The 72089-nt window shown below is 37.7% G+C and overlaps 1 protein-coding gene and 2 long non-coding RNA genes across 3 annotated transcripts; 1 reads left to right on the top strand and 2 right to left on the bottom strand.

The window, feature by feature from the left end:
• Nucleotides 1603-5624, bottom strand: LOC110263719. Its single transcript, XM_021105481.1, has 4 exons — nt 5414-5624; nt 5226-5366; nt 4987-5113; nt 1603-1790 (listed from the first exon to the last, which is right to left on the bottom strand). The coding sequence occupies exons 1-4, from the start codon at nt 5622-5624 to the stop codon at nt 1658-1660; spliced, it is 612 nt and encodes a 203-aa protein (XP_020961140.1). The 3' UTR covers nt 1603-1657.
• On the top strand, nt 37054-39160 carry LOC110263932. The gene is made up of 3 exons (XR_002349661.1): nt 37054-37109; nt 37198-37326; nt 39112-39160. It is a non-coding gene; the product is annotated as an uncharacterized LOC110263932 (long non-coding RNA).
• On the bottom strand, nt 49896-50453 carry LOC110263931. Its single transcript, XR_002349660.1, has 2 exons — nt 50165-50453; nt 49896-49974 (listed from the first exon to the last, which is right to left on the bottom strand). It is a non-coding gene; the product is annotated as an uncharacterized LOC110263931 (long non-coding RNA).

Raw genomic sequence — 72089 nt, 5'->3', positions numbered from 1 at the left:
TAAGATGTACTAAAAAGGAGTCAAGCCTTGCAAGAAAGGATCTTGAACCAAAATAGTTCAAACAAGATCCACTAGGCATGAGACATCAAATAAGCTTTCAATTGATCCAAAAGAATACAAAAGTTATAGAAAAAGACAACTCAATTATTAGTAATCTCTCAAGGATAAGTCTTTGACTAAAAACTCTGGTAGAGACAATGAGAGGATAAATGATGCACTAGTTTGAAACGAATCAAACTTACTCATATAAGAATGAGATTCACAAAAAGGAAAAACTAAGATCAATGGCAATATTCACAAGATGTAAAAGATCAGTTAAAAACAAGGTCAAGCATGACATTCATGGAGATGGAAGGCTTAAGGAAGACTTTAGTCCGTTCGTAAGAAGAAAGCCATGAGTCCAACATTTTCAAAAGAACAACAATGGAATAAACCATATAGCATGCTAAATCAAACTCAATCCAAAATAAGTTAAGTAAAGCTTATCAAACGAAACTCAACCGAGACAAAAGTGATAAATCCTTTCTTTTCAAAATTTTGAAAAATATTCCAAATACATAATCAATTGAAGATGTGCATTGGAACTATAATAAAATTACTAGAAAGTCAATTTACTTTTAAAGTAAGTGCAATTCCGTAAACCAGTAAAAGTACAGGTGAGGTATTAGAAATAAATAGTTGTTAAACTGTATAAGAAATCTTCAAAGTTTCACATATAGATAAGTGTATATCTAGTCAAAAGTAATTTTTTATAAAAATCTCAAAATTAGCTGTAATCACTGTCAAATAAAAGGAAAACTGAATCAACAAGTTCTCTAAGAATGAACTCGGAACCCGGAGTTAAAAGTCACAGCACATTAAGACAAGTTCAAGGCTATATCAAAGAATACTTGAATCAAGAAGAACTCAAACAGAGGAAGATAGACGCAACAAGGATTCCAAACAAGCATATGCAATTAAGATCAAACAAGAATGCATATGAATGGAGGAATAGATTTGAAAAATCAAACTACTTTTCAAAAGTATTAGCAAACAAGAACTTCAAATTAGGACATGAAAGAACAGGTCGACTCGAACAGAATTCAAGACACACAACTGAATAGCCTCGAGAAATAGTTTCTAACGTTCCCAAAACCCGCGATTCACTTTTCTCAAAACTCGTATATCATCTATGATAACCCATTAGTACTCTTATATACATAATTCACTAGTATTAAGCCGGCCAAACTTAATATCAGGAATCATGCAACTCGAGACTAACGGCGTTAATCAATAGACCGTCATGTGCATAAAGCTCTAATTCTCGTCATTTGACAAGACCTAATACATGACAAACACTCAGAGTATGCAATTGAAGTATAGTCGGTCCATTCCTCAGGCTCTACAGGAAGGACTGCTCTGATACCATAATGTAACACCCTAACTACCAAAGCTTACGCTTCCGGCTGCGCGACTCTGATAGCTCGGACATTACGACGACTTTTATATTATTTAATAGTAAAATATGAGCCTGTTTAAAGCTTTAAACCGCAATACCGCTCCCAAAAATACTTTCGTTCGATAACATACATCCATAGATACCATACAACTTACAAAAACTCATAAAGGATACATCCATATATATATATATATATATATATATATCATATTACAAGCATTAACCAATACAATCCCTAACCCTCTTATAGAATATGTCAAGATACAGGCGAGGGTACAATAAATAATCTATAGCAATACAGAGCATCTCAACAACAACTAAATAAACTCTTCGTGACTTCTGCACCCATATCCTGAAAGGGGAAAAATGTAGAGGAGGGGGTGAGAACATCATCCTCGAAAGGGTTCTCAGTAGAGGGTTTTTTGGGAATTACTGTAATAGGATACGTGAAGATAAACCATACGAGTGATTAATAACCGTCTTATGCTGGTGCGGATAACCCACTAACTTACCGGCAAGTGCACCGGGTCGTACCAAGTAATACCTTACGTGAGTAAGGGTCGATCCCACGAGGATTGATGGACTAAGCAACAATAGTGTTTGATAGGCTTAGTTAGACAAACAAAAATTGGTGTTGAGATGCAATATAAAAGACATTAAACAATATCAAAAATATTGAAGAAAGGCAAGTAAATACTTTGGAAAAAAATATGGAGAAGATAGTTAAGGTTTCAGAGTTATCTATTTTTCCGGATTAACTTTTCTTACTAACTAATTTAATTATGCAGAATTTAATTTATGGCAAACTGTATGTGACTAGACCCTAATTCCTTAGACCTTCATAGTCTCCTCTAAAATTCATTAACTGCCAATTCCTTGGTCAATTAATTCCAATTAGAGGGTGATAATCAATTTCTAGTTTATATGCCACAAAAACTCTAATTATTCAAGAGGTAAAAGGATTATATGTCACGTATCCTATTAAATTCAGATAATTAAAATTTAGGAGAAATAGTTTTCAAGCTGTTGTTCAGGTAAAGAGCTTTTCCAAGTTTTACAAGAACTCAAATAGAAAGAGGGTCATACTTCCGTTCCACCCAAATTCATAAAATAAAGAGCGAAAACAATTCTTAAATTATAAATCCATACATAAATTAAAATAGTAAAAGCAATAAAATTAATCCATAGAAATAGACAGAGCTCCTAACCTTAACAGTGGAGGTTTAGTTGCTCATGGAAAAGAAAAAATAAGGATTCAGGTAAAAATGTACAGAGTTTCAATCTGATGGCATCAGATCCCTTTTTATAACTAATCCTAATAAATTTAAAATTTAATATTTAAAATTAAACTTAAAATAATATCTTTTCCTAATTTAAGATTTGAATTTAAATTTGAATTAATTAACAAGTCTTCAACTGATGGGTGGGGACCACTTGATTTGTCCATTCTGCAGCTTCTAATCTGTGTTTTCTGGGCTGAAAACTGAGTTAAAACAGCCCAAAAATTGCCCCCAGCATTTTCTGTCAATTCTGCAGATCGCTCATGTGACGCGTCCGCGTCGTCCTTGCATTCGCGTCATTTGTGTAGATTCTAGTCCACGCGATCGCGTCAGGCACGCGATCGCATCATTGCGATTTCCTCCATTCCGCGCGGTCGCGTGAGCCATGCGTCCGCGTCGGTATTCGCTGGTCATCTCCTTGGTTTCTTCTCTTTCTCTGCAGAACTTCATCAAATCCATCCGAATGCTACCTAAAATAAATAAAATTGCACAAAACTCAAAATAGCATCCATAGTGGCTAAAATATAATTAATTCTTAATTAAACTCAACAAATTAGATGCAAATTCACTAGGAAAAGATAGACAAGATGCTCACGCATCATATGCCCCGTTTCCAAAAACAAAGGTTTACAATAAAAGAAAAATCTGAAATCCTTTTCTGAAAGCGGAAACTGTTCATTTAAAACAATATTCAAAAGCCTTTCAAAAGATTTATCTATGCTGAACCAAAATAGCCTTTCATATTTTTCCAAACCAACAACACAAAACCGAAACCAACCATCAGTCCATCTCAATTCAACCACGGCCTTAGGCCCAAACAATGCAATCCAACAACCAATCACCACAATCCAACAGAGTCCCAGTTGCAAACACAGATAGGAAGTTCAAGCACAAACAAACAGTTACAGCAAGTAGAACAAGTAGCAGTTAATCTCAAATAGTCACAAAGGCAAACCAAGTACAATATGCACATGCAACCAATGTCACATAGATGCATATGATGCATGCCTGTCCCTAGTGGCTGATGATATCATCTGTCGGTTATAGAGCCAACCCGATAAGTCCTGGTAGCTAACCATTGGACTGTCCCTCTGTCGCACATCCCCAACTCGAGTTATACTCATCATAAACTTGATCATAATCATGATCCATATCCATCACATTCACTGGTGAATATTTACGGGGGCGAGCTCATCCGGGACTTTCACAGTGCCTGGCTACACTTACGACATAGGGTCAAAAGAGCTTCGAGTCTCAACCTGGAGCACGTGGTGGCTAGCCACTGCTTTCTCCCAGGAAAACTCTTATCTCCGATAGTGGAAGTGTAAATCACAATTATCAATAATTCAGCATATACATGCATTCATTCTCATCCATGGATCAATATCCATCTCAGCCATCCGGCTCACAGTTCAGTCCAGAACCAGCCAATATTCATAATCATACACAGCCATTCCAGCTCACGGTTCAATCCAGAACTAGCCAATATTCATAATCATACACAGCCATTCCGGCTCACAACAAAACAACACTTCCATATTCAGCATCATCAATTCGTAAAATCGGCATTTAAGCCATAAATCACTTTTTCTCAAATTGTTTCACTTTGAAATCAAGTTTCAACTATTTTCAGCCTTGGCTTTTAGAAATCTCGTTTCTCAAATCATCTCAGGCTCATAAGCCAAATTTACTCAAAGTGAGTTCCCTATTTTATAGAAATTTTGGCAGCACCTCCCCTAAAACTTGGACTTTGCCACCCGGTTTGGGTCCCAACTAAACCGTTCCACAATCCTTTTCAACAGCCCAAAATCCAAAATCAGTTCAAGGAAAGCCAAATCCAACAATCATCTCAATTCCATATTCCAAGAAAACCGTTTCAGAAATCGAATCATTATCAGCCGAATAAACTCAGTTTTAAAGTTTCAAATAAACGGTTCAGTAACAATCATTCATCAAAAACCAGATCATTTAAAGCAAGCCAGGCTGAATTCAATAGTGTATTTTATTTTTCACATTCTAAAGAAAATCCATTCAACTCAAATCAATTTCCAAAGGATTAAACTCGATATCAAAGCTTTAAAAGAATCAACTTCAAAAGCATTTCGTTTCACAAAACCACACAACAATCCAGCCAAACAACATTCATAATCATTAGAGACAATCAAACAATACATAAGACTGATACAATCACCAAATGCATTGTCTCACATCAGTATCCATATGTAATAATTCCAACATATAAAATATAGTTTTCGAAAAGCGCCCTACCTCAAAATGCAAATCCATAACCCAAACGTCTCACAGAGTCCTTTCCGCCTCGACCCGAAATCAACAATCAAAATCCCGACAACCAAAACCTCGGTTCCAAGCCATTTTCGTAACAGTCTCAACAACTCTAATCGCAACATACAACAACCAAAATTCAACCGTATAGCAATTAACGCCACAAAGCTCAGCGTATGATAACAGAACAGTAACTAAAGGGCTTTCAAATTGAAAATGCTTACCGAACTGAAGGAGGAACGGCTGAATCGACAAAGCGGCGGTCTTCGAACTGGCTCGGCGGCAACCCGGCAGCCACCTCAAGCGATAGCGGCGACAAATTCCAATCACGACGACTGAAACCAACAGGAAGTGACCATAGTAACCTCAAAATTCAAAAAGGACATATACCTCAATTAAAACCCTTACCGGCAAACTTTTCCGGCGACGGTAGAAGTAACCAAAAACTCCGGCAGTGGTCCTGGTGTCCTCAGAACTCCGGTGACAGCGGCGACTGGATGCAGCTCCTCCAGCCCGCGTCTTCCTCTCTCCCAGCGGTGCTCAGTCTTAGCCTTCCTCTCCGACGCGATGCCGCGGCGACCAGCGCAGCTCGTGGTTCCACGGCGACTCCCTCTCTCTCCCATCGTGTCGTTTCTCTCTACTCGGGTTCTTCGACAGCAGCAGCACGAACATCGGTAACCACCGTGGCTGGGAGCAGCTCCTTCAACGGCGAGGAAGAAGGACCCAACGGCGACTGCAATCAGCGGCTCTTCCCCCCTCCGCGGCCCTCTTCTCCATCGGTCTCTCTCTTTGTTTCGTGCGATGTTGGCAGAAGCTCGACGGGACCACGGCGGCACGAGATTGGCGGCGGCGATGTGTGGCGAAGCTCGACGGGACCGCGGCGGCGCGAGATTGGCGGCGGCGATGCGTGGCAGGTTCGGCGGCTTGGTGGGGACACGCGGCTGGCGGCAGTGAGGATGAGCGGCGGTGACCAGCTGAGCGGCGGCTTCCTTACTCTCCTCTGCGGTGACTCAGCCTCTCTCTCTCTCTTTCTGCTTTCGTTCTTTTCTTTCATGGAAAGGGAAAAAGGAAAATCATGTGCTGCTACTGCTAGGTTGAGTGAGAAGGGAACCGGGTCATGGGTTAGGGTTTTTGAGAAAATTAGGGCTAGGGGAATTTTAGTAATTTCTGATAAAATTGTGGACAACATAGTAATTGAAACCCAAATTAAATCCAACACTAATTATATATAGAAAATACTATTTGCTCATTAATTTCACAAATTATTTTCTGTAAAATGCCCAAATAAAAATAATTAGAGATAATATAATTAAACTCTTTATTTTTCAAAGTAGCAGTATTAATATTTAAAATATTAATTATTTAATCCAAATCACATAAAAATCCTTATTATTTCACAACTACCGATTTTATAATTCAATTATGGAAAATAATCCAATAATTGTAAAATTGGATAATTATCATAACTTATCTCAAATTAAATAAATCAAAACTTGCCTTAATTATCTTTAATAAAATAATTTCTGAAATTAAGTCAATAAATAACTATATGATTTGAGACTTGATCATAATAAGACTTTTCAAAAGTTCTGGGTCTTACATGTTTTAGACAAAAATTACAATTTAGATTATGATGCTAATGTAAAATATGAATAAAGGATTCTTTTCTGACTTAATTTTCATAGCTATGTTTTACCGAAATATGTGTTATCTTAATTCTGTAATGATAACTATAAGAAAAGTAGTGGTAGTTTGTAAAGAAGAACTCACCGAGAGTTAAACAGCTAAATATCTTTTCAAGCGCTAAAGTTAGGTCCTTATAGGAAGCATAATTGTTGAGATCCATATTGCAATCCAGTCATGCCATGCTTAATTGCCATGTCAGAAAGAACTCTATAGAAGTGACCTTCAAAAACACCAAATTCACCGTGCATTGCTAACATTTCTAATGCTAATCATGGACTAACATTTCAAGATCACTCCCACTATAGGCCTTTCCTTTCAAATCTAGCCACAAAATAAAGAATTTTCATAGTACCTATGTTGTTCCATCCAATAGTGGAACATCATATATAAGCAGAACATGAATGCATAAACATTTCAATTTCAGATGTGTACTCAAGAAAGAGAAGATTTTGATAAAACCTCATCAAAGCATTAATACTGTGGAAGAATGAGTCCATGCATATTAATGCATCAACCTTCCAATGTACTGCAAACATGTATACTCGTCATCGAGAGTATAGACTTTTAAATCAGGTTGTTCAGTAATTATCTATCCAAAGAAAATAATTCAAACTAAAATACACAAAGTTATAACATAAAGTTTCTTAAAACAATGAAACTGTTATATACCTTAGACATTAGTGGCTCATAAGTTGTTTCAAGTAAATAAGCCAAGGTTGTGCCACTGTCAATTATTATCCTTTATCTCTCCCCTTGTTGAGATGCATTTGTTGATAGACTAAAAAAACTATGGCCAACTTGAGCTTCCGTCATATTGACACTGTAATGAGGCCTAATCTTTTTTCCCCATGTCAGATATGTCAAAGTATGAATTTTTGAAAAGGAAATATCATAAACAGAAGAATAAAGACTTAGTATCCAAGCATGCAAAACCTTTCATATGGTTAAAAAACAAAATTATCCCGAATGAGCAATTTATAACAACGAAGAAAGTATATTTGAGAAGTGACATACTGGTCTAGTAATAATCAAGTCACATTCACTTTAGGCTGCACAACATGTCCAATAGCAAAAAAACAATCTCCAATTACTCCATTTAAACAATGAGCAAACATCTTTTTCACTTTGCCAGAAGAAGCAAGTCGTGAAATGAATAAAGAATTAGCTTTTTCAAATCCAGGTATTTCATCAAGTGCTTCTTCATTTGATGACTTTAGATCTCCAGACTGGCTAGCACCACATGTAAACGCTGATTAATTAGAAGATAATTAGTCAATAAATTAGTTTTTAATAAGGAGGAATAGAAATATGAAATTATATCAAATTAGGATAGAGCTCATTGAAACGAACATTTTGACACTAATTTCGAAGAAAACGGTCCAAGATTGGACCGAATGGGCTGAACCGATTGAACCGGGCCCAACCGGGCCATCGGACCAACTGGACCAACCTATTAAGTGAACCCAAGCTTTGTCTTCTCCCCATTTCAACAACAATGAAGCTTTTAGCTTCCAGGGAGAGGAGAAAATGAGAAAAGCTCCCGAAACCCTTACGGTGGTTTCCGATCCCCGTAACTTCTCTGTCTGAGCTCCGATCGCCGCATCGTTTGCAGCCACAGGTTCATCGCATCGAGCTTTACGTTTCTACCGGAACAACTTCATAGGTAACTTGTTATTTCACCTCAATCTCTTCTTTCCCCCAATTTTCGAAATTTGAGAAGGAATGCTGAATTTCTTTGATTTCTGATGTTTTAGGATCCAATTAGCTTTAGGGAAACGTTCACTCTTGCTTATTTAAAGCTTAGGTAAGGTGAAGATACGATAATTCTATTTTATTTTCATTGAATTTGAGCTTTGAGTATTAAATTGGATATATATGTGTTATGAATATGTATTAGGTTGTGAATAAATAATTGGAGCTTGAAATTGTGGATATTGAAACTTGGAGGAAGCTGATTAGTTGAATTTTGAGGGGCTGCCTTGATTTTGAATAAATAGCTTTGGTCGTTACGTGGAAATCGGCCAAGGTATGGTTTAGGTTTCTTACATTTAATATATAATGTTCAGTGAAAACTTAGGCTAGATGACCACAGGATAAGTTGGAATGCAGGTGTATATTTAATGCTTAGTAATTGGTTGATGAATAAGCTTGGTTTGGTTTGGTGATTTGTTTGTAAGATGATATTGGTTGCTAGATGGATATTTGAAAGGATATGTGATTGAATTGTTGATTATATGGCAATATTTTAATTTGGTTGAAAGGTGATTGATGAAAAAATATGGAGCTTGTTGAGGATTATTATTGGCAATTTGAGTTGATGGTAATATGTTTGAAAATGATTGGAATGGAAATTTTGAGTGAAAAATGAGGTTTTGAAGAATTTACAAAAGTTGGTTTTTGGCCGAACTTCGACGAGGTATAACTTGGCCTTCGGACCTTCAATTTGTTTCTAACTTGTTTTAAAATGAAAATTGGGTTCATGATGTTTATGCCACTTGAAGAACGGTTGAAAAATGTTGCAAATCGAATAAGTTATGTTGGTTGGAAGATTAAGTTTATAAACTGTCCCTTAACAGGATTTTGCAGCTTTGTTTCCTCTACTCTGCTACTGCATCTGCTTCTGGTTTTTTTTCAAAGAACGTACACCCACGCGTACGCGTGGCTCACGCGTACGCGTGGCTCACGCGTATGCGTGGAGTGGATTTTTAGCAATGCATAAGCGACGAGTCCATGCGTGCCTGTAAGGGGTCAAAAATCATGTCCACGCGTACGCATGACGAGGGATGCGCGCGCAAGCTGTGTTTTTACAATTCCACGCGTACGCGTGGCACCTTTTCCAGCAAACATGATTTTAAGGTTTTTAAAACCTATTTCAAATTACAAAACCTCTATTTTCATTCCATTGGTCATCAATAATAGTGTTAAACTTGATAATCAAATGAAGCTAGGAAATGGGGATAACTTGAAGGTAAAGTAAAGTTGAAAATAGATGAATTGATTATGAGATATTATGGATAAGTCATATATGATACTTGACTGGATGTTCTGATGAAATATTATGTATGAAATTTGGCTTGAATGATTTAATGATCTGAGATACAAGATTCCCTGGATAAAGTGTCGTGACTTGCCATCACATGTACCAGGTTGAAAACTCGATACTCTGTTGACCCTACGACGTTAGTGTGACCAGGCACTATATAAATTCCCAGGAATGTTACCCCCATTGAGCAATATCGATTATTTGAGAAAAAGCTATGCATAGACTCTTGGGGATGCACGTCGAGGGACAGTCTAAGTTTAATTCAGACTTGTCGGGTTGGCTGGATAACTGACAGATGAGCCTCATCAGCCATAGGACAGGCATGCATCATATGCATATTACTTGAATTACTTGCTTGTGTTTTAATTGGGTGTGCCTATATGTACTTGCCATGTTAAATGTGTATTTGTTACCTGCAGTATTTGTAACCTTCTTGTGCTTGCCTTTGTCTGTGAAAATGCATGATGGAGTTGGAGGTATAGAGGAATGGCAGTATGGGACTTAGATTTAAGGTTAAGTTAAGTTAGGTTTAAATATTCTTAGAAAATCACCTTTTATGGCTCCTGTTTAATACTTTAAGCTCTATAATCTGAGTGTCGGCGTTCTAGGATTGCCTCTGACATTCCCAGGACCTTATATATTATGTGTGTGGCACCTTTACCATACTGAGAACCTCCGATTCTCATTCCATACTATGTTGTTATTTTTCAGATGCAAGTCGAAAGGCATCTCGTTAGGCATCTGGACTCTTAAAGCGGAGTGGTTACTGGGTAGTTTTGCTGTACAGTGAGGTATATATATGTACTTAGTTTTCTCTCTGCATAACTTGTTCCTTTTGGATCCTCTTAGAGGATTATGGAGTGGCAGGACTGTGTATATGAACTTTTGGGTTTTGGATATGTATGTATATATGTGTAAATATTCTCCGGCCAGTCTTGACTTCCGGGCTGAGTTAGGAGCTTGTTATTTTGTATCTCTGGCACTCTATTCCTACTTCTGTTATCTTATGTTTAATAATTATGATTTTCTTAGCACGTAAGTTAACTCATACCTTGAGCGTTGCGCTTTTATTTCGCGATTTTTATTTCCTCTATTCTTCAAGGCTCCTAGCATATTATAATTCTTCTGCTATTATATATATACTCATTTTATTTTAGAGGTCGTAATACCACACCACCTCTGTTTTACGATTTAAGCGTAAAGCTTAATGTGGTAGGGTGTTACATTATGGTATCAGAGCAGTTCGTTCCTATAGAGCCTGAAAGACGGACTAATTTGCATTCTGATGCAGCATCAGAATGTTGTAGCATACGCCTCACGGTAGTTAAGGCCGCATGAGATGAACTACCCGACACATGATTTTGAACTTGCTGCAGTTGTATTTGCTTTAAAGATCTAGAGGCACTACCTCTATGGCGTTAAGTTTCATGTTTTCTCAGACCATAAGAGTTTGAGGTATCTTTTTTAGAAGAAAGAGTTGAATATGCGTCAGAGGAGGTGGATGGAGCTTCTAAAAGATTATGATTTTGAATTGAATTATCATCCAGGTAAAGCGAACGTTGTGGCGGACGCCTTGAATCGGAAATTTTTATATGCAGCTTGGATGATGCTACGGGAAGAAGAATTACTAAGGGCATTTCAAGGTTTGAATTTGGAAATTAGAGAAGAATTTGGAATTTTGTGTTTGAGTTAGTTGCAGATTTCAAGTGAATTTAAATCAGAACTTCTGAAGGCTCATCGAGACAGTGAAGCGTTACATAAGGTATTACCAGCAGTTGAACAACAAAAATAGTGGAGAGTGTCAGAAGGACAGGATTGTTTGTGGAGGTTCAAGAACCGGATTGTTGTGCCAGATATTGGAGACCTGCGACAGAGAATCTTGAAGGAAGCTCATAAGAGCGGGTTTTCAATCCATCCAGGGAGCACTAAAATGTATCAAGATCTGAAAGCGATGTTCTGGTGGCCAGGTATGAAGAATGATGTGGTATTGCATGTATCTAAATGTTTAACGTGTCAGAAAGTTAAGATTGAGCATCAGAGACCATCAGGGACCCTTCAGCCTTTGGAGATTCCACAATGGAAATGGGAGAGTATCACGATGGATTTTGTGACTGGTTTGTGATGAGTCCATATTTTACGATATATTTTGGTTTGATTTGAGTGGATTTCATCACATAAACCCACATTTATTCATCTAAATAGCATGCTTTTGAGATTTCTCCCTAAATTGTGCTTGAAAGTGAAGACATGCTCTTTTGTGCTTGATTTGGTCAATTTTAATTCACTTAATCCCATTTGGTGCCTTGATGTATTTGTTAAGTGATTTCAGGTTTTCAAGGTAAGTTTGGGTTGAAGAAATGAAGAAAGAGCATCAAAAAGGAGAGAAATCATGAAGAAAGTGAGATTTGGAAGCTGCTGCAAAGATGCGTACGCACCAAAGGTCGTGTGTACGCACGCATGCATGCACGTGAGGTCATTAATGCAAATCGCTGGGGACAATTTTTGGGCCTCCAAAACCCAGTCCAACTCATTTTCTAAAGCTATTTGAGGCCAAAGTGAAGAGGAATGAGGGGGGCAATTAGGTTTAGCTTTTACATGCTTTTCTCTTAGTTTCTAGAGAGAGAAGCTCCCCCCTCTCTCTCGAATTAGGTTAGGTTTAGTTAATTTCTCTTTAATTTCAGTCTTTAATTATTGTTTTAATGTAGTTTCATTTATGTTTCTTTACTTTATTGTCTTACTTCTCTTAGTTCTTCTTCTTAATTTCTCTTTTATGTCACTTTTCATGTTATGAATACTCTTTGTCAATTCTAATTTCATTTAATACAATTTATGTTTTATGTTCATTTAATGCTTTCTTTAGTTGTTGTTATGATTTTCTTGCTTTTAGTAGCTAGACTTTATTTTTTTATGCATTTTAATATTAGTTTATTTTTATGCACACCAAGTGTTTGATAAAATGCTTGGCTTAGTTTTTATTCACTCTTGGCTTGAATTTGATGACTTTGGTGATACTTGAGTCATTGATGTCCATTCTTGTTTGATATATTAGAGTAGTTAGTTGATTTGGTCTCCCTTGACTCTATGTGACCCTTTAGTGTTGACATAGGACTTAGGGATTGGAATTGACTATGCCTATTTGACTTATCTTCGATGTAAGGTTGACTAAGTAGGATTAACTCTTCATAATCATCATGTGTTTGTGGTCAATGGCTAGGATAGGTAACCTTAGCTCTCAATTGCTTGCCAAGAGGTTTTCTTGCACTTTAAGTTTCCTTTCCTTGCATTTAATTGCTTTGACTTTTATTGCTTTGATGTTTAAATTCTTGCATGTTTAGTTTTCACACTCTTGGTTGAGAAATTGGGTGTTTGGGTATAATTGAGTTGTGGATGTCCATTCCGCATTGTGTGAGAATAGTTGATTGGTTTGGTTTCCATTGATGCTAGTCTTTCACTAAGTAATTAGTGAGTTGACTGGGACTTATGGATTGAGATCAATTACACTTTTTGACTAATTCTCAAGGAGGATTGACTAGTTTGAATTGATTCCACACAATTGCCATGTTTGTGGTCCATAACTAGGATAGGAATCCTAAATTCCCCAATTCTTGCCAAGAGTTGCCATTTACATTCCTTGCATGCTCATTTACTTTCTTGCTATTTACATATCTTGCTCTCTTGCTTTTCCAATTTCCCATGCTCTTTCATAGCCAATAATTGTACATTTTATTGCAACTCCTAGGGAAGACGACCCGAGGTTTAATTACTCTCGGTTTATATTTTGTTTTGAATTTAATATTTGATAGTGAGAATTCATTGTTGGTTTGGACTATACATTGATTCTTGTTTTGATCGATTCTAAACCGGCAATAATTCTCTTCGTCAAATTTGGCACAATTGCCGGGGTGTTGCAATGGTATAAAGTTATTGGTTATTGTAAATATGTTAATATGTGAATAACTTGCTTTTTGGTTATTTTTGTCAATGGTTAGGATTGGGATCTCGGAGGACATTGAACATTCTAGCATTGGTGGGAAAGTCAAGCACAAGCCACCATAGCAAGGGCTCTCCCAATTGTCTAACTTAAAGACATTAAATAAAAGTGCTTGGTAACATTATTCTAACTCTTCTCTTTTTGTATATATTTTGACTTATTTGCTTTTTTGTTATGCTGGATTAGCTTAGGATTAGTTTAATTTTGAGTTTTGTTAGGTTAATTTTGGTTTGGATAATGAATTTATGGGTTATTGCATGTTTTGGTGTTGAGTTTTGATTGAACTAAGGCTTAGTACCTTAGAATTTTGAAGAAAACTTTTTGCAAAACAGGGTATCTGTGCGTACGCACGTACTTGTGCGTGCGCACAAAAAAGCTACTTTCTGCTTCCTGTGCGTGCGCACCGACCTGTGCGCATGCACACGCATGCTTTTGCCCTCTGTTCGCAGCGCCATAACGCTTTGTGCGCGCGTGTTCTCCTGCTTTCTGCAACCTGTGCATGTGCACCCACTCGTGCGTACGCACACATACCCTTTTTCACACTCTTTGTGTGGACGCACAGACGTGCGCGTCCGCACACCAACTTGCAACCACTCTGGTGGGAGCGTTGGCACAGCCTGTGTGTATGAACCCCTGCCCTTACGCTTTTGTGCGCACGCACGGACCTGTGTGTGCGCATGCATATGATCCTTTAAAAAAAACCACCTATGCGTGCGTATAGCAGTGTGCGCACTGATAAACCCCCTTTTTAGGGTTTATCATGTATAGATTTTAAGGGTTTTATCGATGATCTTCCACACTTATTCATATAAAATTGCATGATTTTGTGTTCCTTTCCCCATTTTGCTTCATAGATGAAAACATGCTTCTTTTGTATCAAAATTGATATATTGTAATCCTCCTCTATTACCATTCGATGCCGTGATCCGTTTGTTAAGTGGTTTCAGAATTTATAGGGCAAAAATGGCTAAGAGGAGTGAAGGAAGCATGCATGAATGGAAGGAGCATGGAAAAATTAAAGTTTGGAATTCGGGCATGGGCGCGCACGCGCACCGTACGCGTACGCACGGATGTGCACCCCCAGAGCTGGCGCAGTGGAGCTGAACGAGAAGCCGTCGCGCTTATATGGCTGGGCCATAATTCCTTGGACGCGCGCGTGCACTGTACGCCTGCGCGTAGGTCACGAAAAACCCCATGGACGTGTACGCGTACTGTGCACGTACGCACCGATGGGCGCACGTGATTTTTTAAGGAGAAAACGTGACCAGCATTTTCAGGCAGTTGCAGGCCTTGTTTTGGGGCAGACTTTTGGAGGGAAAGGCTTAAGAAGACCAAGTATTAGGAGGGTTGGAGACAATTAGACATAATTCTAGATATTTTGGGTAGTTAGTTACATTTTTCTTTTAGAGAGAGAAACTCCAACTTCTCTCTAGGATTTTACTCTCTCCATTGCAATTCTCCTTTGATTTCTTGGTGAGATCCATTGCTAATTCACTTTTACTTTGATACAAGTTGTAGATCTACTCTTCTTCTACTCTTAATTAGTGTTCTTTTGATTTATGCATTTGGATCTAGATTTGTGACTTTGTTACTTTGGATTTTGGTTAATGAATTGAGGAATTTCATTCAATTGCTTTATTGTTGAAGATTGCTTGGATTAGATAGCTTTAATTCAATTCTTTTCTCTCAATTACATCATGTCTTCTATGATTGCCTACCAATTATTTGTGATAATGACAACCCTAGTTATGGAGTAGATTTCTCTTACTTGGCTTAGGGGTTGAGTTATTGGAGACTCTTGAGTAGTGGATATCAATTGTTGATTAGGAATTGAGAATTACTAATTGACTTGGAGTGCACTAAAGCTAGACTTTCCTAGGGTGAGACTAGGACTTGTGACTCAAGTTAGTTACTCTCACTTGACTTTCCTCCATTATTAGGGGGTTAACTAAGTGAAGCAATAATTAATTCTTATCATAATTGAATGAAACTACAATGAGGGAACTTCCAATGCTCACCCTTGGCCAAGGCTTTTATCTCAATTAATTGTTGTCTACTTTTGTTAGTTTAAATTCTTGCACCAACTCTCAAAACCACAAAAGACTTCCTAATCAATGATGTGCATTCTAAGGCAAGTCCTAAGGAGAACGACCTGGGATCAATACTCTCGATCATAGATTTTAGAATTGTTTGATGCGATATTTGCGTGTCGGTTAGACTATACTCATGATTGGATTCATTGCTAAATTCTAATCCGGCATAAGAATATTCTCGTTCATCAAAATGGCGCCGTTGCTGGGGACTTGCTTATGTGTGCCATTCTATTGGTTATTATAAATATGTTAATATATGGATACTTGCATTTCTCTCTTGATTGTTTGTTTGTTTGATTGCTAGTTAGGATTAATCTTTGCTTAAATATCACTTGATGTCATGAGCTTCTTATCTCCTTCATTGTATGACACGCTCACTACCGAATCCGAGCTTAGCCCTATTTGATTCGGAAATTGAAAGGACTTTGCTTCATATTAGGTAAGCTCGGAGGCGGTTAACCTTTGAGGAAGGTGAAAATATTTTTACTAATTCACCAACCATATCACCGTCATCCAACGAAGGCACTAATTACTCTTCCGTTGATACTACTAATAGTTCTTCTTTTGATCTAGGTGTTGACAATATGGCCGCTCCAAGGAGAGTTACTCTCAAGGAAGCGGGTGCATCGAACTTTGTTCTCCAACCTCTTCATGTGCTTCACCCCAACTTGAATGCAAACTTTGAACTCAAGACCGCCCTCATCAACCTTCTACCAAAGTTCCATGGACTTCCCACACAAGATCCAATTAGACACCTCAAGGACTTTCATGGTGTATGCTCGGCCACTAGGCGGGAAGGATTCGATGAAGTGGCTATATGGTTGTTTGCCTTCCCTTTCTCCCTTGAGGGAAGAGCCAAGGAGTGGTTCTATACCTTACATAATGATGTTGTCTCTGATTGGGACTTGCTTAGAAGAGAATTCCTTGATAAATTCATGCCCGTAGAAATGATGGACAAGCTAAGGAAGGAAATCTCATGTATTGTACGAGGGGAGATGGAAACTCTATATAAGTATTGGGAGCGGTTTCGCAAACTTCTTGACTCATGTCCAAATCACATGATTGACACTCAAGTATTGCTTAGCTATGTGTGCCAAGGCATGAGAGAGCAAGACAAGAATCTATTGGATGCCTCAAGCAATGGTTCTTTGTCAAAGTATAGGACAGCGGAGGAGGCATGGCAATTCATTACCGACTTGTCCGAGTCCACTCAACATGCTAGACGGAGAGTCAACCGCCCAAAAACCGTAAATAAAGTCTCTTCTAGTAGTGAGACCGCCACCCTTACCAAGACCTTGTGTGAGATGACAAGTCTTCTAAAGCAACTCCAAGTGAATCAACCACAACCTCCACCATCTCCTCAACACCAACAATGCCAACAATTGGTCCCCCAAAAAATATGCGGTATTTGTTCATGCTACTCCCACTACACGGATGAATGTCCAAGTCTCCAAGAGGATAACACTCTAGCGGCCACCCACAACTTTTATGATCGCTCTTACTATGAACACCTTAATCAAGGATACCATTCACAAAGGAGCAATTACAACCAAGGGTACCCCCAACAAAGAGGCAATTATAACCAAGGGAGTAACAACTCTAATCAAGGTTGGAGGGATAGCTCCAACCAAGGTTGGCGGGACAATTATCAACAATGAGGTAAGGACAATGGAGGCAACCAAAGATGGAACACCAACAATCCACAAAATCGATACTCACAAAACCCTCCAAATTAACAACCAAACCAAGGAAGGAACTACCAAACCTACATACCACCTCATAGACAACCACTTCTACTCAACCAATCACAAGCACCACAAATCACCTACCCTTCCACTTCTTCAAATCAAGATGAGACACTCCGGACCATATTCCAAGGGCAAAAAGAACTCCAAAATACACTCAACTCAAGTCTTAATGGCCTCACTTCCACCCTCCAAGCTCTCATTACTCGCATGGAGCCACCTTCTACCTCCAATCCTCAAGCTCCAAACTCTAGTGCCATACCTTCTCAACCTCTACCCAACTCCAAAGGTGGCATCAATGCCGTAACCTTGAGGTCTGGAACTCAATTGAAAGAGAGGGACTCAAAGGCACCTAGCCCAATGATAGTTGCTCAAGAGGAGGATAGAGTGGAGATAGAAGAAATAGAAGAGGAGGAGGAAGCACATGAGATAGTTGAAGATGAAGACCCTCAACCAAGGAGTGAAGTCCCTAGAAAGGAGCAAGTCTTAGAGGAAGTGGCTCAACCAATTCCATTTCCCACATTGGCAAGGAAGACTAAGAAGCGTGTAGAACTTGACCCCAAAAATGGTAGAAATGTTCAAGAAAGTGGAGGTAACTATCCCTCTCTTTGATGCTATACATCAAGTGCCTAAATATGCGAAGTTTCTTAAGGACTTGTGTATGAACAAAGATAGAATCCATGAGTTAGAAACCATTCCATTGGGGAGTTCTATTTCGGCTTTGATGGGAGCCATTCTGGAAAAGTGTGTTAATCCGAGCCCTTGTTTAGTCTCTTGTATCATTGATGGAGTCCAATTCATTGATTATATGTGTGACCTTGGTGCATGCGTTAGCATTATGCCTCTTTCCGTTTATCATATATTGAAGCTCCCACTGTTGAAGCGGTCGGCGGCTAGGTTTGTCTTGGCGGACAAGAGCATAATAACCGTGACGGGTATTGCGGAAGATGTGTTGATCAACATAAAGGATTTGGTATTTCCAATTGATTTTCATATCCTTAAGATGCCACCAAGTGAATCCGAAAGGACATCATCTATCCTAATCGGGAGGCCATTTTTGAGGACCTCTAGATTCAAGTTAGATGCCCATTTGGGAACCTATTCATTTGAGATAGATGGGAGAGTCGTAAGTTTTAGCTTAGAAGAAGCAATGAGGCACCCACCGGAGAACCACTCCATATTCCGGTGTGACTTAATTGACAACATTGTGGCCGAAGTGCATTATGCAAAGCTAGATGAGAAACATATGATTGAAGAAAATAGTAAAGACCCAAGTGAGGAAGTTCAAGTGTCGAGTCAAGAGCAAAAGCTAGAATTGAAGCCACTACCGCCCCACTTAAAGTACTCATACCTTGATGAAGCCCACAAGTTTCTGGTGATTATAGCAAGGGAACTAAATCCTCAACAAAAAGAGAAATTGCTATGTGTTTTGAGGAGGAACAAAAGGGCAATAGGGTGGAGCTTGGCGGATCTAGTGGGGATAAGTCCCCAAGTATGTGAGCACCGGATCTTCTTAGAAGAAGAAGCTAGACCCGTTAGACAACCTCAAAGACGATTGAATCCTACCATTTTAGAGGTTGTCAAGAAGGAGGTAACCCGGTTACTCGAGGCGGACATCATCTACCCCATTTCGGATAGTGAATGGGTGAGTCCTTGATGTCAGGATTTTTGCCAGTAAAGAATGTCATAAAAACAGTCGCGTTGTAGATATAGTCTCTAAACCGACAAAAATCCCTTTGTACAAATGTTTTGGTTGTCACAAGTAACAAACCCCTTTGAAATTGATAACCGAGTATTTAGACCTCAGGTCGTCTTCTCAAGGAATTGCAGGGAGGTATGTTCTTATTATTGGTTATGAGTTGTAAATTGGGGTTTATTAGGAGGTAAGGCGGGAATATATTGAATGACAAGTAAAATAAAATAATAACAATAAAATCTCTTGGCAAGGTATGGAGAACTGGAATTCCTATCCTAGTTATCCTTATCAGGTGTGAAGAGAATTGGGTTTTAATCCCACTTGGTCGTCCTTTATTAAACAAAGGAAGGTTAAGTGGACTGATCAGCTTAATTCTCAAGTCCTAGTCAACTCCTGTGGAGAGACTAGTGTTAGAGCAATCCTAGCTCAAGCAAAATCTGCCAATTTCAATCACTTGCTGAGTTTGATAACTCAAGTATTACCAATCACTTGACCAAAGCCAAAAGGGAGAAAAATATCTAAATTAAATTGAAAGCAATCTTAAACAGAGCATCAATATAAATAAAGTAAAGCAATCTTAAATCCGAAAATACCTCAAATAAAATACATTCAAAGTAGTAAAATCTAACAGGGAAAAGTTCATAAGCCAATTGGAAAAATAAATAAAAATAAAGAACCTGGGATTGAGAGTCACTCCTAAAACTAAGAGAAATCCTAAATCCTAATCCTAAGAGAGAGGAGAGAACCTCTCTCTCTAAAAAACTATATTTACTCCTAAAATTGTGAATATGAGAGCCTCCCTATGAATGGATGCATTCCTCCACTTTATAGCCTCTAATCTGTGTTTTCTGGGCCGCAAACTGGGTCAGAAACAGCCCAGAATTCGCTGGTTGCGAATTCAGATTTGCTGATTTTCGTCACTTGCGACGCGGCCGCATGGATGTCAAAGAAACTATAGCATATTATATATCAAATCGAAGCCCCGGACGTTAGCTTTCCAATGCAACTGGAACCGTATCGTTTGGATCTCTGTAGCTCAAGTTATAGCCATTTGAGTGCAGAGAGGTCAGGATGGATAGCTTAGCAACTTCTTCAACTTCTTGTATTCCTTCCACTTTTGCATGCTTTCTTCCCATCCTCCAAGTCATTCCTGCCTTATAATATCTGAAAACACTTAACACACATATCAAGGCATCTAATGGTAATAAGAGAGGATTAATAATAAGCAAATATAAGATCAAAGAAGCATGTTTTCAATCAAAGCACATAATTAGGAAGGCAAATGTAAAACCATGCAAATAGTATGAATAAGTGGGTAAGGAGTAGATAGAAACCACTCAATTGAGCACAAGATAAACCATAAAATAGTGGTTTATCAGTCCCGTTCAAGTTGTGCCGAAGAAATCCGGTGGTAACCACAATCAAGAATGAAAGTGGGGAGCTCATAGCAACACGGGTGCAAAACTCTTGGCGAGTATGCATAGACTACCAAAGGTTGAACTCGGCCACTAGAAAAGATCATTTTCCACTTCCGTTTATCGATCAAATGCTCGATCGATTATCCGGTAAACCTTATTATTTCTTTCTAGATGGATATTCGGGGTACTTCCAAATACACATTGCTCTAGAGGACCAAGAAAAAACAACATTTACTTGCCCTTTTAGAACTTATGCCTACAAGCATATGCCATTCGGCTTATGCAATGCACCGGTAACTTTCCAAAGGTGCATGATGAGCATATTTGCGGATTTTTTAGAGCAATGCATGGAGGTATTCATGGATGACTTCACGGTATATGGTGATTCTTTTGATCATTGATTGGATAACCTTGAAAAGGTTTTGGAAAGATGTACTAAAGCCAACCTTGTCTTGAATTTTGAGAAGTGCCATTTCATGGCTAGGCAACGCATTGTTTTAGGACATATTGTTTCCAAAGATGGTATTTTTGTAGATCTAGCAAAGATCAATGTTATATCTAGCTTGCCTTACCCCTCTTCCGAGAGGAAAGTCCGTTCTTTCCTTGGACATGCAAGATTTTATCAAAGATTCATAAAGGACTTTAGTAAGGTAGCATTGCCTCTATCAAGATTGTTACAAAAGGACATTGAGTTTGATCTAAGCAAGGAGTGCATGGAGGCTTTTGACAAGCTCAAGGTAGCATTGACCCAAGCTCCCATCGTGCGAGGGCCAGATTGGAGTCGGCCATTCGAAATAATGTGTGATGCTTCAAATTTTTCCGTGGGAGCCGCGTTAGCACAACGTGAGGGCAAGAATCCATATGTCATAGCCTATGCATCAAAAACACTAGATGGAGCCCAATCCAACTACACCACCACCGAAAAAGAACTATTGGCTATAGTTTTCGCCTTGGACAAGTTCCGAGCATATCTACTTGGTTCAAAGGTGGTAGTGTACTCGGATCATGCGGCGCTAAAGTATTTGTTGGCTAAGAAGGAATCCAAACCGAGATTGATTAGATGGGTTTTATTGTTGCAAGAATTTGACTTGGAAATTAAGGATAGGAGTGGTATGCAAACCTAGTGACGGATCACTTAAGTCGCCTTGAACACACCAAAGGTGATACCACTCCTATTAATGATTCTTTTCCCTTTGAGGGCTTGCATGCAATCTCGGAAACCATTCTTTGGTATGCATCAATTGCCAATTACTTGGTGTCTCGCTCCTTCCCTCCTAATCTCTCCAAACATCAAAGGGATAAGCTAAAAAGCGAATCCAAATACTATGTGTGGGATGACCCATACCTTTGGAGTTGTGGGGCGGATCAAGTAATTCGGAGGTGCATTCCAAAATCGAATTCCACTCAATCTTGGAAGCTTGCCACTCCTCCGATGGAGGAGGCCATTTTGGACCCCAAATAATGGCAAGGAAAATCCTAGATTGTGGATTTTGGTGGCCAACTCTTTTCAATGACTCTTCTCATTTTTGTAAATCTTGTTCTCAATGTATTAGATTTGGTAATATCTCCAAGAAGGACGAAATCCCCCAACAAACCATGCTATTTTGTGAGATTTTTTATGTATGGGGTATCGACTTCATGGGCCCATTCCCAAATTTTACTGGTTTCCTCTACATTCTACTTGCCGTTGATTATGTGTCCAAATAGGTGGAAGCGATACCCACCCGGACGGATGATGCTAATGTGGTCCTTTTCTTTGTGAGAAATAACATCATTTGTAGATATGGGTCGCCACGAGCAATCGTGAGCTACCAAGGCTCACATTTTTGCAATAAGAGAATGGAAGGGCTAATGAAGAAATATAGCATCATGCATAAAGTAGCTACGGCCTACCACCCACAGACAAATGGCCAAGCCGAGGTTTCCAATCGGGAGATCAAACATATCTTGGAAAGAATTGTGAAGTCCAATAGAAAAGATTGGAGTGCGAAGCTCACCGATGCATTATGGGCCTACCTAACGGCATACAAAATGCCAATTGGCATGAGCCCCTTTCGGTTGGTCTATGGCAAAGCTTGCCACTTACTGGTGGAGATAGAGCACAAAACATATTGGGCCGTCAAGGAGTGCAATCCAAGTTTGGGTGGAGCTGGAGTTGAGAGGAAGCTACAACTCGCGGAGTTGGAATGTTTGAGGCTTGAAGCTTATGAGAACTCTAGACTTTACAAGGAGAAAATGAAAGCCGTGCATGATAAGAACATAAGAGGTAAAGAATTTAGAGCCGGTGATCTAGTCCTCCTTTACAATTCAAGATTGAGATTGTTGCTCAGAAAACTAAGGTCAAAGTGGGAAGGCCCATATCAAGTAGAGAAAGCGGAACCCTATGGGGTTTACCATTTGCGTCATCCCTCAAGTCCGGATATCTTCAAGGTCAATGGGCACCGTCTCAAAGTGTATTATGGTGAGCAAATGAAAAGCAACAAGGAGATTGAGGTATTCCTTTTGGAAGATGCACCTCTTGGCAAAGAGCAATGAGCTAGTGAAAGTCCAACTTAAGGACACTAAACAAAAGTGCTAGGTGGGAGACACCCCACCATGGTGAGATCTATCCTTTTTACCCTTTTATATATAGTTCTTGATTTCTTCATTGTTTTGTGATTGCTTAGCTATAGTATTGTCTCATTAGATTTGATTGTGACTGCCTTAGATAACTTGTTCATGAAGATTTGCATTGATTTTTCAATAGGAGGATTAATTGTGTGGTAGAAAAATACCCCATCTTTAGGTATTGCATTGAGTTTTGGGTGTTTTTGACCCCTTTGGCTTGCTTGGCCACTAAATTCATGATAATTAGGCATTCTTCATGTCTCTGAAAAAAAAGTGGGGTGGCACGTGCGCGCACTATGCGCGTACGTGCCCATGAGCCTTCGCAGCTCCTAGGCGCGTGCGCGCACTATGCGCGTATGCGCCCATAGGCCATTTGTAGCTCCTGGGTCATTTTCCAGAGAGTTGTGTCAATTTTGGGCCAACACTGAGCCCCAGGCACAACGCTACTCACGCGTGTGCGCACCTGGCGCGTACGCGTCCATGGCCCCATTCGCGCAAAGCGCGCGTACGTGCACTAGCCGCGTACGCGTCGATGGTGCTATCTGCAATCCTGAGCCATTTTTCCGAGAGTTGTACCAATACTGTGCCAATATTATGCCTCTCGCCTGCCTCAACTCACGCGTACGCGCACCTGGCACACGCGTACCTCGGACAAAACGCTCATCGACGCGCAAGCGCACCATGCGCGTCCATGTCGATCGTGCAAATTCAACTTCTAGTACTTTTTCCCGAGAGTTGAGCCCAAGTTGTGCCCAGGTTATGCTGGGGGCACAACCCAGATGCACGCACAAGCGCACCTGGCGCGCGCGCGCCCACCTGCCTATCACCCACGTCACGCGTACGCGCACTAGACGAGTCCGTGCCCCTTCTGTATTCTGCCCATGCACGCGCACACGTGCATGGCACGCGTGATAAACCCCTATTTTATGATTCATCTTGTGCTCAATTAAGTGTTTTTATCAATTCTTCACCCACTTATTCATATGAATTGCATGGTTTTATAATTCCTTCATTATTTTATGATATATGTGAAAACATGTTTTCTATGCTTTAAAAATATTAAATTTAATTATCCTTTATTACCATTCGATGCCGTGATCTGTGTGTTAAGTAATTTCAGGCTTTATAGGATAGGAATGGCTTAGAGGACAGAAAGGAAACATACAAAAATGGAAGGAAAGCACAAAAATGGAGTTTTGAAGAAAAGGCAGCGACGCGCACGCGTGGACGACGCGAACGCGTGCTTGGCGCAGAAAACAAATGACGCGGACACGTGACTGATGCGGACGCGTGACAAGGAAAAACTCCAAATGACGCGTACGCGTGACCCACGCGTACGCGTGACAGACGCCACGTGTAGTAAAATGCAGAAGTCACCTCCAGTGATTTCTGGACCCTTTTTTGGCCCAAATCCAAGCCCAGAAATACAGAATATAAGCCAGAGAATGGGAGAATCAACAAGGTCGATTGATACATCATTCATAATACACAATTTTAGGTTTTAGATTTAGTTTTAAAGAGAGAGATGTTCTCTTCTCTCTCTTAGGTTTTAGAATTAGGATTTATTTTATTCTATGGTTATTACTCCATTCCAAGTTCAATGTTCCCAACTTTAATTTTATGTTCTCTTCTACCTTTAATTATTCTAATGCTTTTACTTGTTAATTACTTATGTTGCCAAATTGGCTTATGAACTTCTTCATGTTGGATTTGAATATTCTATTTAATATAATTTGATGTATTTCAGATTTAAGATTGTTTTATTCTATTTATGACGCTTTCAATTTAATTTAGATTTTTCCTCTTTTGGTTTTGGTTAAGTAATTGGTAACACTTGAGTTATCAGACTCAGCAGTAGATTGAGATTTGGGAATTGCTGATTGATTTGGATCGCTCTAAAGCTAGTCTTTCCACAGGAGTTGATTAGGACTTGAGGATCAAATTGATTGGTCTACTTGACTTTCCTTTATTTAGTAAGGGTTAACTAAGTGGGAGTAATAAAAAATTCTCATCACACCTGATAAGGATAACTAGGATAGGATTTTCAGTTCTCATACCTTGCCGAGAGTTTTCTTAATTATTAATTTATTTTTCTTGCCATTTAATTTACTTGTTCTTTAATTCAAAAACCCCCCAAAAATACACTTTTTCCATAACCAATAATAAATCACACCTCCCTGCAATTCCTTGAGAGACGACTCGAGGTTTAAATACTTCGGTTATCAATTTTATTAGGGGTTTGTTACTTGTGACAACCAAATTTTTGTACGAAAAGATTCTCTGTTGGTTTAGAAACTATACTTACAATGAGCTTTTAATTGCAAATTTCTAGACCACACAAAAGTCTGCTCGTCAAAATGGCGCCGTTGCCGGGGAAAATGGCCAGTCTCGTGACTCAAGTACATTGTAGCGCACCTCTTTTTCAATTTTTATACCCTCTTCTTACCTTCACCCTTCTTCTTCACTTCTACCCGCTCCTACCACTTTTACCACCTCTCCTCTGACCACCACCGGCGGCGACCACCACCTCCGGCGGTCCCACACCTCTCTTTATCCTCTCCTCTCATACCCCCATTACCTTCTCTCTCACTTACATACCCATTTCTCTTCTTCTTCTCAAGGTATTTCTCATTTTTCTTTCTTTTCTTGTTTAGCTCTCTCTTTCCTTTCTTCCTTGCATTAGTCGCATTCCCTTACTCTTCCTCTTAGTTAGTTTTCATTTATGTTTTGTTTGTTTGTTGGATTTTCTTTCTTTTTCATTTTCTTATGGGTGTTAAAAGTGGGGATTACTCTTGCATTGATGAGTTGGATTATCTTAATTGCTTCTCCTTGCAATGTGTGGTATGCTATGATGATTGATGATGCTTTGTGGGATGCTACATTGTCACCCTTCTCTAATTTTTATCACAAAAAAGGGATGCACACCAAGTGTTTGATGAAAGGCATACATGACTTTTTGAGTTAAAATTGACTTAGTGTCCCCCCATTTAGTGCTCTTTCTCATTCACTTGCTTGTTCATATGTGCATTGAGCTTATTACTTTTCTTGCTTCATCTCTACATGCTCATTCCTTAACTCTTACCTCTTGTAAGTGATGTTGAGAGTGTATGCTTCTCATGCTTTTTGTTTGCATGCCTATACCAATCATACATCCCATGCTAGTGATTGGCCATAATTTTCATTGTTGCCTTAGTTACATGTTGCAGCTGTCATGTGCCTAGGACACTTATTCTCTTATGCTTTATCACTTGCATGACTATCATTTCTTGGTGCTTCTTTAAGTTTAATTTTGCCACCTTTCCCTTCTTCCTAGGATGGTTATCAAGAAAGATAAGGGAAAGGCGTCCAAAAAGGCACCCCCACGGTCCACTAGCAAAGCACATCAAGCGCCTAGAGCCAAGCCCCTCCTCAATAAGACAAGAAGCCTTGCTAACATTGATGTTTTGGAAAAGGACAACCCGGCAAGAGACCCGAACAAGTTCCCCAACCGCTATTGCAAACTTGTCTACCCCTTGATCAAAGAAAGGAACTATCATGCGGAGCCTCTTCTAGCCCCTCCGGGTAATGTCATTCCGCTTGTCGTGCCCCGTATTAAGCGGCGGAAATGGGAGTTCCTATTGAGGAAGCCACGTGAAGCAAACTTGTCCTGGGTGGTAGAATTTTATACCAATTACCACTCATCATCCCTTGCATTGGTATTTGTGCGCCGAAGACAAGTTCTCGTCACAGAGGAGGCCATTCAAAGTGTGCTTAAGACCGGACCGCTAGAATAAGGAGTTGATGCATATCAAGAGATTTTGTCGGCATGATGCAAATATGAGTTTGATTGGGATGCCGTCCTCAGGGTCATTGCCATACCCGAATCATTCTGGATTCGAGGAAGGATGAGTCCCCGGCCCAAGGGCATCACCGCACGTTTTCTCACCAGGGAGGCTCAGGCACGGGCTCAAATTCTAGCCCATTATGTGATTTCAAGCACCCATGGCTCATCTATTACTGCCGAGTTAGCCTTGTTGGTTTGCTGTGTCCTCACAGAGAGACTGGTGCATATTCCCCGCCTCATTCTCCAAGCAATGGGCCGCATCCACTCTAAGGGGAACCTACCCTTCCCCGCTTTAGTGACTGACTTAATTGCCGCAGCCGGTGTTCCTCGAGAGACCAAGGATCGGAGGGCCATGATCCTGATAGACAGCAATGTTGTTCCAAATAGGAGATATCTCTACCCTCCGGCGGACACCGAGGAGCCTAACTTAGTCCTCCCCAAGAGTATTCCCACCACCTCAACCGCACCGCCAAAATCATCCATGCAACGCATAGAGGACCTCCACAAGAAGCTCGATCTTTATGAACAGTGCAACCAACACCGATACACTTTTGTCAAGAAACTTCTAAGTTGCCTAGCACCACCTATGGAAGAACCGGATATTTCCACATCCACTGGCACCGACAACGAAGATAGCGATAATGAAGAGGATGATGGACACTCGGAAACCGATCAACCACTGCATCTCACTCAAGGCACGGAGGACCGTGCCAACTTCTAAGTGTGGGGAGGTCGGTCGGCCGACCGGTCTCTATAGGTAACACCCGAATAAATTTTGAATCTCTTTTGTTAACTAGGATAGATTGCATGATTAGGTGTTTCACTTTTTGACATCCTTTGCATGATAGTTATATCTTAATAAGTCCACTTGGTTAGAGTAATGACTTCTTTCCTAGGAAGCTAGAATTTTAGGGCAACCCTACCAATTTTGAAAATCTTGAAAATTTTTTATGCTAAGCTTGTTTGAAGAATGTAATTTGGAACATGGATTTTGGGCCAAGAACACAAGCAAGTAAGTTTTGAGCCTAATAGCGTGGCTACATCTTCTAGTAACTTACTTTTCTTCTTGTGTGCATTGTTCTCTCTCTATGATTATGATCCTTAATTTGTTTGACTCTATATGTCCATTGTTATATGTAGGAATGCATGTACATGATTGAGGCCATCAATTCACTTAGCTACTTACCCAAATGACCTTACCTTGTAACAACCTTTGCAACCAATTTTGAGCATACGCTTAACCCACTTATTCTTAATTTTAGCACATCACAAGCCAAAAGCGGAAAACCAGGAATGTCCCTATTTGAATCCTTGAATAGCTCTGGCTAGAGAGTGTGTGCCATTCAAGTGTGGGAAAACGGGGGGGGGGGGGGGGACATCGGTTGAGGTAAGAGCATGTTGTTGTTTTTGTTAAAAATATTGGGAAGTGAATACATACTCATGTGTTGATCAAATGTATAGACCTTATGCATTGATATTCTTGTATATAGTTTGAAAAAAAAAATTTAAGAAAAACAAAAGAAGAAAATAAAAGCGAAAAAAAAAAGAAAAGGAAAGAAAAGAAAAAAAAGAAAAAATATATAGAAAAAGAAAGAAAAAAAGAGAAGCAATAAAAGGGGACAAAATGCCTCAAAGTAAGACCTAAAGACAAATCAATGCATATGTATAATAATCAAAAGTAAATGCATGAGTATGTGAAAGAGTGAGGAATGGGTAGTTAGGTTAGTACATAATTGTATAGGATGTTATATAGGTTAGGAGGGGAGCTTAAGTTAATCAAAGGATTCAATTCTTAGCCCACTTAGCCAAATATATAAGCCTACCTTAACCTTAACCCCGTTACAACCTAAGGAAAGACCTCATGATATATGTATGCATGCATAGAACAATTGTTGATTGTTAGAGGAAGAACAAATTTTGGAAGAGCATGAAGTAGGGGAGAATTGAGTGATCAACCCTATACACCGAGCGAATAGAGTGCAAATACTTCCGGTGAGGGGTTTGAAGCTCAATTCCTTGTTCCCGGCTCTTGTGAGCATTCTTCATGAAAGCTATGCATACTTCACTTTGATGACTAGAATTGGTAGAGTTCATACATTACCCATCATCTTGCCCTATGTGCATATATACATGTGTTCTAGGAAGATTGAATTGCTCTTGACCAAGTAGATAGTAGCATACACCCTAGTTGCATTCATGTAGGTAGATTGCATCCCATGAGTCTCATTCCCTTGTGATCCTTTGATCTTTTGCTTTCCTTTAGCATGAGGACATACTATACTTTAAGTGTGGGGAGGTTGATAAACCCCATTTTTAGGGTTTATCATGTAAGATTTTAAGGGTTTTATCAATGATCTTCCACACTTAATCATATAAAACTGCATGATTTTGTGTTCCTTTCCCTATTTTTCTTCATAGATGAAAACATGCTTCTTTTGCATCAAAATTGATATATTGTAATCCTCCTCTATTACCATTCAATGCCGTGATCCATTTGTTAAGTGGTTTCAGAAGTTATAGGGCAAAAATGGCTAAGAGGAGTGAAGGAAGCATGCATGAATAAAAGGAGCATGGAAAAATTGAAGTTTGGAATTTGGGCATGGGCACACACGTGCACCGTACGTGTACGCGCGGATGTGCACCCCCAGAGCCGGCGCAGTGGAGCCGAACGAGAAGCCGGCGTGCTTATATGGCTGGGCCATAATTCCTTGGACGCGCGCGCGCACTGTACGCCTGCGCGTAGGTTGCGAAAAACCCCATGGACGCGTACGCGTACTATGCGCGTATGCGCTGATGGGCGCACGTGATTTTTTAAGGAGAAAACGTGACCAGCGATTTCAGGCTGTTGCAGGCCCTGTTTTGGGGCAGAATTCTGGAGGGAAAAGCTTAAGAAGACCAAGGATTAGGAGGGTTGGAGACAATTAGACATAATTCTAGATATTTTAGGTAGTTAGTTAAATTTTGCTTTTAGAGAGAGAAACTCCAACTTCTCTCTAGGATTTTACTCTCTCCATTGCAATTCTCCTTTGATTTCTTGGTGAGATTCATTGCTAATTCACTTTTACTTTGATACAAGTTGTAGATCTACTCTTCTTCTATTCTTAATTAGTGTTCTTTTGATTTATGCATTTGGATCTAGATTTGTGACTTTGTTACTTTGGATTTTGGTTAATGAATTGAGGAATTTCATTCAATTGCTTGATTTTTGAAGATTGCTTGGATTAGATAGCTTTAATTCAATTCTTTTCTCTCAATTACATCATGTCTTCTATGATTGCCTACCAATTGTTTGTGATAATGACAACCCTAGTTATGGAGTAGATTTCTCTTACTTGGCTTAGGGGTTGAGTTATTGGAGACACTTGAGTAGTGGATATCAATTGTTGATTAGGAATTGAGAATTGCTAATTGACTTGGAGTGCACTAAAGCTAGACTTCCCTAGGGTGAGACTAGGACTTGTGACTCAAGTTAGTTACTCTCACTTGAATTTCCTCCATTATTAGGGGTTAACTAAGTGAAGCAATAATTAATTCTTATCACAATTGAATGAAACTACAATGAGGGAACTTCCAATGCTCACCCTTGGCCAAGGCTTTTATCTCAATTAATTGTTGTCTACTTTTGTTAGTTTAAATTCTTGCACCAACTCTCAAAACCACAAAAGACTTCCTAATCAATGATGTGCATTCTAAGGCAAGTCTTAGGGAGAACGACCCGAGATCAATACTCTCAGTCATAGATTTTAGAATTGTTTGATGCGATATTTGTGTGTCGGTTAGACTATACTCACGATTGGATTCATTGCTAAATTCTAATCCGGCATAAGAATATTCTCGTTCATCACGCATGCACAACCTTGGGAACCCCCCTCTGCTCGTAGCACACGCACCTCTTGTGCGTGGGAACACCCCACCTTTTCCCCTTCTGTGCGCGCGCACAGGCCCTTACGTTCGTTCTGTCTGCAGCGCCCGCACCCTTCTGTGCGCGCGCATAACCCCCTTTTCCACCTCGTGTGCGTACGCACGCCCCTGTTTTCTCACCATTACATTCTTCTTCTTCTTCTCTTCTCTCCACTTCTTCTCTTCTTTTCTCTTCCCCCTTCTTTTATCTCTTGCTTTTGCCTTCTTCTCTACTTGCTCTACTTTGCTTTGTTCGCATTTCATTTCTATTTTGGTAATTATACTAGTTTTTTATTAGTTATTTGTTAATTGAATAAGTCGCAAGTGTTTGCTTGATGTTGATTGGGTTGCTTCTTGCTTGAATTTGGTTTCAAGTTTGATGAACATGTGCACTGAGTATTAAGTCATTGTTTGATTGCCTACTTGAATTTTGAGTTTGATGCATATGTTGTCGCGACCATATGTGTTAGGCTATATCCTTGTTTGGCATCTTGAATTGTGCACTTTTGAATTAAGTGATTTGAGTTGAAATTACTTGTTCATCATGATTTTCATATCAAATTCATCACATGTCCGGTACTTGTTCCTTGTTAATGCTTTGCATTTCTTTGAGTGACTTAACTTGATTTTTATCAAGTTTATCACTTTTTGTAACAAATACCTTTCCATGTGACTTTTTCATTATGTTTCATGATGAATAAGGAGTTTCCGTTCATTATTGGATTGGTTATTGTTAATTGTGCTATTTTCTATTAATTTTGTGCTTTCACTTGCACAATTTCAATATCCAATATCAAATACTCAATTGACTTTTATGTTACCTAGGGTTGCTTGTGCCTTAAGTTTTGCTTATGCTTCACTTGCAACCTAGGGTACTAAATTGAGGAATGCATGCTATTTCTTTTGAATAGGTGGTTGTTGTTTTTACCCCGCCAATGTTTGTGTTCTAAATTGTGCGCGCATTTAGCACACACACATTGTGTTCTATCATACCACACAACTTACTTTTCCTCAATTGTTATTTAATTGTTTACATAGCAACCGGAACCCCCCGGAGCCCACCAGCTGAAGGTGGAGCCTTACGTCTCTTCATCCCCCAAATCGTGTGCATGCACGAAGGACCGTGCATTAATTAAGTATGGGGGAGGATCGCTAACTTCGAGGGGGATAAAATTTCTTTTCTTAGACACTTTGCAATACTCTGTTTGTTCTTTTCCCTTAATTTTCGCAAATTTTTGTTTTTGTTTGCATTTTTGTTTGGTTTGTTTGTATATATCTCTTTAATGCTTATAGTATATGGTAGTAAATATTGGCATTTGCATGTTAGATTAAATAAGTTTGGTAAAACAATAAAAAATTTTCAAGAAATCTCTTTTTGGGCATTCCATTGATTAGATTTGAAAACTTGTTTTTGAACTTGCTTGAAGTATCTTTTTATGGAACATAGAAAAGAGCTTGAACAAATACCAAGTGAGATTTGAGCTTTGATTGTGTGGTTGCATATTTTCAATCACAATTTTTATTCTTGTGTGTATACTCCTTTTATGATTGTAATCTTTGATTTGCTTTAGTCTTTATGTCCTATATTTGTTGTTTTGAATGCATATAGTATGATTGAGCCCATTTTTTATTAAACTCACTAACTCATATGGCCAACCCTCACATCTACCATTGTAAACCACTTTTTGAGCCTTTTAATTCCCCTTTGTTCTAATTTTAAGCACATTATTTGCCCTAAGCAAAAAACCATTATGTCCATATATTGTATCTTTGTTTAGCTTGGGTTTGAGTGTGTGTGTTAATTAAGTGTGGGGAAAATTTGTGGGAAACATTGGTAGAAAGTTAGTTTGGGTGTTCATTAAGAATATTTGAGAAAATGGGTAAACACTCATGCATCTATTAAGTAAGACATATGCATCCCTTTTTGTCATATTTAAAAAAAAAGAGAGAGAAAAAAAGAAAAAAAAAGAAATGATAATAAGAATGTTAAATAAGAGATGCATATGTGGTTGAATTGGAAAAAAAGATGCATGAGTGAATGTGAAAAAGGGAAATGAATGGGAAGTTAGGTTTTTCTCTTTAGTGTACATAGGTTGATATAGGATTAGGTGGGATACTTGAGCTAATCAAAGACACAATCTATTAGCCCACTTAACCATATTAATCCTACCCTTACCTAAGCCCATTATAACCCTCAAAAGACCTCATGATATTTGCATTCATTCATCAAATATTAGTTGATTGTTAGACGACTTGCAAATCTTTGAGAAACATGATTAAAGGAGGATTGAGTGATTAAACCCTACACACTGAGCGATTAGAGTGTAAACACATCCTGTAAGGGGCTCAATCGCTCAATTCTATGTTTCCATTGCTTATCTTGTATCTTCTTGCAAGTTGTTGAACTTAATTTTGGAAATTTCAAATCAAATCTTTTGGACATTGATCATATTGCTATATTTGCTTTGTCTTGGCCCTAAGTTTCTACTTTGGATTTATTGAGATTCTTTTGTTTGTTTTTTTGCCAAACTCAATAGGAATCATAGTATAGATATAGATAGATAGCATTTAGTGTAGTTGCATGCATATAAGTAGCTGCATTGAATAAATCATTCACCCCTTCATTCATCTCCTTTGGTTGTGTTTAGCATGAAGACATGCTATTGTTTAAGTGTGGGGGAATTGATGAGTCCATATTTTATGATATATTTTGGTTTGATTTGAGTGGATTTCATCACATAAACCCACATTTATTCATCTAAATAGCATGCTTTTGAGATTTCTCCCTAAATTGTGCTTTAAAGTGAAGACATGCTCTTTTGTGCTTGATTTGGTCAATTTTAATTCAATTTAATCCCATTTGGTGCCTTGATGTATTTGTTAAGTGATTTCAGGTTTTCAAGGTAAGTTTGGGTTGAAGAAATGAAGAAAGAGCATCAAAAAGGGGAGAAATCATGAAGAAAATGAGATTTGGAAGCTGCTGCAAAGATGCGTACGCACAGAGATGCGTATGTATGCACAACGGTGACTTCGTGCAAGGATGCGTACGCACCAAATGTCGTACGTACGCACGATGGGAATTCTGCGTAACCGTGTGCGTACGCACGCATGCATGCACGTGAGATCATTAATGCAAATCGCTGGGGGCGATTTTTGGGCCTCCAAAACCCAGTCCAACTCATTTTTTGAAGCTATTTGAGGCCAAAGTGAGGAGGAATGAAGGGGGGCAATTAGGTTTAGCTTTTACATGCTTTTCTCTTAGTTTCTAGAGAGAGAAGCTCCCCCCTCTCTCTAGAATTAGGTTAGGTTTAGTTAATTTCTCTTTAATTTCAGTCTTAATTATTGTTTTAATGTAGTTTCATTTATGTTTCTTTCCTTTATTGTCTTACTTCTCTTAGTTCTTCTTCTTAATTTCTCTTTTATGTCACTTTTCATGTTATGAATACTCTTTGTCAATTCTAATTTCATTTAATGCAATTTATGTTTTATGTTCATTTAATGCTTTCTTTAGTTGTTGTTATGATTTTCTTGCTTTTGGTAGCAAGACTTTATTTTTTTATGCATTTTAATATTATTTTATTTTCATGCACACTAAGTGTTTGATAAAATGATTGGCTTAGTTTTTATTCACTCTTGGCTTGAATTTGATGACTTTGGTGATCCTTGAGTCATTGATGTCCATTCTTGTTTGATATATTAGAGTAGTTAGTTGATTTGGTCTCCCTTGACTCTATGTGACCCCTTAGTGTTGACATAGGACTTAGGGATTGGAATTTACTATGCCTATTTGACTTATCTTCGATGTAAGATTGACTAAGTAGGATTAACTCTTCATAGTCATCATGTGTTTGTGGTCAATGGCTAGAATAGGTAACCTTATCTCTCAATTGCTTGCCAAGAGGTTTTCTTGCACTTTAAGTTTCCTTTCCTTGCATTTAATTGCTTTGACTTTTATTGCTTTGATGTTTAAATTCTTGCATGTTTAGTTTTCACACTCTTGTTTGAGAAATTGGGTGTTTAGGTAGAATTGAGTTGTGGATGTCCATTCTGCATTGTGTGAAAATAGTTGATTAGTTTGGTTTCCATTGACGCTAGTCTTTCACTAAGTAATTAGTGAGTTGACTGGGACTTATGGATTGAGATTAATTACACTTTTTGACTAATTCTCAAGGAGGATTGACTAGTTTGAATTGATTCCATACAATTACCATGTTTGTGGTCCATAACTAGGATAGGAATCCTAAATTCCCCAATTCTTGCCAAGAGTTGCCATTTACATTCCTTGCATGCTCATTTACTTTCATGTTATTTACATCTCTTGCTCTCTTGCTTTCCCAATTTCCCATGCTCTCTCATAGCCAATAATTGTACATTTCATTGCAACTCCTAGGGAAGACAACCCGATGTTTAATTACTCTCAGTTTATATTTTGTTTTGAATTTAATATTTGATAGTGAGAATTCATTGTTGGTTTGGACTATGCTACCAACGAATTGATTCTTGTTTTGATCGATTCTAAACCGGCAATAATTCTCTTCATCAGTTTGCCTAGAACCCGGTCTGGTTGTGACGCTATTTGGGTGGTTGTGGATCGACTGACAAAATCAGCTCATTTTCTTCCTATCCGAATAAGTTGCACAATGGAGGAGCTTTACATCAAGGTTCTGGGGAGCTTTTCAGCGTGTATTTGGGACTCATTTAAGCTTGAATACTGGGTATCACCCTCAGACAGATGGTCAATCAGAGAGAACTATTCAGACCTTAGAGGATATGCTAAGGGCTTGTGTATTGGACCAGTCGACGAGCTGGAATCGGTATATGCCATTAATAGAGTTTGCTTATAATAATAGCTATCATGCGAGTATCGGAATGGCTCTATATGAGGCTCTGTATGGCATGAAATGTCAGTCTACACTATGTTGGCATGAAACTGGAGAAAGAAGTTTGTTAGGGCCTGAGATGATAGCTGAAACCACTGAACAGATAAAGAAGATTCGTAATCAAATGTTTATAGCCCAAAGCCGCCAAAAGAGCTATGCTGATCAGAGGCGAAAGCCTTTGGAGTTCGAAGAAGGAGAACATGTCTTTCTGAAAGTTGCACCAACCATTGGAGTGGGAAGAGCTATTAAGACTAAGAAACTGAATCCCCGTTATATTGGACCGTTTGAGATCCTGAAGAGAATTGGGCCAGTGGCTTATAGAATTGCCTTACTGCGGTATCTTTCGAACTTGCATGATGTGTTTCGTGTGTCACAGCTTCAGAAGTATACTCCTGATGCAAGTTATGTTCTAGAACCAGAACCAATCCAAGAAAGAGAAGATCTAACACTTCTAGTAATTTCGATGAGAATTGATGATACTAGTATTAAACGATTACGCGAAAAGGAAGTATCATTGGTAAAAGTAGCTTGGAGTCGAGCTGGTATCGAGGAGCATACCTGGGAGCTCGAATCAGATATGCGAAAGGACTATCCACATCTCTTTTCAGGTAACTAGATTTGAATTTTGAGGGCAAAATTCTTTGTTAGGTGGGTAGAATGTAAACCCCGATTAATTAGTAGATAATTAGTCAGTAAATTAGTTTTTAATAAGGAGGATTAGAAATATGAAAATTATATCAAATTAGGATAGATCTCATCGAAACGAGAATTTTGACACTAATTTCGAAGAAAACGGTCCAAGATTGGATCGAATGGGCCGAACCGGATGAACCGGGCCCAATCGGGCCATCGGTCCAACCGGACCAACCTATTAAGTGAACCCAAGCTTTGTCTTCTCCCCATTTCAACAACAACGAAGCTTTCAGCTTCTAGGGAGAGGAGAAACGAGAAAAGCTCCCGAAACCCTTACGGTGGTTTCCGATTCCCGTAACTTCTCTGTTCGAGCTCCGATCGCCGCACCGTTTGTGGCCACGGGTTCATCACGTCAAGCTCTATGTTTCTACTGGAACAACTTCATAGGTAACTTGTTATTTTACCTCAGTCTCTTCTTTCCCCCAATTTTCAAAATTTGAGAAGGAATGTTGAATTTCTTTTATTTCTGATGTTTTAGGATCCAATTAGCTTGAGGGAAACGTTTACTCTTGCTTATGTGAAGCTTGGGTAAGGTGAAGATACGATAATTCTATTTTATTTTTATTGAATTTTAGCCTTGAGTATTAAATTGGATATATATGTGTTATGAATGTGTATTAGGTTGTGAATAAATAATTGGAGCTTGAAATTGTGAATACTGGAACTTGGAGGAATCTGATTAGTTGAATTTTGAGGGGCTGCCTTGATTTTGAATAAATAGCTTTGGTCATTACGTGGAAATCAGCCAAGGTATGGTTTAGGTTTCTTGCATTTAATATATAATGTTCTGTGAAAACTTAGGCTAGATGACCACAGGATAAGTTGGAATGCAGGTGTATATTTAATGCTTAGTAATTGGTTGATGAATAAGCTTGGTTTGGTTTGGTGATTTGTTTGTAAAATGATATTGGTTGCTAAATGGATCTTTGAAAGGATATGTGATTGAATTGTTGATTATATGGCTATATTTTGATTTGGTTGAAAGGTGATTGATGAAAAAATATGGAGCTTGTTGAGGATTATTATTGGCAATTTAAGTTGGTGGTAATAGGTTTGAAAATGATTGGAATGGAAATTTTGAGTGAAAAATGAGGTTTTGAAGAATTTACAAAAGTTGGTTTTTGGCCGAACTTCGACGAGGTATAACTTGGCCTTCGGACCTTCAATTTGTTTCTAACTTGTTTTAAAATGAAAATTGGGTTCATGATGTTTATGCCACTCGAAGAACGGTTGAAAATGTTGCAAATCGAATAAGTTATGTTGGTTGGAAGATTAAGTTTATAAACTGTCCCTTAATAGGATTTTGCAGCTTTGTTTCCTCAACTCTGCTACTGCATTTGCTTCTGGTTTTTTTCAAAGAACGTACGCCCATGCGTACGCATGGCTCACGCGTATGCGTCGAGTGGATTTTTAGCAATGCGTAAGTGACGAGTCCATGCGTGTGCGTAAGGGGTAAACAAGCATGTCCATGCGTACACGTGACCCACGCGTACGCGTGACATGAAGATTTCACCTACGCGTACGCATGACGAGGGACGTGCACGCGAGCTGCATTTTTACAATTCCACGCGTACACGTGAGCCACACGTACGCGTGGCACCTTTTCCAGCAAACATGATTTTAAGGTTTTTAAAACCTATTTCAAATTACAAAACCTCTATTTTCATTCCATTGGTCATAAATAATAGTGTTAAACTTGATAATCAAATGAAGCTAGGAAATGGGGATAACTTGAAGGTGAAGTAAAGTTGAAAAGAGATGAATTGATTATGAGATATTATGGATAAGTCATATATGATACTTGACTGGATGTTCTGATGAAAGATTATGTATGAAATTTGGCTTGAATGATTTAATGATTTGAGATACGAGATTCCCTGGATAAAGTACCGTGACTTGCCATCACGTGTACCAGGTTGAAAACTCGATACTCTATTGACCCTACGACGTAAGTGTGACCAGGCACCATATAAATTCCCGAGAATGTTACCCCCATTGAGCAATATCGGTTATTTGAGAAAAAGCTATGCATAGACTCTTGGGGATGCACGTTTAGGGACAGTCTAAGTTCAATTCAGACTTGTCGGGTTGGCTGGATAACCAATAGATGAGCCACATCAGCCATAGAACAGGCATGCATCATATGCATATTACTTGAATTACTTGCTTGTGCTTTAATTGGGTGTGCCTATATGTACTTGCCATATTAAATGTGTATTTGTTACTTGCAGTATTTGTAACCTTCTTGTGCTTACCTTTGTCTGTCTATTTGTCTGTGAAAATGCATGATGGAGTTGGAGGTATGGAGGAATGGCAGTATGGGACTTAGATTTAAGGTTAAGTTAAGTTAGGTTTAAATATTCTTAGAAAACCACCTTTTATGGCTCCTGTTTAATACTTTAAGCTCTATAATCTGAGTGTCAGCGTTCTAGGATTGCCTCTGGCATTCCCAGGACCTTATATATTATGTGTGTGGCACATTTACCATACTAAGAACCTCCAGTTCTCATTCCATACTATGTTGTTATTTTTCAGATGCAGGTCGAGAGGCATCTCGTTAGGCGTCTAGACTCTTGAAGCGGAGTGGTTACTGGGTAGTTTTGCTATACAGTGATGTATATATGTACTTAGTTTTCTCTCCGCATAACTTGTTCTTTTTGGATCCTCTTAGAGGTTTATGGAGAGGCAGGACTGTGTATATGAACTTTTGGGTTTTGGATATGTATGTATATATGTGTAAATATTCTCCGGCCAGTCTTTACTTCGCGGGCTAAGTTAGGAGCTTGTTATTTTGTATCTTTGGCACTCTATTCCTACTTCTGTTATCTTATGTTTAATAATTATGGTTTTCTTAGCACGTAAGTTAACTCGTACCTTGAGCATTGCTCTTTTATTTCGCGATTTTTATTTCCTTTATTCTTCAAGGCTCCTAGCATATTATAATTCTTCTGTTATTATATATATACTTGTTTTATTTTAGAGGTCGTAATACCACACCACCTCTGTTTTATGACTTAAGCGTAAAGCTTAGTGTGGTAGGGTGTTACACCACAACTGAAAAAACCAAACTCTCATGTTAAATTGGAAGGAAGGAAAAATAAAAAACAGAAGACATATTTAAGCATATCAAGTTAATTTATCATACACAAAAAATAATTAGCAAAGCATCATAACACAATTGCCTCTAAAAAATCATAAACTTATTCAATACCAACGAAAGGTTTATCTTGGAGTTTGACCTAAGTCTCGAAAGTCCAAACAAATAAACCAAAAAGCCACTATCTTTGGTAAAACTGATAAATTTCACTGATGGAAGAGTTTAAATTTAAGCAATGAAATGGTATTAATGGAAACTGTTAACACTTAATATACCAAATAATGATAAAAAAAAAAGAAGATAAATAATTATCATCTGATGATTTGAATAAGACAAAGCGACTGTTTATAAATTTAAAATCAACCATATGACCTCCACACATGCATAATAACATACATTACTTCCATGAGAAAACTCACCCAAATATAATACTTCCATATATAAAAAACCATCCACATTCTTTGTTACTAACATAATTGACAATTTTCTCATATATAACTATTTGTTCTTCATTCAACTTCAATAAATTTGAATCATGCTCCTGGATTAATAAAGCAATATCATATTGCATTTCTCGTAACAACATAGAGTTGCTGAATTGAGAAACCAATTGCATATCTGTATATGGCATACCGGCATAATTTCTTAACGACTTTCCATTATTTTGGAGCAACTTCTCAATCTCAATCAGACAGAAAGTCTGTAATTCACTATCATTCATTTGTAACCCTACAATTACAAGTCGCTTAGAAACCCAAAATAAAGATTTAGCATCTAAATTTAAAACAAAATGTGTGTCTATATACACATGTGTGCACGCACGGACACGCATGCATATGAATCTATACACACACATGAACAATTTCTATTAGACAAGTTTCACAATTTAATAAAAAAAATCATACCTAGAAATCCAAGTTCTCATCGTCTATAATAAAGGATACCATCAGATAACAACGTGCAAGTTTCCTTCCAAACAAACAATGGCCGCATAATAGAACCAGACAACAACAATGTCACAAAAAAATTCCTTAACTGCTCTCCCGATGACAACTCAGCAACTTCTTTAATAGTATAAACAAATTCATTATCATCAACCAAAAAACCCATAGCTGAACATGCATCTTGAAATGTATCATGTACAATTGAATTAACTATTCTTATACTTTGGAAACTGGTGCAACCTCTTTGAACATTCAACAATAATCGCATGTAAAATAATTCACTTGTAGATGGATGAGCAAAACTTAATCTACCAATTGAAAACCCCTTTCGTCTTGGCATCCATTCCCTAGATTCTGGATCATAAACAAATTTACTTGGGTACTCAACATATGTCAAACATTGCCCTTAAGCATATCGCCTATTAGCTGACATCCAAGCAGTAAACATCGTCATCAAATCTCTATTCCGAACAAATACTGAACTAACAATGTCATTATCATCAAACACAACATACTGTTGATTTGGCAAATGAAAAGTCAACTGCTACACAGCAGGCCATCTATGATGTATATCATATGCAAATATTCTCCACATGGACTCTGAAGGAGAAAGATAACGATAATCATAATACTGTTTAATCTCATCCACAACCTACGAGTTTTGACAACCACTCGTTGATTGATCCATTGTAGCAGTCAAACGATCAGGGCCCTTGTTGACATACTTAAAAAGATATTTGATAACATTTGACTTGTTACAAAACTCTAAGTTTATGTGAGCCTGATATTTCATTAACAATAACGGATTATAAGGCACAACAAATATGTTATGAATATTTGTACCGCTCAAGTTGACAGTAATACTCATGTCACGACATTTATATACTGGATAACCATCATCATTAAATGTAGTCTCATTCACAAACTGCTTAGGGTAAAACTTTGAACATTTACCATCTTTCGTACAGGGAGAAGTCGGCTGTATTCTACCACATGGACCATGAATCATATATTTTGTGACCATCCTATACAAATTAGGAAATTTTGCAGGATTAGGTAATTCTGCACAAATTAATTCATCAACAAGTTTAACATTCTGCAACGTGTTTCTTCAATGAAGCCAAAGCAAAAAATGTACATGGGGTAAATCTCTTTTTTGAAACTCAATTGTATACATAACTACATAAAATAACAATTAATAAATAAATAGAAGAGTTGGAATTCCAATAGGAAACAAATGGAGGAAAAAAAAGAAAAGCAAAACAGCAATCTTTGAACATTTACCATCTTTCATACAGGGAGAAGTTGGCCGTATTCTACTACACAGACCATGAATCATATATTTTGTGAGCATCCTATACAAATTAGGAAATTTTGCAGGATTAGGTAATTCTGCACAAATTAATTCATCAACAAGTTCAACATTCTGCAACGTGTTTCTTCTATCAAGCCAAAGCAAAAAATATGCATGGGGTAAACCTCTTTTTTGAAACTCTATTATATACATACCTACATAAAATAATAATTAATAAATCATTAAATATAAAAATAAACTATATAATAAAAACAAGTTATTATAAGTTAGTCCTGAAAAAAATATAAAATCAAAGAAATACGAAAAATATACCAGCATTGAGAGGACCAAAAAAAGTGCCATCTTTAAGATCAGTAAGAAAACACTTCAGCTTAGCATGAAAAATTCGACAAGAAATATCGGTCCATCAGCAATTGGAATCCCTTCACGACGGGTATATTTTTGAAATTCAGGCCAATTTGGATTACACGTAATAGTGAGGAACAAATTAGGATAACCATAATGCTTGCAAATTGCCATAGCATCCTGGCAATTATTAAACATATAACGTTTACCACCTGTAAAAGAAGATGGTATTATAACCCTTGTCCCAATTGAGGATGCTTCAACATCACCACGTTGCATAGCTTCTTCTATACCATGCAAAACTCCACTCTAATTTTACTTTGTTTCTTCCTAATTTCAAAGAGTCTCTGTGAATGATGCTTCCATCATCTTCTCTCATTTGTAATAAAAAACTCACAAACTCACGCAAAGACATCCTCGTCCTTCTTCCACGTACGTAAGTATTTTGAACCCCTCGATACGGGATGTTTAATTGATACCCATCCTCACCATAAGAAAAAAGTAAAGGATACTGTAATGGCAAGTATAAAGCATGAGTTTCATAAATCCGTTGTAATTTACCACTGGTGGACTGAACAATAACATCACGACCACGATCGGATGATTCGAAATCTCCAACTATCAAAGCAACAATCTCATCACACGAAGGATAATTGTAAATTCTTGGATCATGTACTCACTGAGAAAACTATCTCAAACAAAATTCTTGTGAAGGATGATACTCATAAAATTGTCGAGCTCTCCGAAACAATTGGGCTATAATATTGTGTTCATCAATCATTCGCATTAGACCAACTATCAATTCGTTATCTATTTCAATTGTTTGCCTACAGAAAGACATAATACGACAATTCATTTAAAATCTCTCTAGTCCATAGTATAAAACAAAAAACTAAAAATCATAGACATATAATGGAAAATAATCATAATAATAATCAACCATAGAAATTGAAAAGAACATACCCAAAAATCCCCTGGCGATTGACTACTTCATGTTGTGTCATAAATATATAACTGTGCAAATTTTGGATTTTCACCAATAGTTGGTAGCAAACTCCCAATTCTATGATAAACTTGCCCATTTATGATAAATTGAGGTGGTTCACTACCATCGTTAATTGAGTCATGCACTTTACATCCAAAAGAAGTGAATGCACACATACTATTGTACAATCTGATATTTTTTTGAAAATGCAAACACTTATTATCACGACCATCTATAAGGTTACATAATAATTCTAGAGGCCTTTGAAAATATGGCAATTGAACTTTTCCTTTCGAGCAACAAAGTGTAAATACTGGTTGATTTACTGTTGAATATTTTTCAACACGCTCTAACAACCAAAAGTTTGCCCCACAAAATGAACAAGTGTAATCAGCATCGCCAATATCAAGACACCATGTATAGATTTCAAACAGAAAGAAAAATCACTGCAATCACCTTACATCACAAACACGTTGAAAAGGGATGACAAGTATCTATCAATATTTTGCTTACAGAAACGCAATGAACCAAAAATGATGTAAAAAATTCATTCATAGAGCATCATATTTAAAACCAAAATTTTTATTCTCTATTATCATTTGTATTGGAATTTCCTTTGCATTTATAAATTTACATTTATATATAGATAAATACATTTACTATGTATCACATCTCCATATTTGTAATCGAAAAAATCAAACAGATAATAATAAATATGCGAGGAAAATTAGTGTGAATAAATTAAATAAATCAATACATACAAATTAAATCAAACGATAAAAAGAAATATTATCATATAATGAAACAAACAGTTAAAAATAACAAATACCTTGGAGCTCACTTTGCAAAAAAAGAGGATGATCAATCAGAGAACCAAATGGATTAAATGAATTTACAGAAGGATCATATATATCTGATTCATCTATTTTTTGTAAAAAAAAAAAATCATTATGGAATAAACATAATTAATCTTTGATATTTTAAATACATGTTACACAAATATCATTTACAATACGAAATAAAAAAGAATCCCCCAGAAAATAAAAATAAAATTAAACATAGAATATGAAATAGTAAAAAATTAAAGGAAACTAATATTCAAGATACATTAAGTTAAACATTGTAACACCCTAACTACCAAAGCTCACGCTTCCGACTGCGCGACCCTGATAGCTCGGACATTACGACAACACTTATACTATTTAATACTAAAATATGAGCCTGTTTAAAACTTTAAACCGTAATACCGCTCCCAAACATACTTTCGTCCGATATCATACATCCATAAATACCATACAACTTACAAAACTCATAAAGAGTACATCCATATATATACATACATATATATNNNNTAGTTTTTGGAAAGCGCCCCTACCTTAGAACGCAATTCCATAACCCAAACGCGTCACAAGAACCTCCTCTCTTAAACCGGGATCACCAACAACCGCAACCTCGGCTCCAAGCTACTCCCGCGGTAACCATAGCAACACTAATCGCAGCATATAACAATCAGGAATGACCCCACGTTACCAAAACTCATATTCATTAATCAAACACAACTGAATACTAACGCGAGGCTTTTCGAAACATAAATTACTTACTGAGCTAGCGAAACGAAGCAGCCGCGAACTTCGAGCACGACATGCAAGCATCGATATACAACCCTGTGACAAATAACGCTACAACGCCTCAGCCAAAATTATTAGAACAGCGACAAAAGGCTCCTCGAACCAAAACGCTTACCAAGACTGAGGGAGAATGGCTGAACCGAATAGCGACGGTCTCCGAACCGGTTTGGCGGCAGCCCGGCAGCCACCTCAAGCGGCAGCAGGGACCTGAACAACATGTAGCGACAATGAAGTTCCCAGAAGCTCAACAGAAAGGAGAATCAACTTAAAACCCTTACCATCATAATTTTCCGGCGACGGCAGTGGCATTTTCCGGCTGCCAGGCACGGCGGCGCGACTGATTTCTCCCCCGGGAATGGCTGTGACAGAACCAGCGTCTCCTTCTTCCGTTCACAATCCCAGCGGCAGCCACAGTGGTGGTTCTGGGCAGCTCTAGCGGCAGTGGGCTCCGGCAACTTGCATAATCCCGAGGCAGAAGCAGACAGCAACTCCGGTGGTCTTCTCTTGTGACGACACCAGCCACCACGGGGACGGCGGCGGTGAAACCCCAACAGCAGAGGCAGCAAGGCCGACTCAACTAAAGCAAAGCGCGACACACCTCTCCCCTGATCTCTCGCTCCCTCCTCTAACCACGGTTCACGGCGGCGATAGCAGCGGCGCGAACATCGGCAACCACCGTGGCTGGGAGCAGCTTCTTCAACGGCGAGGAACAAGGACCCAACGGCGACTGCAATCGGCGGCTCTTCCCCCCTCCGCGGCCCTCTTCTCCATCGGTCTCTCTCTTTGTTTCGTGCGGTGTTGGCAGAAGCTCGACGGGACCGTGGCGGCGGCGATGCGTGGCAGGTTCGGCGGCTTGGTGGGGACACGCAGCTGGCGGCAGTGAGGATGAGCGGCGGTGACCAGCTGAGCGGCGGCTTCCTTACTCTCCTCTGCAGCAACTCAACCTCTCTCTCTCTTTCTGCTTTCGTTCCTTTCTTTCATGGAAAGGGAAAAAGGAAGATCATGTGCTGCTGCTGCTTGGTTGAACGAGAAGGGAACCGGGTCATGGTAACGGGTTACTGGGTTAGGGTTTCCTTATTTTGAAAATTAGGGTTAGGAGTAAATTGGTAATTTCACATAAAATTGAGAATAATATAATGATTGAAACCCCAAATTAAATCCAACACTAATTGTATGTAGAGAATACTATTTGCTCATCAATTTCACAAATTATTTTCCGTAAAATGCCCAAATCAAAATAATTAGAGATAATATAATTAAACTCTTTATTTTTCAAAGTAGCAGTACTATCATTTAAAATATTAATTATTTAATCCAAATCATATAAAAATCCTTATTATTTCACAACTACCAACTATATGATTTAAATATAGAAAATAATCCGATAATTATAGAATTGGATAATAATCGTAACTTATCTCAAACTCAATAAATCAAAACTTGCCTTAATTATCTTTAATAAAATAATCTCTGAAATTAAGGCTATAAATAGCTATATGATTTGAGACTTGATCATAATAAGACTTTTCAAAAGTTCTGGGTCTTACATTGCATTAAGCTCATTTAAACTGTAGTTTTTGGAAAGCGCCCCTACCTTAGAACGCAATTCCATAACCCAAAAACGTCACAGGAACCTCCTCTCCTAAACCGGGATCACCAACAACCGCAACCTCGGCTCCAAGCTACTCCCGCGGTAACCATAGCAACACTAATCGCAGCATATAACAATCAGGAATGACCCCACGTTACCAAAACTCATATTCATTAATCAAACACAACCGAATACTAACGCGAGGCTTTTCGAAACATAAATTACTTACTGAGCTAGCGAAACGAAGCAGCCGCGAACTTCGAGCACGACACGCAAGCATCGATATACAACCCTGTGACAAATAACGCTACAACGCCTCAGCCGAAATTATTAGAACAGCGACAAAAGGCTCCTCGAACCAAAACGCTTACCAAGACTGAGGGAGAATGGCTGAACCGAATAACGACGGTCTCCGAACCGGTTTGGCGGCAGCCCGGCAGCCACCTCAAGCGGCAGCAGGGACCTGAACAACATGTAGCGACAATGAAGTTCCCAGAAGCTCAATAGAAAGGAGAATCAACTTAAAACCCTTACCATCATAATTTTCCGGCGACGGCAGTGGCATTTTCCGGCTGCCAGGCACGGCGGCGCGACTGATTTCTCCCCCGGGAACGGCTGTGACAGAACCAGCGTCTCCTTCTTCCGTTCACAATCCCAGCGGCAGCCACAGTGGTGGTTCTGGGCAGCTCTAGCGGCAGTGGGCTCCGGCAACTTGCATAATCCCGAGGCAGAAGCAGACAGCAACTCCGGTGGTCTTCTCTTGTGACGACACCAGCCACCACGGGGACGGCGGCGGTGAAACCCCAACAGTGGAGGCGGCAAGGCCGACTCAACTGAAGCAAAGCGCGACACACCTCTCCCCTGATCTCTCGCTCCCTCCTCTAACCACGGTTCACGGCGGCGATAGCAGCGGCGCGAACATCGGCAACCACCGTGGCTGGGAGCAGCTCCTTCAACGGCGAGGAACAAGGACCCAACGGCGACTGCAATCGGTGGCTCTTCCCCCCTTCGCGGCCCTCTTCTCCATCGGTCTCTCTCTTTGTTTCGTGCGGTGTTGGCAGAAGCTCGACGGGACCGCGGCGGCGCAAGATTGGCGGCGGCGATGTGTGGCAGGTTCGGCGGCTTGGTGGGGACACGCAGCTGGCGGCAGTGAGGATGAGCGGCGGTGACCAGCTGAGCGGCGGCTTCCTTACTCTCCTCTGCAGCAACTCAACCTCTCTCTCTCTTTCTGCTTTCGTTCCTTTCTTTCATGGAAAGGGAAAAAGGAAGATCATGTGCTGCTGCTGCTTGGTTGAACGAGAAGGGAACCGGGTCATGGTAACGGGTTACTGGGTTAGGGTTTCCTTATTTTGAAAATTAGGGTTAGGAGTAAATTGGTAATTTCACATAAAATTGAGAATAATATAATGATTGAAACCCCAAATTAAATCCAACACTAATTGTATGTAGAGAATACTATTTGCTCATCAATTTCACAAATTATTTTCCGTAAAATGCCCAAATCAAAATAATTAGAAATAATATAATTAATTTCTTTCTTTTTCAAAATAGCAGTAGTAATATTTAAAATATTACTTATCTAATCCAAATCTTATAAAATCCTTATTATTTCATAACTATCAGCCTTATACTTTAAATATAGAAAATAATCCAATAATTATAAAATTGGATAATAATCATAACTTATCTCGAATCCAATAAATCAAAACTTGCCTTAATTATCTTTAATAAAATAATCTCTGAATTTAAGGCTATAAATAATTGTAGGATTTGAGACTTGATCATAATAAGACTTTTCAAAGATTCTGGGTCTTACAAACATTACTACAATCACCACGACTACCACTGTTATTATTATTATTATTATTATTATTATGAAACTAAATTTTATAAAACGTACATAAATACATGAAATATAAGAGTATGTTATAAATAATTAAAATAGAACTTAAACATATGATAATACCTGAAACTAATAAATTTTGTGTTAGACCGCTAGCATCTCGATCAACACCTACATCATCTGATATTTAAAAAAATCAAAAGAACATTCAAATAAAGAAAGAAACAAGATAGTATTAAGAAAAATTATAAAAATCAAGAAAAGTAAAAAAAGAAAGCCCATATATAAAAAAACTATAATAACAACAAATATGATAGGTGAAAAGGAAATAAAATATACAATATTTAACCATTAGGAAAAAAGAAAAATAACCTATAGTATTTGTGGATGTAGTGCTAGGTAATGAGGCAACAACATTTCCTAAAAAATATCACAAACAACAATGAGCACCGCACAATATATACCATATGTAACATTTGGTTGAGAAATACATGAAAAAATTTACCTAGACCATGTGAATGTTGAGATCTTTGACTTGGTTTTCTTTTTAAACATTCTTTTCTATATAACTTTGCAGAAGCACATAAGTGAGACATTTAAACTTGATTTCTCTCACAAAAACAATAGAAGATAAATACACCATTATGGAACAAAGAATCTTCAACATGACACTTGAGTCATTTATTTTGTGAAAGGATACCAACAAATCACTTCAACAAACCAAACTATACATATATATATAAACACACACACGTATATAGATATCTATGAATTAAAGCTACAATAGGAATGAGAGAAAAAATCTAAAACCTAAATGTTTAATATGCATGTGAGGCTAGTCTAACAAAAATATGTAGAAAACATGACTCACCAACCATAGTATCTAAGCTATATCTAATAACACAATATACCTAGTACATAGATAGCTAAAAGAACAACATATAACTCATAATTTCTTGTTTGACACTCGTAGTAATCTTGCATGTTTATCCTTTAATATTGACAAAATTGTTATTATTATTATTATCTTCTAGCTGCGACATTATAAAAAGAAAAATATCTTGCTAGGATACTCGAATAACTACAAAACAACCGTTAACGAAATAAAAAGTACACAATACATGAATAAATAGAAAAGCTGCTGGATTTCATTTAGTCTTGTACTTTCACAGGAACGTACATACATATATATAAATAAACATCATAGGTGCAAATTCAAAATAACCTAGAATCCATAACCTGGCCATATCACATCATTTATATAGGACATTGTGTACAATCCCTAGCAAAGTAGAAACAAACAAAGGGGAACTATCAAACCATGTTAGTCTTTAGACACAGTTCAAAAAATGGATGGGACAGAGAGACATCATCTTCATATCCGTTTGAGACATTGGATTCATTGCATATAACTTAACTATTTCTTATATTAGTAGACTATTTCATAGTAACACCAGAAGCTCCATTAAAACATCTCAAAGATCACGATTCTTGAGAACTTTGGAAGTTGGGCCAAGCTCCTCATCAGCAACATCATCAAAAGCTTTCTTCAGATTTTTCTTAACCTTTCCACCCCTAGGAAGATTGTAAACAATCTCTTTTTTTTATCACATGAACAGGGGATCCATCAAGAACAGCAGAAAGTACATCCTACCATGCAAAAGAATGGAATAATTGAATAAATGTAAATAGCAGACAACATGCAACCATATAGATAGACAAATCATCTTAATTTTCCAGCCCAATAAAATTTATTATCCTCCGTAATTCATGGAACACAATAGATAATTTAACCAACCAATACACTCATAATTTAAATCACTCCTAATAAACAAATTACCGTAGTTTTCATGGGAGGAGAATTAAAGAGGACCTCAATTTCGAGGCTGCACTCCCTATCAATATGTACACTATCATCAACAGTTTTCCCTTTCTATTTCATAATATCAACTTCACTACTTATATCATCCAATCCAGGAACTTCAGCACCATTTTCATCAAGAAAATCAATCAAAGGCTTGCAGTTTGTCTTCATATTGGAACAATTCCCATCAGAAGTGATACCCTCATCCAGCACCTCACACGGATCCTTCTTGTCAACAATATATTCATGGTCACTTGAAGGGATCTTTTCCAAATAACCATCCTAAACACGATTTATTAAAAAAGTAAAAGAAAATCAAACAAAAAAAAACCAATAAAGAAGAAGGAAGGATAAACTAAAACAACATTATGAGACAAGTACATATCAAATACACGAGTTTGAAGATGCAACCTTCACTGGAGTACGCTCAGCATCCGCATCATAGTTAGGCAACTCAAACATGGCAATAATAGTAGCATCATCGCAAACTATTCTTACACGGAAAGTTCTGAAATATTTGTCTGCACCAACACTCTTGGTATCTATCTTAAGAACAGGATTAAAGAACAGGATAAATAAATTAGGATAACATTTTGAACAGGCGAGTAGCATGCATAACATTTTGGAGACCAACTTGTCCTACAAAACACCCAGCTGAATAAATAAATAAGGAAAAACAGAAAACTAAATATAAAACAGAGAAATTTCAGAAGAAATTGGGAAGCCTGGACATTATGATATTCACTACCCCTAAAAATTTAACTTTGGCAAGTTGGATCACAACACGTTGCTCCATATAACCAGAACCTAAGAAACGATGCACTTCATCCACGTACTCCCCAAATAGTGCATAGCGTATTGTCAACCTGAAGAAAATATTTTTTAAAAACTTAGATCCATTAACAAATTCAATATAAAGCACCACTAAAAACTAACAGGACAGTGCTTAACATAAATAATAGGTGACCAATACAAAACACAATCAACATCGAAATAAGATGCATAAAACAAACTCTTTTGAAGATAACTCAAGAACGATCATCTTCATTACTTTGCCATCTTTCACATACTCTTTCTCTTCACCGGCAAAAGTTAGCAAACCAATAATATCTATCCAAAAAACAAACATCAATAAAATTACAGTTCAAAAGTGCACGCTTCCATAAAAATTAACTAAAAAAAGGCAACAAACTGAAACAAAAAAAGAAAATGAAGGGGATAAAGAAGATACAAAGTCACCTACCAACTAAGTAAACACAATCTTCAGTCATTTTCAAGAGCTCGTCAAATGGACAAAATTTGAAACATGTCTTGGGAATAGCATCATTGGGGACAGGAATAACAGTTGTACGGTTAAGGAAAACTAACTTAAACTCATGTTCTGCTGCCCTATAATTGCCTTGGTTTGGAAAAATACTAAAATATGACATTTGATATGTTTGACCCTCAATAATATTCTCTTTAAACCTATTTATGAGCTGCTTCTTAACAGTTGCCTGGATTTTGTTAGACTGCGTAAGAAAATAACAAGAAATAAAAAAAACAGTTACAACAACTACAATTCAAGAGGAAAGAAAGCCATAAATAAAATCAACCCAAAACCAACAATGAACAGCCACTCACATCTTCATCAACAAGAACAATTTCTATTGAATTTGCAACATTATGATTTCCAAATGAAGGAACAATCCAAGTTCTTAGTACCCTAACTTTAAGTCTCCATGCCTCCTTTAGAAGGTAGATCTTAGAGATAGAATCAAATAGAGGAAGCATTGGCTCAACCACCAAACACAATAGAGAAAAATAAAAAAATAAATAGAAACCAAAAACAAAGGATTTCAGAGAAGGAAGGAGGTGCGTTGGACCATACAACCAAGGAGTCATTTTTATAGACAAGCTAAGAAATCACCAAAATATTTGAATTTGAATACCTCAAAGAAAGAGTGGAAAAATATATATCACATAGCATACATCATCTAATATCTATTACATACATATCTATACATTCATACATATGTAGCTACCACAATCAAGAACACCTATGTTATCCTCCCTGGGCACTAATTGAATAAGAAATGATAGATTCCAACAAATCTCATACCATTATAAAGTAATAGAATAGAATACCCTAAAACCCACTAACATCTAATTTACTTGAGCATGTGTGCATATACATATGAGGCACAACCAAAAACACCTATAATGTAGTCATTGGGAACAAACTAAATAGAAAAAGACATCTATTAGTAAATTTCACATGACTATTATACTATTATAGAATAATAAGAGAATTGGTTAAAAGGGACTAATAAATCTAATATTTCATACTATCATAGAGATATAAAATATCTTATAACCCACCAATATCTAAGTGAACCTACTAAATCAATGTAAACCATTAACAACTAAATTCCAGAACTCCAAATGCAGGAAAAGAAAAATAAAAAAAAATCAACAAAAGATAAATATAATTATCAACCAACAAATCAATTAGAATAATCAATCACAAACAAAATGGAAATAAAAATAGCAGCAATATCAAAACAAAATTAATATTTTCAAAAAATCAATTAAGCATTCAACCTAAATATATAACACTCAATAGAAAATGGTTAAAATACCAATATTAACTTATAAGTCAAATCCAACAAAATTTCTTGGATAATGTATTTCTAGTATAGATAGTAATGGTATAACGGTATTATATATTAATATTAATATATTAATTAAATTATAGTTCATTGCCTAAGTGATTTGATAGATGCAATCTATAGCTAGAATCTAAAACAGCCTAAAGAAGGGAAAGTCACAAACTGTTCTAACTTCCTACACTAAAAAAGTTGAGTTGACACATATAGCATCTAGTAATAATAAATATATAAAAAGTAAAATATACTTGGAAATACCAACTACTCCTCTCAATCACATCAATCATTACATCAATCATCACAACAAGGAACAAAGACCTATAAAAAGTAGTCAACATATCATCCATGATGTAGGGTGAGGAAAAAAATAAAATAAATAAGTTACCCCACTTTTAACTAATATTTTATCTAACAAAAAATATTTTTTTAAATTAAATAACAAGAGAGATGTATTTTAAAATTTCAAAGAGAATAAATTTAAAAATTTTAATATCTCTACTAAATAAAGGACAAAGTTCTCATTTTGATATTATTGACACATTTTTCATCTATTTTCATCTCAGGAATGAATGAAGAGAAAAGAGTTACATGGACTCCAACTTATTTTTTCCTTTTTTTTTAATTTTCTCTCCTAAACCAAACAACAAAAAATTTATTTTCCACCCATTTTTTCTTGTTACATTTTCTTTTGACTCATATTCCTCCAAAGCAAACAATGTGTAAAAACAATGAGTAGAATAAATTAAAAAAAGAATATAAAAATTAAATTAAATTCATATTCACAGAGAAAATGTATTGAGTCACCATTTAATACTACTTCAATGAGAAAACAGATGATTCAACAAATCTAATGCTATTATAGAGTCATAAGTTACCCTACAACCCACCCACACCAAACTGAATCCTTTTACCTCATAATAGACTTCTGACACATAGACTATTAACTTCTACCAAATCCATAACAAAAGTACATAAGTCAATATAGGTATATAAATTATTGCATAGGAAACATCACACTAAACTGACCCTGAGAAATAGATTCTACACTTATTTAAAATGTAATTTTACATATATATGAGTTAGAAAACAAAAAAAATGAGATCTTATTGGGAATACCAAATATCTTTCTCAATCACATCAATCATGATAACTAAGATGAGAGACCTATAAAAAATAAACAAACACATCACTCACCATGAATAAAAAAAGACAAAATAAAAAAGTATAAACTGCTATACTTTGGGAAAACCATTTTGTTGAAAAATTGGAACACATTATAAACAAATTAAATCTCATAAAGTAGTAAACCATAATCACATGAGCATATTAAAAAGAAGACAATAAAAAAATATACAAAATACGCAAAGAGACAAGAAAAATTTTCTGATATTGCAGTGTCTGAATAAATTTTTCAATCATGTATTAGACTAAAGAGTAATATTAGACCCACTAACCACAAGAGACAAAAAATCACACTATTAATAATACGAAGCAACAACTCAAACCATTAGAAAAAAAATTAAAATCAACATACAATTAATCATACTGACTATGAAAGAAAAATAACATGCACCTTCGAAATTGTATAACACTAATACTAAAAGAAAGCTCAGTTCTTCACATAATCACTTAAATGAAGAGCATATATAAAATTATCACAATTACACCGTAGCAAATTTAAAGTAAAATTCAACCAAGATGACGCAAAGACAATTTTTTTCAACCACCGAAAATAGTCCAGACAAAAAAAAACCAGCTACTCACAAGAAAAGCAAGACAAAAACCACAATTGGAAAAAATCCGAAAATCGAAAAAGGCATGAACTTCATACTAATAGTAACACTAAAAAACACGAATAAGAAAATCAATTGAAATTAAAATACAAACAAAATGTGAAAACTCCAACAATCATCAAGACACAATGTGTTAGAATAGTGAGCAAGAATAACACAAAATTCTTTCATTGTATCAAAGTTTGAACAATTTTCTTTAAAATAGGTATAAAGAAAAATTATTTAACTTAACTTGGTGCTAGAAGAAATTTTTCTCCAAAGTCAGCAGCTAACCCAGAGTGGAGAAAAAATTCTTCAGATTACCTGGTTCAACCAGCTAATCGGTGTCCAGCTCCAGCCAATAGTTAGCCACCAATAAAGATTTTGAGTACCCATTGGAGATGAAGTTGCTTAGTAAACTACTTAATCAATACACAATTTCTGTAACCAACAACTCTAAATATCAGTAATCTACCTAAAAATACATAATTTTTATCTAAAATTACAATAAAGTTATGCCAAAACAACATAATCACATGCAACTTCCAATGGTTTGCTAATACTATTATCAGTATTAGTATCACCCAGCCGAATAAAATATATACAGGTATCTCAATTAAAAAATAAATACTATAAAACACACAAAGAACACTCACAAATACATAGAAAATCATGGAAAAGAAGGTTTCAATTTATCTTTTCACAAATAAAAGATTTGCAATTTTTTTCCTAATACATCACAGTTACAAAAAAGTAAATTAATATTTATTTGAAACAAAATCAAAGAACACATGAAAAACACATTACCTTCACCATTGGAGACAGCACTACCACCGCGACGATTTGGACCAAAGCAGATGACAGAGACATGAGAGAAAGTAGGACAGCCAAAAGGGGGATTCTCTGAGAAGATGAGCAAGGTTGTAGGTGGTACATTGGATCTCTTCGTCCACGATACAGCTCAATCACAACCAAAAACAAAAACACCAAAATATATACATTAGCATAACAACACTATATATGATGAACAGTGGCAAGCTAATAACATTGACCTTCATCTGCTTTTTCTTATCCTATCACTATTCAAAGTCTCAATCCACCAATCCCCTAAATAACACACATAAAAAGAAACAGATACCCAAATAAAAATCAAGACAAAAATTTTGACTGTAAAAAAATCTAAAGATCGAAAAAGACATAAACTTGATGCTTACAGTAACACCAAAAACTACAGATAATAAACCCTTTCAAATTAAGATACATACAAAACGTGGAAGATCAAACAACCACCAAGGAAAAAAGATAAAATATAAAGTTAAAAATAAAAGAATTTAATATTAATCTAAACAGAACAAAAAACCAATAAACCAACCAAATTTACAACCAACACAAAAACTTTCACAGACAATGAAAAATATGGCACATCTATTCAATTCTTCTCATAAATAAGACTCTATCGTTATTTGATTAAAAAAATAAGTGTTATACATATTGACTCATAAAAATAAACAATATCTTAGTTATATCATTTTTAACAGAGGACATCGTGGAATTAGACACAATTCAAAATATCAAGGTTTGAACAATTTTTCTTAGAATAGATAAAAAGAAAAATTATTTAACTTAACTTGGTGCTAGAAGAAATATTTCTCCGAAGCCTGTAGCTAACCCAGACAGGAGCGAAAATTCTTCAAATCACCTGGTTCAACCAGCTAATCAGTGTCCACCCAATAGTTAGCCACCAATAGAGATTTTGAGGACCCATTGGAGATGAAGTTGCTTAGTAAGTGTAAACCCTGCTAAAATTGATAAATAATTAGTTAATAAATTGAATTTTAATTAGGAAAGCTAAAAATACAAAACTAATATCAAAATAGGATAGAGCTCGTCAAAACGAGAATTTTTATACCAATTTTAAAAATTTAGCCCAAAATCGGACCGGAAGGGGCTGAACCGATTGAACCGGGGCCCAAACCGGGCCCGTGGGTCCAACCGGACCCATAACATAAAAGAAGCATCAGCTTCTTCTCCCTCACTTCACACCAACGAAACAAAACAGATTTGGGGAAGAAGGAGAATCCCCGAACCCTCATCACAACTTTGATCCACCATAACACTTCTGTCCGGGCTCCGATCGCCGCATCGTTCGTGACCACGGGCCCAGCGCGTTGAGCTCTACCTTTCTATCGGATCAATTTCACTGGTAAGCCTCATTTTTTTTTAAGAATCTCTACTCCCCTTTCTTTGGTGAAATTGAAATCCTATAGTGAAATTTTGCCCCCATTTTTGTGTTTTAGGTTCAAGTTAGCTTCGGGGGCTTAATGGGCTCGAGCTATTAAGCATATGGGCACGGTAAGGACACCCTAACCCTAGTTCAATCTTGTATTTATAGTGGAAAAACTGAATTTGGAACATGTATATGAATTAGTTGTAGATTAAGTGGATATATATGCATTGGCATTGAATTGGGAGTATTTGGAGGCTTATTGGTGATCAAGGCTTAGTGTGTGGCTGGTTCATTTGCACTAAGAGGGGCTGTGTTTTGCTTGTGAGGCTGCCTTGGGTTGCAATAAAGTGATCGGCCAAGGTATGGTTAGGTTTGGCGTGTTTAACATTTAAGGTGTTGTGAAAACGTAGGTTAGAAAGCCATAGGTTAAGTTGAAAAGGTTAAATGTATTAAATTATTGGCTTGTGATGATGTTGGATAAATATATGATTGAGTTTAAATTAGAATTTATGAGTTAGAATTTATGAGCTTGAGTTGTTGATGTTGTGGTATGTATGCTCTTGGATTTATTTATGATGGGTTGTGTTGATGTTGGTATATATTAATGGATTATGGTTGGTGTTTGTTAATAAAGAGTTGTTATATGAGTTGATGGATTAATATATGCAGGGTTGATAAATGTATTAATGGAATAATATATGTGAAGGGTTGCTCATATATATATATATATATATGTGTGTGTGTGTGTGTTAATGCAAATTTGTAGTTATGGCTCATTGGATCGGTTAAAGGTAGCTTGAAGTGGTTGTTGATGACTTGGGATTGGATATGTTAGCAATATGCAGGTTTTATAGGTAAGGATTTATGAATGTGGTGAAAATGAGGTTTGGAAGTGTTTTGGTAAAAAGTGGTTTTTGGTGAACTTCGAGAGTCCATAACTTACTCCTCAAATTTTGAATTGCATTGTGATTTGTTGCAAATGAAAGATGGTTTTATGAGCTTTTGATTGATATCAATTTTGTGAAAAACAGAATTTTGTAGAGAAAGTTATGGACGTTGGAAGTTTGGCTTATAAATCTGTGTTACAGGGTATTTAAAACATGTCTGAAGCAGCTTTCTGGAATTTTGGAAAAACGCCCATCCACGCGTACGCGTGGCGTGGTATTTTGATGACGTATGCGCAAGAAGCATGCGTATGCATGTGTGCATTTTCACACGTACGCATGACTCACGCGTACGCGTGACTTGCTGTACGCTCCACGCGTGCGTGTGGCCTACGCGTACGCGTGGCTGCTGCCTGCTGCAAAAAAAAATCGGTTTTGACTGTTTTAAACCAATTTTTCACTTCTAAACCTCTATTTTCTCCCCTTTAAGGCTTAAAGGATAGTACTAGGTCCGGTAGATAAATGAAGCTAGGAAAATAAGATAACTTGAGGGTGAAGTAAGAGGTAAATGATGGTTTTTATGAAGAAAATATGAATGTTAAAGAAGTTTAACGCTAAGGCATGATAATTGATTATGTATTGATAATGAAATTGAAATGGCTTATGAATAATGATATCTGAGATACGAGTTTTTCTGGGTAAAACCCGTGGCTCGCCACCACATGTTCCAGGTTGAACCTCGACAATCTGTTGACCCTACGTCGTAAGGGTGACCGGGCACGTATAAATTACCGGGTATGGATAGCTCCCATTGAGCGATTACTTGATGTTGAATGTGAAATCTATGCATATGCTCTTGGGGATGTGCGACGGGGAACAGTCTAAGGTTTTCGGACTTGTCGGGTTGGCTGGATAACCGACAAATGAGCCTCATCAGCCATAGGACAAGCATGCATCATATGCATTTGGTTGTTTTGATTGTTATTCATTTCCTGGGTTTGCCTACTTGATATATATACCACGTGCTACCTGTTATACTTGCTACTTGCACTATTTGCTCATTACTTGTGCGTGAACTTGTTTGGTTGTTTGTCTCTGCTGCATTGTGAATGATGGAGGGATGGAGGAAAGGGTGAAACGGTTCGGTGTTATATTAGGTCTGAAATTGAGTAAGTTAGGCAGATTTAGATTACCTATCCCTGTTTATGGCTTCTGTTTAGTAATTAAGCTGGATAACTGAATAACGGAGTTCTAGGATTGCCTATGGCATTCTCAGAACCTTATTTATTATACGCATGGCACTTTTACCATGCTGAGAACCTCCAATTATCATTCCATACTGTGTTGTTGTTTTTCAGATGCAGGTCGAGAGGCTCCTCGCTATGCGTCTGGATCCTTGAAGTGAATTAGTTCCTGGGTGTATTATGGGTTTCTGTTTATATATATATGTATATATGTGTTCAGCTGGCTCTCCAAGTAACTTGTGTATGCTGCTCCTCATAGAGGTTGAGGGAGAGATCGGAGTTTATTTTGGTATTTTGATGTATTTTGGGATATATATATATATATGTATCCTCTGGCCAGCCTTAGCTTTGCAGACTGAGTCAGGAGCTAGTTATGCTGTGTTCTTGGCTTTCTTTTTCTCTTGGTTTGTCTTTATCAATACCTTTTAGGTTCCTTAGCACGCAAGTAATCTTTTCTCTTGAGCGTTGTGCTTTTCATTTTACGATTCTTGTCTACCCGTTTGTTCAAGGCTCCTAGTATATTGTATTTTCCACTATTACCTATATATATTTTACTGTATAGAGGTCCGTAACACCACACTACCTGTGTTCTACGACTTAAGTGTAAAACTCTGTGTAGTAGCATGTTACATTATGGTATCAAAGCAGTTCGTTCCTATAGAGCCTGAGGACAGACTGATTGTGCTTCTATGCATTCTCTGTGTATGTGTTTATGTGCTATTAGGATATTGGTGCACGAATTATAAATCACACTTTTCACAACTCGTACCACTAAGCAGCAAGTGCACTGGGTCGTCCAAGTAATACCTTACGTGAGTAAGGGTCGATCCCACGGAGATTGTTGGCTTGAAGCAAGCTATGGTTATTTTGTAATTCTTAGTCAGGAAATTAATAATAAAAATGATTGGGTTTATGAAGAGTAAATAACATAAATTAAATAATACTTGTTTTGCAATAATGGAGAACAGATTGAGGTTTTAGAGATGCTCTGTTGATGAGCGGATAATTTATACGCTTTTTGGCATTGTTTTTAGATAGTTTTTAGTATGCTTTAGTTAGTTTTTAGTATATTTTTATTAGTTTTTAAGAAAAATTGACATTTCTGGACTTTACTATGAGTTTGTATGTTTTTCTCTAATTTCAGGTATTTTATGGCTGAAATTGAGGGACCTGAGCAAAAATCTGATTCAGAGGCTGACAAAGGACTGCAGATGCTGTTGGATTCTGACCTCCCTACACTCGAAGTAAATTTTCTGGAGCTACAAGAGTCCAAATGGTGCACTCTTAACTGCGTTGGAAAGTAGACATCCAGGGCTTTCCAGAAATATATAATTGTCTATACTTTGCTCAATGATAAATGACATAAACTGGCATTTAACGCCAGTTCCATGTTCCATTCTGGCGTTAAACGCCAGAAACAGGTTACAAGTTGGAGTTAAACGCCCAAAACAGGTTACAATCTGGCGTTTAACTCCAGAAACAGCCTAGGCACATGTAAAGCTCAAGTCTCAGCTCCAGCACACACCAAGTGGGCCCCGAAAGTGGATTTCTGCACTATCTATTGTAGTTTACTCATTTTCTGTAAACCTAGGTTACTAGTTTAGTATTTAAACAAATTTTAGAGATTTATTTTGTATCTCATGACATTTTACATGTTTCATACAGTATTTCTGACGGCATGAGTCTCTAAACCCCATGGTTGGGGGTGAGGAGCTCTGCTGTGTCTCGATGAATTAATGCAATTACTTCTGTTTTCTATTCAATCACGCTTGTTACTGTTCTAAGATACTCGCTTGTACTTAACCGTGATGATCTGTGACACTCATCATTATTCTCAACCTATGAACGCGTGCCTGAAAACCACTTCCATTCTACCTTAGATTGAATGTGTATCTCTTAGCCTCTTGGTTCATGATCAGAGTCTTCGTGGTAAAGGCTAGGATTATTGGCGGCCATTCCTAAGATCCGAAAAGTCTAAACCTTGTTAGTGGTATTCCGAGTAGGATCTGGGATGGGATGACTGTGACGAGCTTCAAACTCACGAGTGCTGGGCGTAGTGACAGACGCAAAAGGATCAGTGGATCCTATTCCAACATGAGTGAGAATCGACAGATGATTAGCCGTGCGGTGACAGCGCATTTAGACCATTTTCACTGAGAGGACGGATGGTAGCCATTGACAACGGTGATCCACCAACATACAGCTTGCCATGGAAGGAGACCTGCGTACGTGAAGAAGAAGACAGTAGGAAAGCAGAGATTCAAAAGACAGAGCATCTCCAAAACCTCAATCTGTTCTCCATTACTGCATAACAAGTACTATTTAATTTATGCTATTTACTCTTCATAAACCCAATCATTTTTATTACTAATTTCTTGACTAAGAATTACAAAATAACCATAGCTTACTTCAAGCCAACAATCTCCGTGGGATCGACCCTTACTCACATAAGATATTACTTGGACGACCCAGTGCACTTGCTGTTTAGTGGTACGAGTTGTGAAAAGTGTGATTTACAATTCATGCACCAAGTTTTTGGCGCCGTTGCCGGGGATTGTTCGAGTTTGGACAACTGACGGTTCATTTTGTTGCTTAGATTAGGAAAAATTTATCTTTTTAGTTTAGAGTCGCTAAAATTGCGTCTTATATTATTGTTTTTGGTTGAAATTTTTTTTAAATCCTTATTTTCTCTTTTTAAATTTTTCGAAAATTTTTATAAACTAATAATTGAGTTTCTCTGTTTGAGTTTAGTTTCATATTTTAAGTTCGGTGTCAATTGCATGTTTTTTATTTTCTTTTAAATTTTCGAATTTGTGTTCATTGTTCTTTCTTGATCTTCAAGTTGTTCTTGCTATTTTTCTTGTTTGATCTTTAGTTTTTCCTGTTCTGTGTATTTTCTTGTTTTTCTTGTGCGTTTTCAAATTATCAGTATTCAAAAAAAAATTTATATACATTAAATACTTTTTTTAAAACACGTTAAATTTATAGCTCAGTTGGCTAGAGCGTTGTGCTTATGTTCTTGGTAATTGGGTATCTTCCTTTTAAAACTTTTTCAAAAATATTTTTTCTTTGATTAAATCTCGTGTCAAACTATTAAGTTTGGTGTTCTCTTGTTATTTTTTTATTTTATTTTCGAAAACTTATTTTTAGTTTTTTAAAAGTTTTAAGTTTGGTGTTTTTTTTATGTTCTTGAGTCTTTGAATTTTATTCTTGTTGTTCTTGTGAGTCTTCAAAGTGTTCTTGAGTCTTCTTTGTATTGTGATCTTAAAATTTTTAAGTTTGGTGTTCCTTGGTGTTTTCCCTCCAAAATTTTCGAAAAACAAGGAGCATTAGATCTAAAAAATTTTAAGTCTTGTGTCATTTTATTGTTTTTCTCTTTCCTCATTAAATTCAAAAATATCTTTTCTCTTTATTTTAAATTGAATTTTCGAAAATTACTTTTAAAAATTCAGATTTTTATTTTAAAAAATTTTATTTTATCTTATTATTTTTATTTATCTTAATAATTCGGTTTGTTCTACTTAAATAAAATAAAAACAAAAATATATTTTCTTTGTAATTCATATCAATTCCATTTTATCCATCATGGACCTAAATGGAAATGAACAGTTCAGAAGGACTCTGGGGTCATATGCTAACCCCATTACTGTTGCATATGGGAGTAGCATCTGTATACCTCCCATCAAAGCAAGCAGTTTTGAGCTAAATCCTCAGCTCATTGTCATGTTGCAGCGAAATTGCCAGTATTCCGGTCTTCCACAGAAAGAACCTACTGAGTTTCTGGCGCAGTTCTTGTAAATTGCTGACACAGTACGTGACAAGGAAGTAGATCAGGATGTCTACAGATTATTACTGTTTTCATTTGCTGTAAAAGATCAAGCTAAGAGGTGGTTAAATAACCAACCTACAGCAAGCATAAGAACATGGAAACAGTTATCAGACAAATTCCTGAATCAATATTTCCCTCCAAAAAGGATGACACAGCTAAGGCTGGACATCCAAGACTTTAAAAAAAAGGATGATGAATCCATTTTTAACGCCTGGGAGAGGTACAGAGGGATGCTAAGGAAATGCCCCTCTGAAATATTTTCAGAGTGGGTGCAGTTAGACATCTTCTACTACGGGCTTATAGAAAAAGCTCAAGTATCTCTAGACTACTCAGCTGGTGGATCTATACACATGAGAAAAACTATTGAAGAGGCTCAAGAGCTTATTGATATTGTTGCTAGAAATCAGCATCTGTACATAAGTAGTGGGTCCTCCATAAAAGAAGAAGCCAAAGCAGTATCTACTGAACTTGGTCCTCCAGAACAAGTTGCTGAACTCAATCAACAATTGTGTTTTCTAACAAAACAGCTAGCAGAATTCAAGGAGATGCTACAAGACACTAAAAATGCTAATAAAAGTATGGAAGCACAATTGATTCATACAAAACAGCAGTTATCAAAGCAAATAACAGAAGAGTGCCAAGCAGTTCAATTAAGAAGTGGAAAAACATTAAATACCTCACTTCAGAGCAGTAGAAAGCTAAGGAAAGAACAACTGACAGAGGATGAGCAAAATATTATCCAAAATCCCTCTGAGAACAGTAAGAGCCCAGAGAGGAATAACTCTGGCGTTCAAACACCAGAAAAGGATGCAAAGCAAGCGTTAAACGCCCAACCCACGCGCAGTTCTGGCGTTCAAACGCCAGAAACAGGCAAGGAGCTGGCGTCAAACGCCTAATGGAAGCTCAGTTCTGGCGTTTAAACGCCAGAAACAGGTAAGAAGTTGGCGTCCAACGCCAATCCAGCTTCTAACCCTGGCATTCAAACACCAGTGAGGGATCAGACACACACAAGTGCTGATAGCAACCCTTCTAAAAAGGCTTCTCCAACCACCTTTGTAGGAAATAAACCTATAGCAACTAAGGTTGAGGAATACAAAGCCAAGATGCCTTATCCTCAAAAACTCCGCCAAGAAGAACAGAATAAGCAATTTGCTCGCTTCGCAGACTATCTTAGGACTCTTGAAATAAAGATTCTGTTTGCAGAGGCACTTCAGCAAATACCCTCATATGCCAAGTTCATGAAAGAGATCTTGAGTCATAAGAAGGATTGGAGAGAAACTGAAAGAGTTCTCCTCACTGAAGAATGCAAAGTAGTCATTCTGAAAAGCTTCCCAGAAAAGCTTAAAGATCCTGGGAGCTTTATGATACCATGCATATTAGAGGGTAATTGCACCAAGACAGCTTTATGTGATCTTAGGGCAAGCATCAACCTAATACCTACATCCACTATCAGAAAGCTTGGTTTAACTGAAGAAGTCAAACCAACCCGGATATGTCTCCAACTTGCTGATGGCTCCATTAAATACCTATCAGGCGTGATTGAAGACATGATTGTCAGGGTTGGGCCATTCGCCTTTCCCACTGACTTTGTAGTGCTGGAAATGGAGGAGCACAAGAGTGCTACTCTCATTCTAGGAAGACCTTTCCTAGCAACTGGACGAACTCTCATTGATGTCCAAAAGGGGAAAGTAACCCTGAGAGTCAATGAGGATGAGTTTAAGTTAAATGCTGTCAAAGCCATGCAGCATCCAGACACACCAAAAAACTGCATGAAAGTTGATCTTATTGACTCTTTGGTAGAGGAGATCAACATGGCTGAGAGTCTCGAATCAGAGCTGGAAGATATCTTTAAAGATGTTCAGCCTGATTTGGAGGATTCAAAGGAAATAAAAGAGCCTCTGAAACTTCCTCAGGAAGAGGAAAAACCTCCTAAACCCGAGCTCAAACCACTACCACCATCCCTGAAATATGCATTTCTGGGAGAAGGTAACACTTTTCCGGTGATCATAAGCTCTGCTTTAAATCCACTTGAAGAGGAAGCACTACTTCAAGTGCTAAGGACACACAAGACAGCTCTTGGGTGGTCGATAAGTGATCTTAAGGGCATCAGCCCAACAAGATGCATGCACAAAATCCTATTGGAGGACAATGCTAAGCCAGTGGTTCAACCACAGAGGCAGCTAAATCCAGCCATGAAGGAAGTGGTACAGAAAGAGGTCACCAAGTTACTGGAGGCTGGGATTATTTATCCTATTTCTGATAGCCCCTGGGTGAGCCCTGTCCAAGTTGTTCCCAAGAAGGGAGGCATGACAGTGGTTCATAATGAAAAAATGAACTGGTTCCTACAAGAACACTTACAGGGTGGCATATGTATATTGACTACAGAAGGATCAATACAGCCACCAGGAAGGATCACTTTCCTTTACCATTCATAGACCAGATGCTAGAGAGACTAGCAGGTCATGAATATTACTGCTTTTTGGATGACTATTCAGGCTACAACCAAATTGCAGTAGATCCTCAGGACCAAGAGAAAATAGCATTCACATGTCCTTCAGGAGTGTTTGCCTAAAGAAGGATGCCTTTTGGTCTGTGCAATACACCTGCGACCTTTCAGAGGTGCATGCTCTCTATCTTCTCTGATATGGTAGAGAAATTCTTGGAAGTCTTCATGGATGACTTTTCAGTATTTGGATACTCATTCAGCTTCTGCCTTGACCATTTAGCACTTGTTCTAAAAAGATGCCAAGAGACCAACCTGGTTTTAAACTGGGAAAAATGTCACTTTATGGTGACTAAAGGAATTGTCCTTGGGCATAAAATTTCAAACAAGGGAATAGAAGTGGATCAAGCTAAAGTGGAAGTGATTGAAAAACTACCACCACCTGCCAATGTTAAGGCAATTAGAAGCTTTCTGGGGCATGCAGGATTCTATATGAGGTTTATAAAGGATTTTTCAAAAATTGCAAAACCTCTGAGCAACCTGCTAGCTGCTGACACGCCATTTGTGTTTGACACAGAGTGTCTGCAAGCGTTTGAAACTCTGAAAGCTAAGCTAGTCACAACACCAGTTATTTCTGCACCAGACTGGACATTACCATTCGAACTAATGTGTGATGCCAGTGACCATGCCATTGGTGCAGTATTAGGGCAGAGGCATGACAAGCTTCTGCATGTCATTTATTATGTTAGCCGTGTTTTAAATTATGCCCAGAAAAATTACACAACCACAGAAAAAGAATTGCTTGCAATGGTTTATGCCATTGACAAGTTTAGATCATACTTAGTAGGATCAAAAGTGATTGTGTACACTGACCATACTGCTCTTAAATATCTACTTACACTACTTACAAAATACTGCTCTTAAATATCTACTTACAAAGTAGGATTCAAAACCCAGGCTCATAAGATGGGTGTTGCTTCTGCAAGAGTTTGATATAGAAATAAGAGACAGAAAAGGGACAGAAAACCAAGTGGCTGATCATCTGTCTCGGATAGAACCAGTAGAAGGGGCGTCCTTTCCCTCTATTGAGATCTCTGAAACCTTTCCGGATGAGCATTTGTTTGCCATTCAGAAAACACCATGGTTTACAGATATTGCAAACTATAAAGCTGCAAGATTCATACCCAAGGAGTACAGCAGGCAACAAAAGAAAAAATTAATTACTTATGCAAAGTACTACTTGTGGGATGAACCCTATCTCTTTAAGAGATGTGCAGACAAAATAATCCGTAGGTGTGTGCCTAGAGAAGAAGAACAGAAGATCTTATGGCATTGCCATGGGTCACAATATGGAGGCCATTTCGGAGGTGAGCGAACAGCCACTAAGGTCCTCCAATGTGGCTTCTACTGGCCTACCCTCTATAGAGATTCCCGAGAGAGTGTACGTAACTGTGACAGTTGCCAGAGAGCTGGTAATCTGCCTCATGGTTACGCCATGCCTCAACAAGGAATCTTGGAGATTGAGTTGTTTGATGTATGGGGTATTGACTTCATGGGGCCTTTTCCACCATCATACTCAAACACTTATATTCTGGTGGCAATCGACTATGTATCCAAATGGGTAGAGGCCATTGCAACACCCACCAATGATACTAAGACAGTGCTGAAGTTCCTCCAGAAACATATCTTCAGCAGGTTTGCTGTCCCTAGAACACTAATCAGTGATGGGGGCACTCACTTCTGCAACAAACAGCTTTACTCTGCTATGGTCCGGTATGGAATTAGCCACAAGGTGGAAACTCCATATCATCCACAGACAAATGGGCAAGCTGAAGTCTCTAATAGAGAACTAAAAAGAATACTGGAATGGACTGTAAATACCCGTAGAAAGGATTGGGCGAGAAGCTTTGATGATGCTCTGTGGGCTTACAGAACAGCATTCAAGACTCCTATAGGGACCTCTCCATACTAGCTTGTGTATGGTAAGGCCTGTCATCTGCCCGTGGAACTGGAGCATAAGGCCTACTGGGCAACCAAATTCCTAAACTTTGATGCCAAATTAGCTGGAGAAAAAAGATTGCTCCAGCTGAATGAGCTAGAGGAATTCAGACTCACTGCTTTTGAAAATGCCAAGCTTTACAAAGAGAAAGCAAAAAGGTGGCATGACAGAAAGCTGTCATCTAGAGTCTTTGAACCAGGACAGAAGGTTCTGCTGTTTAACTCTAGGCTCAAGCTATTCCCCGGGAAACTGAAATCCCGGTGGAGGAGACCATATGTGATTACAAGTGTGTCACCATATGGCTATGTGGAGCTTCAAGACATTGATTCTAATAAGAAGTTCATTGTTAATGGACAGAGAATCAAGCATTATCTTGAAGGCAATGTTGAGCAAGAGTGCTCAAGACTGAGGCTAGATTGAAAGCTCAGCAAGGTCCAGCTAAAGACAATAAAGAAGCGCTTGCTGGGAGGCAACCCAGCCATTAGCAAAACCTATTTTTATTTAAATAATAATTATACAAGTTTAATATAAATAATCTTCAAGGTAAAGAATCAATTGCATAAGTTCACAAGGAGAGGAGCTCACTGGCAAGAAAACGCCAGTAAGAGGTATATTAACGCCCAAAAGAAGCATTTATTGGGCGTTTAACGCCAGTAATGATACCTTTCTGGGCGTTAAACGCCAGAATGGGTGCCATTCTGGGCGTTTAACGCCACACTTACAGCATCCTGGGCGTTCAAAAAAAACGCCCAGTGACAAAGGATTCTGGCGTTTAACGCCATCCAGAAGCAACAGCTGGGCATTAAACGCCCAAAAGAAGCTACAGAGGGGCGTTAAACGCCCAAAACATGTAGCAGTTGGGCGTTTAATGCCAGGATTGTGGAGGGGAGGAAGTTTTTGTTCCCAACTTGATTTTTTTCAAATTTTCATATTTCCATCCATACTTTCTTGCATAAACATGTTCCCATACTTTCATTTTTCAAACTCTTTTCCAAAAATATTAAACAAATCTTAATCCTAAAATTAAATCTTTCTCAATTCTTCTTCAACCTCTTCTCAAATCTTTTTCAAAACAAATCTATCTTTTTCAAATTTTTTTTATAACTCATCAATATCTTTTTCAAATATCTTTCATATCTTTTCAATTTTAAATTACATCTTTTCCTATCATACTTATATTTTCCAAATCACATTTTCTATCATATCTTTTTCAAAAATTTTTGAAAACCCACCCCCTTCCCTTTAAATCCTCGTTCGGCCTCCCTCCTCTCCTTCACCATTCGAACTTGGCTCTCCCTATATCCCTCTCCTTTCCTTTCTTTTGCTTGAGGACAAGCAAACCTCTAAGTTTGGTGTGTTTATCTGTGATCACTAAGCCAATACCCACCAAGATCATGGCTCCTAAGGGAAAACAAACCACCTTAAGAGGCAAGAAAGAGAATATTCCAAAACCACTTTGGAATCAAGGGAAGTTCTTAACCAAAGAACATTTAGACCATTACTACAAAATAATGGGTCTAAGGTCAGTGATCCTGGAAGTTAAATTCGATCTGAAAGAAGACGAATATCTGGAGATCCAAGAGCGAATTTGAAACAGGAGCTGGGAAATCCTAGCTAATCCTGAGACAAAGGTGGGAAGAAACATGGTTCAGGAATTCTACTCTAATCTGTGGCAGACAGACAGGCAGAGAATAGCTGGAACTGCATTCTATGACTATCGAACTCTGGTCAGAGGGAAGATTGTTCACCTCCACCTTGACAAAATAAGAGAGATCTTCAAGCTGCCTCAACTGCAAGATGACCCGAACTCCTTTAATAGGAGAATGATGAGACCAAATAAGAGCTTGGACAAAATTCTAGAGGACATATGCCTCCCTGGAGCCAAATGGACAACCAACACAAAGGGTGTCCCAAACCAACTCAAGAGAGGAGATCTCAAACCAGTCGCCAGAGGCTGGCTGGACTTCATTGGATGTTCTATACTGCCCACTAGCAACCGCTCTAAAGTCACCATCAAAAGAGCAGTGATGATTCATTGCATTATGTTGGAAAAAGAAGTGAAAGTTCATCAGCTGAATTCTTGTGAGCTTTACACAATTACAAACAAGAACTCCAAATATGCCAAATTGGCTTATCCAAGCTTAATCTCTCTGCTATGTAAAGATGCTGGGATAAAAATGGGAGTAGATGAGTATATCTCAGTTGAGCAACCAATCACCAAAAAGTCAATGGAAGGACAAGTGCAAGAAGACCCCATCAAGAGGAGAGCATAGGAGTTCCTCCCGGAAATTTCTCAATTTGAATACTGGGGGCGCCTAGAAGCATCTTTCACCAAGTTGCAAGAAGCTATGGATCAACTAAAGGAAGAACAGGAAAATCAAAACAGCATGCTCTGCAAACTGCTTAGGGAATAAGAAGAGCAAGGGCGTGAACTGAAGGAACTGAAGCGCCAGAAGCTATCTCTTGAAGGGCCAAGCACCCCACAGACTAAAGAGGCATCTACCTCCCAAAATAAAGGTTGTTGAGTCCTAACTCTGTGATAACCTTTTATCCATTTTAAGAGTACATGAGTATTAGAATTAGAGTCATTTGTCTTTATGTCTTTAATTTCCTTTCTTTTATTACTAAGTGTCTGATTTTATGCCTAATTTATATTATTTCCAATAAATAGTAAATAAAGATTAGAGTCTATGCCTTAAAGTTATGAATGCCCTATGAATACATCACTTTTCTTAAATGAAAAATGCTTTTAATCATAAAAGAACAAGAAGTACATAAATTTCGAATTCATTCTTGAAATCAGTTTAATTATTTTGATGTGGTGACAATACTTTCTGTTTTCTGAATGAATGCTTGAACAGTGCATATGTCTTTTGATATTGTTGTTCATGAATGTTAAAATTGTTGGCTCTTGAAGAATAATGAAAAGGAGAAATGTTATTTGATGATCTGAAAAATCATAAAAATGATTCTTGAAGCAAGAAAAAGCAGTGAATACAAAAGCTTGCGGAAAAAAAAGAGAGAAAGAAAAAGAAAAAGCAAGCAGAAAAAGCCAATAGCCCTTAAAACCAAAAGGCAAGGGTAATAAAAAGGATCCAAGGCTTTGAGCATTAATGGATAGGAGGGCCCAAAAGGAATAAAATCCTGGCCTAAGCGGCTAAACCAAGCTGTCCCTAAGCATGTGCTTGTGGCGTGAAGGTGTCAAGTGAAAAGCTTGAGACTGAGCGGTTAAAGTCGAGGTCCAAAGCAAAAACAAAGTGTGCTTAAGAACCCTGGACACCTCTAATTGGGGACTCTAGCAAAGCTGAGTCACAATCTGAAAAGGTTCACCCAATTATGTGTCTGTGGCATTTATGTATCCGGTGGTAATACTGGAAAACAAAGTGCTTAGGGCCACGGCCAAGACTCATAAAGTAGCTGTGTTCAAAAATCAACATACTGAACTAGGAGACTCAATAACACTATCTGAATTCTGAGTTCCTATAGATGCCAATCATTCTGAACTTCAAGGGATAAAGTGAGATGCCAAAACTATTCAGAGGCAAAAAGCTACTGGTCCCGCTCATCTGATTGGAGCTAAGTTTCATTGATATTTTGGGATTTATAGTATATTCTCTTCTTTTTATCCTAATTTGATTTTCAGTTGCTTGGGGAAAAGCAACAATTTAAGTTTGGTGTTGTGATGAGCGGATAATTTATAAGCTTTTTGGCATTGTTTTTAGATAGTTTTTAGAATAATTTAGTTAGTTTTTAGTATATTTTTATTAGTTTTTAAGAAAAATTCACATTTCTAGACTTTACTATGAGTTTGTGTATTTTTTTGTGATTTCAGGTATTTTCTGACTGAAATTGAGGGACCTGAGCAAAAATCTGATTCAGAGGCTAACAAAGGACTGCAGATGCTGTTGGATTCTGACCTCCCTACACTCGAAGTGAATTTTCTAGAGCTACAAGAGTCCAAATGACGCGCTCTCAACTGCGTTGGAAAGTAGACATCCAGGGCTTTCCAGAAATATATAATAGTCCATGCTTTGCTCAAAGATAAACGACATAAACTGGCGTTTAACTCCAGTTCCATGTTCCATTCTGGCGTTAAACGCCAGAAACAGGTTACAAGTTGGAGTTAAATGCCCAAAATAGGTTACAATCTGGCATTTAACTCTAGAAACAGCCTAAGCATGTGTAAAGCTCAAGTCTCAGCTCCAGCACACACCAAGTGGGACCCGGAAGTGGATTTCTGCACTATCTATCGTAGTTTACTCATTTTCTGTAAACCTAGGTTACTAGTTTAGTATTTAAATAACTTTTAGAGATTTATTTTGTATCTCATGACATTTTACATGTTTCATATTGTATTTCTGATGGCATGAGTCTCTAAACCCCATGGTTGGGGGTGAGGAGCTCTGCTGTGTCTCGATGAATTAATGCAATTACTTCTGTTTTCTTTTCAATCACGCTTGTTTTTGTTCTAAGATACTCGATACTCGTTAACCGTGATGAATGTGATGATCCATGACACTCATCATCATTCTCAACCTATGAACGCGTGCCTGACAACCACTTCCGTTCTACCTTAGATTGAGTGTGTATCTCTTAGCCTCTTGGTTCATGATCCATGATCAGATGGTAAAGGCTAGGATTATTGGCGGCCATTCCTGAGATCTGGAAAGTCTAAACCTTGTCTGTGGTATTTCGAGTAGGATCTGGGATGGGATGACTGTGACGAGCTTCAAACTCACGAGTGCTGGGCGTAGTGACAGACGCAAAAGGATCAATGGATCCTATTCCAACATGAGTGAGAATCGACAGATGATTAGCTATGTGGTGACAGCGCATTTGGACCATTTTCACTGAG

This window comes from Arachis ipaensis, chromosome B06 (genome assembly GCF_000816755.2).
Source record: "Arachis ipaensis cultivar K30076 chromosome B06, Araip1.1, whole genome shotgun sequence".
NCBI classification, from domain to species: domain Eukaryota; kingdom Viridiplantae; phylum Streptophyta; class Magnoliopsida; order Fabales; family Fabaceae; genus Arachis; species Arachis ipaensis.
The sequence above is the reverse complement of the archived record's forward strand: the minus strand, read 5'-3'. Positions and strand labels throughout refer to the sequence as shown.

Excerpts from the sequence above, each read along its gene's own strand:
- LOC110263719 (XM_021105481.1), bottom strand. The coding sequence starts at position 5,624 with ATGGGAGAGAGAGGGAGTCGCCGTGGAACCACGAGCTGCGCTGGTCGC. Across the intron at positions 5,367-5,413 it reads TACCGTCGCCGGAAAAGTTT|GTTACTATGGTCACTTCCTG; the intron begins GCCGGTAAGGGT and ends TTGAATTTTGAG. Across the intron at positions 5,114-5,225 it reads GCCGTTCCTCCTTCAGTTCG|AGTTGTTGAGACTGTTACGA; the intron begins GTAAGCATTTTC and ends TGTTGCGATTAG.